The following is a 72,089-nucleotide window of genomic DNA, read 5'->3' as shown; positions in this document are numbered from 1 at the left end:
CAGGTTCCAACCGCCTCCTCTTCACCATGGACATCCAATCCCTCTACACCTCCATCCCCCACCGGGATGGTCTGAAGGCCCTCCGCTTCTGAACAGTCCCCATCCATCACTACTCTCCTCCATCTGGCTGAACTTGTTCTCTCACTGAACAATTTCTCCTTAAACTCCTCTCACTTCCTCCAAATAAAAGGTGTGGCTATGGGTACCCACATGGGCCCCAGTTATGCCTGTCTCTTTATGGGGTATGTGGAACGTTCCTTGTTCCAGTCCTACACCAGTCCCCTTCCACAACTCTTTCTCTGATACATTGATGACTGCTTCAGTGCTGCTTTGTGCTCTCGTCTGGACCTGGAAAAATTTTATTAATTTTGCTTCCAATTTCCACCCCTCTGTCATTTTCTCGTGCTCCACCACTGACACTTCCCTTCCCTTCCCTGACCTCTCTGTCTCAATTTCTGGTGATAGACTGTCCACCAATATTCATTACAAGCCTACCGACTCCCACAGCTACCTCAACTACAGCTCCTCACACCCCGCTTCCTGTAAGGACTCCATCCCATCCTCTCAGTTCCTTCGCCTCCGTCACATCTGTTCTGATGATGCCACTTTCAAAAACGGTTCCTCTGACATGTCTTCCTTCTTCCTTAACCGAGGTTTTCCACTCACAGTTGTTGACAGGGCCCTCAACCGTGTCTAGCCCATCTCCCGCGCATCCGCCCTCACACCTTCCTCTCCCTCCCAGAACCATGAAAGGGTCCCCCATATCCTCACTTATCACCCCACCAGCCTCCGCATTCAAAGGATCATCCTCCACCATTTCCGCCAACTCCAGTATGATGCCACCACCAAATGCATCTTCCCTTCAACCCCACCAGCAGCATTCCCTTCAGGACATGCTGGTCCACTCCTCCATCACCCCCTACACCTCAACCCCCTCTCACGGCACCTTCCAATGCAACTGCAGAAGGTGCAACACCTGAGCCTTCACTTCCCCCCTCCTCACCGTCCAAAGGCCCAAACACTCCTTTCAAGTGAAGCAGCATTTCACTTGCACTTCCTTCAATTTAGTCTACTGCATTCGCTGCTCCCAATGCGGTTTCCTCTACATTGGAGAGAACAAACGCAGACTGGATGACCACTTTGCGGAACACTTTCGGTCTGTCCACAAGCATGACCCAGACCTCCCTGTCGGTTGCCATTTCAACACCCCACCCTGCTCTCATGCCCACAAGTCCATCCTTGGCCTGCTGCAATGTTCTAGTGAAGCTCAACGCAAACTGGAGGAACAGCACTTCATCTTCCAACTAGGTACTTTACAGCCTTCCGGACTGAATATTGAGTTCAACAATTTTAGATCATGAACACTCTCCTCCATCCTCACCCACTTTCCAATCCCCCTTTTTTCCAATAATTTATATAGATTTTTCTTTTCCCAACTATTTCCATTATTTTTAAATGTATTTCCATCCATTGTTTTATCTCTACCTTTTAGCCTATTTCGATTTCCCCCCACCCCACCCCCACTAGGGCTATCTGTATCTTGCTTGTCCTGCTTTCTACTCTTCATTAGCACATTCCTTAGATAATATCACCAACTTCAACAGCTCTTTGTCCTTTTGTCTGTGACATCTATTGGTTATCTCCACCTATCACTGACCCTCTATCTAGCTTTACTTGTATCACTCCCCCCTTAAACCAGCTTAGATTTCACCTCTTTTCTATTTTTACTTAGTTCTGTTGAAGAGTCATACGGACTCGAAACATTATCTGTGTTCCTCTCCGCAGATGCTGCCAGACCTGCTGAGTTTTTCCAGGTATTTTTATTTTTGCCTGGGAACCTTGGCTCGAGGAGGTGGAGGGGGAACAATGGGTATTGGCGGGGTTCCCGTGTCCGCGCGCCTGGCCAGCAGACTGGAGCCTGAGGATGTCACCATGGAGCAGTGTGATTCCTATTGGCTGATTCAGGCAGGGTTCCATTGTGGACGTCACAATGCAGAAGTTGGACAATGAGCTTCAGGCTAAAACCTCCTCCTCTGGGCAACATCTGTGAGGAAATCAATGTTTCCCTCTTTCCATTTCTTTTCTCATTCTGGGGGCTAAATGCTTGGGATGGAGAGGAAGGAATGTTCCCAAGAAACCAGAATTGTATGTTCTGGAGTTCTCTTCTTACTGACAGTGATGACTTTATAAATTCCTTTTACAGGATATTAGAAGGGGAATTTTTGCAGTCAGAAATCTCAAACGAAACTTCAACATCTAACCAAGTCACACGATTCACTGGGACCCGAATATCATTGGCCTTTGAATCTAGGAGTAGAAATGTTTCAGTAATTTGTCTACGTTCTAAACATCAGGGTGACTGGAGAAGGCCCGAAACACACACACAAGTGAGAGTGTTCCGGTGCACTGACTGTGGAAAGAGCTTTCACCAGTTACACAGCCTGAAAAACATCACACCATTCACAGCGGGGAGAGACCGTTCACGTGTTCTCTGTATGTTCGCGGCCTCAACAGAATCTCAAAACTGGAGAGACACAAAGACACACATAGACATAGACTCTATGTCTATCTATGAGATCTGCACCTTGGAGAAACCGTGGAAATGTGGGGACTGTGGAAAGGGATTCCGTTGCCCATCTGAGCTGGAAACTCATCAATACTGTCACACCGGGGAGAGGCCATTCACCTGCTCTGAGTGTGGGAAGGGATTCAGTTGGTCAACACATCTGCAAACACACCAGTGAGTTCACACCGGGGAGAGGCCGTTCACCTGCTCTGAGTGTGGGAAGCAATTCACTAAGTCATCAAACTTGCTGACACACCAGCGGGTTCACACTGGGGAGAGACCATTCACCTGCTCTGTGTGTGGGAAGGGATTTAGCGATTCATCCACCCTGCTGACGCACTGGCGGGTTCACACAGGAGAAAGGCCATTCACCTGCTCTGAGTGTGGGAAGGTATTCACTCAGTCAACCTATTTGCTGACCCACCAGCGAGTTCACGCTCAGGAGAGGCCATTCATCTGGTCTGTGTGTGGGAAAGGCTTCACTCTGTTATCCACCCTGCTCGGACACTAGAGCTCATAAGTGATTCCAGGGGTTAGATTCTGCTGTTATTGCTGCTGTTAATCACATCCAGGACTGAACCATGTTCATTCTCACAGTTGGTGAAGTGGGAGGGTTGGAGGGTTTCTTTCTGCTGGACTGGCTGGTCTCATGACTTTGCTACCAGTGTGGTGATGCTTTTTGAGCCTGGGAGTGCACTTCTCCACTGAACTGGTCCACAAAAGCTGATGAAGGACATTTATTTTATCCTGGATAGTAAACGTTGTTCTTCTGAACACTACAGGTAGATCTAAAATAAATGCTGTCGAAGGGTCATGAGGACTCGAAACGTCAACTCTTTTCTTCTACGCCGATGCTGCCAGACCTGCTGAGTTTTTCCAGGTAATTCTGTTTTTGTTTTGGTTTTTATCTCTAAAATAAATACGTTTGTCTTTCCCATTGAGTCTACAGCACAGAGCCAGGTCAGTCAGCTCAATTGGTCTATGTCAGTATTTATGCTTCACTTGAGGCTTCACCCACCTCTCTTCATCTCCCCCATCAGCATATCCTTCTATTCCTCTCTCCCTCATGTATGTATCTAGCTTCCCCTTGAATGTATTCATGCTATTCTGTTCAACCACTCGCTGTGATAGCGAGTTCCACATTCTCATCACTCGCTGGGTGAAGAGATTTCTCATGAAATCCCTATTGGATTTTGACTACCTTCATCATCTTAAAGACTTCCATCAGGTCACCCTCAGTCTTCTCTTTTCAAGAGGAAAACAGCCCCAGCCTTTCCTGAGGATTAAATGCTCTCAGTTCTGGTATTATTCTTGTGAATCTTTGTTGCCCCTTCTCCAGTGCCTCTATTTCTTTTTTCTAAATGGAGATCACATATGTTGACAGTACTCCCAATGTAGTCTAACCATGGTTCGAACAAGTTGAATATAACCTCCCTGCTTTTCAATTCTATCCCTCCAGAAAGGAACCCTCTATCTGGGCCACACACTTTAGGCAAGATGTGAAATTCTTAGAGAGGGTGCAGAGGAGATTTACGAGAATGGCACCAGGGATGAGGGACTTCAGTTAGTTGGAGAGACTGGAGCAGCTGAAATTGTTCTTTTTAGATCAGAGAGTCATTGGGACAGAGAAGGAGGCCATTCAGCCCATTGAGTCCATGCCAACTCTCTGTGGAGCAAACCATGCCCACTGTCCCATGCTATCCCCATATTCCTGAAAGTTTATTTCCCAATTTCCACCCAATTTCCTTTTGAAATCATTGCACCACCCTCACAGGCAACAAGTTCCAGCTTATTACCACTTGCAGCATAAAACAGTTCTTCCACATTCCCTCTGCATCTCTTACATAAAATCTTAAATCTGTGTCTCCCTTGTCCTTGTGCCATCAGCTGATGGGAACAGCTTTTCCTTGTCCATCTGATCTAAACCTGTCATAATCTTGTACCCCTCTATCAAATCTACCCTCAACCTCCTTTGCTCCAAGGAGAAAAACCCTGGCCTGATGTCTAAAGTAAAGAACATACAAAAGATGTTAATGCTTGAAATCAAATTGGAATATTTGATTTCTGTTTTGAAGGTATTCAGAAAATATTGTACTGGATATTAAAGGAGTTGTAATAACTCATCTTGGGTGCAGTTCAGTGGAATGTATCAATCTGGGTTCCACCTACATTCTAGTGAAAGGCAAGAAAGTGGAGATGAAATGAATAAGTTGAGCACTGTATCTTGGAGAAATTTGTATCCTTTAACTCTGAACTTCTTTTAAAGAAAACCACACTCGGGTCTTCATTCTCTCATTGTTTTATTGATCCAAAAGGTGTAAAAGGGGCCAAACTTCAGCAGAAATCTGGCAGAGCTGAGAACAGATGACTTGCAATGTGGGAACAGGGAGATGAACACCTCCCAGAGGACAGAGAAAACAAGAGTGCCTTGAATCCTAGATGACACCTGGGTATCAAGGCCACCATGTTTTCACTGCTTGGCATGGGAATGCTGACTCCCTGTACCGGGGACGGAGCGAGGGAAGCCAATTGTTTGAGAGTTTGACGTGGCTTGGGCGGGTACAGATGGTTCAATGACAGGTTTTGTCATTGTTCCATTCAAATGTTAGCTCGGCAATGATTGGGTTAAAACAGTGTCAGAAGGGATTCCCCGAGCACAGAGATTTGTAGAGGTTTTACATATTGCACTGACTGGTGCCAAAGCATCTGGGGCAGACCAGGGAGCTTTTACATGGAGATGGTGCTTCTACCCAGAGTGTAATGGTAATGCTGCTGCACTTTGATACTACTGCTCAGACATGAGCATGTGTCAGGTCTTATTTATACTGAATAAAATCTAACCACTGTCACCAATAAGGGTTATCACTGTGAATCAATTCCGAGTTTGGGAAAGGGGGATAAAGGGTTAATACATACAAATTAGGAGCAGGAGTAGGCAATTCTGCCCCTTGAGCCTGCTCCACCATTCAATAGGATCATGGCTGATCTGATTGTGGCCTCAATCCACTTTCCTTCCAACCTCCGAAACCCTTTCACTCCCTTGTCAATCAAGAATCTATCAAACTCAGCCTTCAAACTATTCAGTGACCCAGCCTCCACCACTCTCTGGGAAAGAGAGTTTCACAAACTCACAAGCCCCTTAGAGAAAAAAATTCTCCTCATCTCTATCCGAAACAGGAGGCCCCCTTATTTTTAAACCATGTCCCCTCTGTCTATTCTGTCTGACAAGGGGAAACATCCTTTCAGCATCCACCCTGTCAAGTCCCCTCAGGATCTTATAAGTTGCAATAAGACCACCTCTCATTCTCCTGAACTCCAATGGATACAGGCCTAACCTGTCCAACCTTTCCTCAGAGGATAACCCCCTCATTCCAGGAATCAGGCAAGTGAACCTTCTCTGAACTGCTTCGAATGCAATTATGCCACTTGTAAAATAAGGAGACCAAAACTGTACACAGTATTCCAGATGTAGTCTCACCAAGGCCCTGTACAGCTGCAGGAAAACATTCCTAATTTTTTATTCCATTCCCCTTGCCATTATCAAAGCATGTCATTTGCCTTCCTAATCACTTGCTGCACCTGCAGACTAACTTTTTGTGATTCATGTACCAGGACACCCAGATCCTTCTGTATCTCAGAGTTCTGCAATCTCTCTCCATTTTAATAAGATGCTTTTTTTTATCCTTCCTATCAAAGTGGATAAGTTCACATTTTCCCACATTACACTCCATCTGCCAAGTTTTTGCCCACTCACTTAATCATCTATATCCCTTTGCAGGCTCCTTAAATCCTCTTCACAAATTATTTTCCTATGTATCTATGTCATCAGCAAATTTAGCCACATTTGATCCTGTCATCCAAGTCATCGATATAGATTGTAAATAGTTGAGGGCCCAGCACTGATCTCCTGTGGCACTCCAATTCTCACATCTTACCAACCAGAAAATGACCAATTTATGCCTTCTCTCTGTTTCCCGTTAGCTAACCAATCCTCTATCTGTGCTAATATGTTACACCCTCCACCACCAGTTCTTATTTTGTGTATCAACCTTTGTTGTGGCACCTTGCGAAATGACTTCTGGAAATTTAAATAAACCTCATCTACAGGTTCCCCTTTATCTACATTTCTTGTTATTTCCTTGAAGACCTTGGATGAATTAGTAAATCACGATGGACTCCCCGAAACCCATTTTCTCACATTGTGTGTCAAAAGAAAAATAAGACCTCACCTCCCCCTCTGGCTCCTTTGTCAATTACCTTAGAGGGTCTCATTTTATGTTAAAAAGCCTGCCAATCCCTCTCACCCACCTTCAGTAAAATGCATAAATCTAATCAGGAAAAGTCCAGAAAAATCAAATATTTTTACTGACAAAAGTTTAGTAATGAAATAGGATGTGATTAAAAAATCAAACAGAAAATTACTTGAGGATCAAAGAGGACTGGAGTAAAAGGATGTGCATAATTTACTAGTCCCAAATTGTTTCTCTTCAGCTCCTCTGTCCCCTGTTCCCGTGACTCCTGCTTTGGACACAGGGGCACTGAACCATGTTGGTTGTGTCACCATTAGCCCCGGTCACTCTCTCCTGTGCCCTGATTGGTTGGAGGCCCATTTCCCAGTCAGTCCTCCAGTATCTTCCTGTCTCTCTATTAGTGTGATGCCCATGGCAGTTTACCAACTGGGCTGCAGGCCCCGTTATTCTCAGCTAAATACAGTCCTCAGCTCTGTCGCCTGGCTGTCATTGACATGAGCAAAAGAGAGACAGAAAATGCTGGAGGCTCAAATGGGAAGTCAAAACTTGTGGCTCTAAACCAAATGTTAGGAACTCTCTAAAGACTGAAAACTTTTGAAAAGAAATTCAAATTCCCAGTGAACAAATTAATGGATCACACAAGACTTCACTTTTTGTGAATTTTACTGCAACAAACAATCTAGAAGCAATGTTGACTAACACCATTTTTGTTGGCAACATACACCTTGAACTATCAAATAGAAATTTGTCATTTTACTTTGAACATAATCAAAAATCCCACTCCATGGTTATATTTTACTCCACCCTTGAAGTAGACACTCAGTTCTCCTGGAATCTGTCCAAAGTGATTCTTTGCTCCTGTGGGTTTACTTCTATTCTTTTCCTTTCCCAGTCTGACAACCTGTAACCCCAGAACGATCTTTCACAGTGAAGGTTCTCCTGGGTCATCCCTCTAACTCAAGCAAGGCAAATCTTCCAGTCTTGTTTTAAATCCTCATGAATTTGGTCTTTTCAACAAGAGCACAATGTCCCATCCATATTCCCATGTGGTGAAACAGAGACTTGCTGCCTCTATCAGCTCTCTCTCTCAGATCTTGGCAGATTGATCAGTCTGTGAAATTCAAGGATGCCTTTTCGGGGAATTTTCCAATCTGATCCTACAATGGCTTCCCATGGATCCTTCCCCTATTGAAGCCCATCTCCATGGCAATGTGAATCACATGAGCTTTGTATCCAGGTAGACATGCCGATTAGTTACCTTTTAGGCTCTCAACTTCATTCTATCTTGAAATTAAATAGAAAGTTCCAGAATAGTTGAAGGGACCAAAGGGATGGTCGCTAAATTTGCTGATGACACAAAGACTGGTAGGAAAGTAAGTTGTGAAGAGGACATAAGGAGACTACAGAAGTATATAGACAGGTTAAGTGAGTGGCCAAAGATCTGCCATTTGGAGCGTAATGTGAGAAAATGTGAAATTGTCCATTCTGGCAGGAAGAATAAAAAAGAAACATATAATCAAGATGCTACGAGATTGCAGAGCTCTGAGATGCCGAAGGATCTAGGTGTCCTTGTGCCTGATTCGCAAAAGCTAAATATTCAGGTACACCAAGTAATTAGGAAAGCTAACAGGATATTATTGTTAGAAGTAGGGAGGTTATGCTTCAGTTATACAGGGCATTGGTGAGACCACATCTGGAGCATTGGTCTCCTTATTTAAGGAAGGCTGTAAATGTATTGGAAGCAGTTCAGGGAAGGTTTACTAGACTAATACCTGGAATGGAAGGATTATCTTATGAGGAAAGGGTGGACAGGCTGGAGTTTAGAAGAGGCGACTTGATTGAAACATATAAGATCGTGATGGGCCTCGACAGGGTGGATATGGAAAGGATGTTTCCTCTTGTGGGAGAATCTGGAAATTGGGGTCACAGTTTAAATGTAATGGGTCACCCCTTTAAGACAGAGGAGAGCTTTTTTCTCTCAGTGAGTCTTTGGATCTCTCTTCCTCAAAGGGCGGTGGAAGCAGAGTCTTTGAATATTTTTGAGGCAGAGCGAGATAGGTTCTTGATAAGCAAGAAGTAAAAGGTTATCGGGGGGTAGGTGGGAATGTGGAGCTGAGGTCACAATCAGATCAGCCAGGAACTTATTGAATGGCGGAGCAGGCTCGAGGGGCTGAGTGGCCTACTCCTGCTCCTAATTCATATGTTCCTATGTTATCACATCCTTTATAATAGATTCTAGCATTTTCCCTACTACTGATGTCTCTCTCCCTCCTTAAATAATGGGTGACATTTGCCACCTTCCAATCTGCAGGAACCATTCCAGAATCTATAGCATTTTGGTGGATGATCACCAATGCATCCACTATCTCTACAGCCACCTCCTTCAACACTCTGGGATGTAGATCATCAGGTCCAGGAGATTTAACAACTTTCAACCCCATTCATTTCTCCAGCACTACTTTTTTACCAATACTAATCTCTATCAGTTCCTCATGCTCACTGGCCCCGTGGTTCTCTAGTATTTTTGGGATGATTTCTGTCTCTTCCTCTGTGAAGACAGACACACATTGTTTAGTTTCTCTGCCAATTCCTTATTCTCCATTATAAATTCTCCTGTCTCTGCCTGGAATGGACCCACATTTCTCTTTGCTAATCTTTTCCTTTTCACATACCGATAGAGTCTTTTACATTCGCTTTTTATGTTTCTCGCCAGTTTGCTCTCGTGTTCGATTTTCTCTTTCTTTATCAGTTTCTTGGTCCTCCTTTCCTGAATTCTAAAAACGCTCCAATCCTCAGGCTTACTACTTTTTTTGGTCACTTTAGGAGCCTCTTCCTTTGATCTATTTCAATCTTTATCTTTTCTTTGTTAGGCTGTTAGGCACAGTTGCATCATTTTTCATCTTTGTTCCCTAAAGGAATCTATATTTGTTGTAAATGTGTAATAATTCCTTCAATGTTAGCTATGCCCTGTCTACTGTCATAACTTTTCATGTAGTTTCCCAATCTACCACAGCCAACTTGACCCTCAAACTGTGATAGTTTTCTACTGTGAGAAGCGCCTAGATAAATTATAGAAAAGAATCATCCAACCAGCACAACCCATCTCCATGGCAACTTGGCATGCTTTGGTGGTTCCAAAAAGAAATGCAAACCAAATATATTTTACATTCTAAACACCCTTTCATTCTGTGATCCCTGTGAAATATGAAACTAGATATTCGCAACAAGTCTCAAAGAGCATCAGCCACTGGGGCAAAGTCGTGGGACTAGTCAGTCCAACAGAAAGAAACCCTCCAACCCTCCCACATCACCAAATGTCAGAATGAATATAGTTCAGTCCTGGATGTGATTAACAGCAACAACAACAGCAGAATCCAAACCCTGCAATAATCTGTGAACTCGCTGGTGTTGGTGGGATGACTGAGTGAAACCCTTCCCACACTCAGAGCAGGTGAACAGCCTCTCACCATTGTGAACTCGCTGTTGCAGCAACAGGTTGAATGACTGAATGAGTGCCTTTCCACAGTCAGAGCAAGTGAATGGCCTCTCCCCAGTGTGAGTTCGCTGGTGTGTCCGCAGCTGGGATAACCAAGTGAATCCCTTCCCACAATCAGAGCAGGTGAACGGCCTTCCCCGGTGTGAACTCGCTGGTGTGCCTGCAGTCTGCAGAACTCAGTGAATCCTTTCCCACACTCAGAGCAGGTGACTGGCCTCTCAGTGTGAACCCGCTGGTGTGTCAGCAGGCTGGATGACCAAATGAATCCCTTCCCACACTCGGAGCAGGTGAATGGTCTTTCCCTGGTGTGAACTCGCTGGTGAGTGAGTAGGTTGGGTAACCGACTAAATCCCTTCCCACAGTGAGAGCAGGTGAACAGCTTCTCCCCAGTGTGAATTCGCTGGTGTGTCTGCAAGTTGTTTAACCGAGTGAATCCCTTCCCACACACGGTGCAGGTGAACGGCTTCTCCCCGCTGTGAATTCGCTGGTGTGTTTGCAGGTTGTATAAGTGAATGAATCCCTTCCCACAGTGAGAGCAGGTGAAGGGCCTCTCTCCAGTGTGAATTCGCTGGTGTGTTTGCAAGTTGTTCAACCGAGTGAATCCCTTCCCACACATGGTGCAAGTGAATGGCCTCTCCCCAGTGTGAACTCGTTGGTGTGTCTGCAGGCTGGTTAACTGAGTGAATCCCTTCCCACATATGGTGCAAGTGAACGGCCTCTCCCCATTGTGAACCCGCTGGTGTGACTGCAGGTGTTGTAACCGAGCAAATCCCATCCCACACTCAAAGCAGATGAATCGTCTCTCTCCGATGTGACTGCGCCAATGAGTTTCCAGCTCAGAGGGGGCTTTGAATCACTTCCCACAGTCCCCACATTTCCATGGTTTCTCCAGGTTTCGGTGTCCTTGTGTCTCTCCAGGTTTGATCATCAGTTGAAGCCTTGTCCTCACAGAGAACACGTGTACAGTCTCTCTCCGCTGTGAATGGTGATGTTTTTTCAGGCTGTGTAACTGGTTAAAGCTCTTTCCACAGTTAGTGCACTTGGACACTCTCAATTGGATGTGTGTGTCTCAGTGCTTTTCCAGTCACACTGATGTTTAAAATCTTTTCAAGCAGACAGAACAGACAAACATTTCTCCTTCTAAATTCAAAAGCTGATCATATTCAGGTTCCGATAAATCTAGTGACTCTGAGAGATCTTAACCTTTGATTTCTGATTTCTGCCTGTAAATCCTCTTCCCTTCTCGTATCCTGTAAAAGGAATTCACAACAGGCATCATTGTCAGTACAGAATAGAAGTTCAGAATAGACAATTCTCATTTGTATGGAGCATTTTTTCCTCTCTCATTTCTCCAAACACGGTCTCTCTCTCTTTCCATTCTCACCCTGCTGTACCTAACATACACCCTCCCAATTCTCCTGAAGGTTCAGGCTGATCAACAGATCTACTCTCACTGCTTCCTGTCCAGGACACAGAGATCATAAGAAATAGGAGCAGGAGTAGACCAGTCGGCCCATTGAGCTTGCTCGGCCATTCAATGAGATCAAGGCTAATCTACCTTGGCACAATTTTCTCGCACTATCCCAAATATCCCATGATATCTTCAATATCTAGAAATATATCATTCTCTGTCTTGAATATATTTAATGACTGAAGCTCCACAATCCTGTAGGGATCAGTCCTGGGGCCCCATCTATTTACAATTCATATTAATGACTTGGATGAAGGAATTGTCTGTATTGTAGCCAAATTTACCAATGATACAACAATAGATAGGAAAGCAAGTTGTGAGAAGGATACAAAGAGTCCACAAAGGGATAGCAATAGGTTTAGTGAGGGAGAAAATTATTGGCAGATGGAATCTAATGTGTGAAAATGTGAGATTGTCCACTTTGGCAGGAAGAATAGAAAAGTAGAGCATTATTTAAATGGAGGGAGACTGCAGAATGCTGCAGTACAGAGGGATCTGGGTGTCCTTGTACATTAATCACAAAAAGTCAGTAAGCAGGTGCAGCAAGTAATGAGAAAGGCAACTGGAATGTCAGCCTTTATTGCAAAGGAGATGGAGTATAAAAGTAGGGAAGTCTTACTGCAGCTGCACAGGAAATCGGTGAGACCACACCTAGAGTACTTTGTGCAGTTCTGGCCTCGTTCTTTAAGGGGGTACATACTTCCATTGGAAGCAGTTCAGAGAAGGTTTACTAGACTGACTCTAGTAGTCTACAGAGAGTCGGCATGGACTTAAGTTTCCGAATGGGCTCAATCAGTGCTGTAATGACTCTATAACTGGAAATATATAACGCAGTTACATTGCTATATTATAAGACTAGAAATAATAATACATGTATTTAATTCTAGAACCATCAATAATATATCTAACATGTACCATAAAACAACACTAGACATATATCTGTCCAATACTAATTTATTGTTCCTTTCAATGTCAGCCATGTCCTGGGGAAACCACCCCTTTAATTGTGAACATTAGGAAAGAGACCATCCTTTTAGCCAGACAAATAAATGTGTCAAAGGATGGAGCAAAAGATGTCAATGTCTTTAAGAGAGAGAGAGACCTGGGCCAACCTTCCAGAGTCTGCACCCTCCCTAGATTCACTTCCTTACCCTTCAGTTCCTGCAAGTCAACAATTTCCCCCCAGAATGAGAAGAGAAATGGAAAAGGGGAGAAAAGAAAGTGTTTTACTCACAGATGTTGGACACAGGAGGAAGTTTTAATCTGTGTGAAGCTCAATCTTCATTCATAGAAAGACCGCACTCTGATTGGCTGGAGGACCAACGTCCTTCCGGTCCTCCAAGTCTCCCCATTGGTCAATCTCCCGCATAAAGACAATGGGGCAGCGGGAGACCCTCTGACCCCCGTGGTGAGTTGAGCGGTAGGCCAAACGCCATTCTCGGCACATACGCAGTTTTAGCCTCTCCCTTGGACATGCGCAGTTCCGGGCCTCCTGCACCTGCGGCGGATAGAGCGGTTTCTCCAACGCTGTGGATTGTGGGAGCTGCGGCCGCCATTGCTCATCCGGAGCCCAGACTCCATATTCCTGGAATTAGGATGGAAAGTGAGGGTGGGGGGCGCAGTGACCCCGCCCTGACACAAAGTACATGGGAGTAGTCACTGGATTTGATTGTGACGCCCCCTTAGCAAAACAGTTTGTTAACTTCAGGTGTAAAGATTTAGATATCTGGGTGACATATTGGGAGCGCAACAGGTGAGTGTGAAACTGAACCCAAGAGTCAGCGCCTTCAGAGGAGGAGAACTGGGGGAAAGCAGAAGGAGGATAGTCAGACGAATTAGTATTTCAATCAATAGAGAGGAGTGGGTGTGTCGGGCAGAGATTCATAGCTTGAATGGGAGAAGGATGTTTGTCGAAAACCAGGATTGTCAGTTCTGAATTTCGATCCTGTCGTTAGAGTGATTTTTTTTGTAAACTCCCCTTACAGTGTATTGGAGAGGGAGGATTTAGAGACAGGAAACTCAAAACAGATAATATATCAAAATCTGACAGTCACTCGATTCATCGGTTTCTGAATATCATTGGTTTTTGAACATAGAAAGAGAAATAGTTCAATCTTCTGTCTGTTGGAAAAGATTTCAATGATCCATGGTTGGTGTCTAAACTGATCATCCAACTGGACAGACTCAATGACACATCCGTTACAGAGAAACTGTGGAAATATTGGGACAGTGCAAAGGGATTCCGATCCCCATCTGAGTTGGATACATGTTCACACTGAGGAACAGCCATTCACCTGCTCCAGGTGGGAAGCGGTTTACAGGTTCTATCAGCTAACTCACCCATCAGCGACTTCACACTGAGGAGAGGCCATTCGTTTGCTCACTGTGTGGAAAGGGGTTTATTCAGTTAGCCCACCTGCTGACAGAACTGCACAGTCACACAGGAGAGTGTCCGTTCACCTAATCTGAATGTGGGAAGAGATTCACTTAGTCATCCAATCATGAACCATACTCATTCTGACAGTAGCTCACTTGGTCTATGTCGGTGTTTATGCTCCACTTGAACTTATTCCAGTTCTCCTTCATTCACCCCTGTCAGCAGAACCTTCTATCCCTTTTTCCCTCAAGCGTTCACCTCATCCCTCTTCAATCGACCTATCTTATTTACCACAATCACTCCCAGTGATAGCGAGTTTCACATTCTCACCACTCTCAGAGCAAAGAAAGTTTCCTTCTGAATTCTCTATTGAATTTATCAGTGGGAAAATCAGAATCAGAGAATTGTTTCGGTGCAGGAAGAGGCCATTTGGCCCATCGTGTCTGTACCAGCTCTCAAAAAGAATGTTATGATAATGGTGCAGTGGTAATGTCGCTGGACTAGTAATCTAGAGACTCACACTAATTTTCTGGGGACAGCGGTTCAAATCCCATCACAGCAACTGCTGGGATTTGAATTCAGTTAATAAATCTGGAATATAAAACTAGATTCAGTAATAGTGTTCATGAAACTATCATCGATTGTTGCAAAAACCCATCTGGTTCACTGATGTTCTTCAGTGAAGGAAATCTGCCATCCTTACCTGGTCTGGTCTGTGACCCTAGGCCCACAGCAATGTGGTTGATTCTTAACTGCTCTCTGAAATGACCTAGCAAAGCAATTAGGGGAGGTGGGCAATAAATGCTGCCAGTGTGACCCAAATACTGTGATTTTTTTTAAAGCTTAATGCCTTTCCCCTGTACTCCTGTTTCTGTTCAAATAATCATATAATGTCCTCTTGAATGTCTCGATTGAACCTGCCTCCACCACACTTCCAGACAGTGCATTCCAGACCTGTACCACTCGTTGTGTGAAAAAGGTTTTTTCTCACATCACATTTGCTTCTTTTGCAAATCACTTTCAATCTGTGCTCTCTCATTTTCGATCCTTTTATGAGCAGGGACAGTTTCTCCCTATCTACTCTGTCCAGACCCCTCATGACACCCCTCATTATCACCTCAATCAAATCTCTTCTTAACCTTCTCCACTGCAAGGAGAACAGTCCCAACTTCACTAATCTATCTTCATAGCTGAAGTTTCTCATCCCTGGAACCATCCTTGTAAACCTCTTCTGTACCCTCTCCAATGTGTTCACAGCTTTCCAAAAGTGTGGTGCAAGGAACTGTACACAATATAGTGATGGCCTGATCTTTATGGCCCCCAGTTCCTCTCTCCCCAAACAACTGAAAACATTTTCCTGACATCAACCCCATCACACCCCTTCACAATCTTAAAGACCTCTATCAGGACACCCCCTCCTCCTTGATTGGAGGCCCATTGCCCAGTCAGTCTTCCAGCACCTTCCTGTCTCTCTGTTAGTGCGACGCCAATGGCAGTTTTCCAACTGGGGTGCCGGCCTCACTATTCTCAGTTAAATTCAGCCCTCAGCTCCGTCACCTGGCTGTCATTGACACCAGCAATAGAGAGACAGGAAGATGTCCAAAGTTCAATTGGGAAATTGAAACTTGTGACTTTAAACCAACACTTCAACATTTGTACATCAAAGAGTTGCTTTTTGTCTGGGATTTTTATTATTAGCTTTAGGCACTAAAGGCAATGGGTGGGGGATTTTAACGAATAAATTTCCCTTTCTAACTTTGGATTGTCTATAATGTCGGCCATGGCTCAGTGCATCACACTCTTGCATCTGGAATCAGAAGGTTATTGGTTCAAGTCCGAGTCCAAGGACCTGAGGACAAAAGTCACATCCAACATTCTGAGTGCCAGCACTGAGGGAGCGCTGCACTGTCAGAGCTGCTGTCTTTTGGATGAAATGCTAACCCAAGGGCCCTGTCTGCTGCTTTGGTTGGACTTAGAACTTCCCGCGGCCACTTTTTCGAAGTTGAGCAGGGGAATTATCCCCAGTGTCCTGGCTGATTTTCATCATTTAACATCACTAAGAACAGATTATCTGGTCAGTGTCACATTGCTGTTTGTGAGATCTTGCTGTGTGTAAATCTGCCATGTTTCCCACATTACAACAGTGACTGCACTTTGAAAATACTTTATTGGCTGTAAAACACGTTGGGACATTGTGTGGTTGTGAAAGACGCTATATAAATGCAATTATTAAAATTTAAGATTGATATTATCTGATCTTGTTCTCTGTTACATAATTGATTTCAGTCACCCCAACTTGCCATTTAATGAATTAACTTCGATTTAGACAAGACTTTAACCAATTAAGGCAAAGGCAGAATTGTCTGGATAGTAAATTTAAAAAAGAAGTTTATTAAAAGAAAAAGGTTTACTTAACTTTAAGACATTGATTTTTACAACTTCATGCAGGCGATCAGTCTGTAGAAGCGTAACCCGCTCTGGCTCCTTTTTTGACAGTAATTCTTGTGGAACTCGCCCTCGGGAGTCTGTCTCCTTCTTTGACAGTAATTTCCTTGGAACTTGGCTTCGGGAGTTTCAGTACTTGGCTAGCAAGGAAGACCTTCAGAACCTCTACTTTTATCCCCAAAGTGACCATTACCTCACGTCAGAATTGGGCCTGTTGTAACATAATAATTGGTCAGTTTGGTTACTAGATTAATTTAATTGGTTCCCCAATTACTTACACCACCTTCTCTCATTATCTTCGACAAGAATACAACAAAACTGTTTCATACTATGCCTTTTTTATCCTTATTTATAGAGATTCAAACTTTGAGGCTAATCAGAGCTTGAAGGTCTCTCTTGCCAGTACATTTATCTTTCATTGCACGTTCTTTACATTCACAGCAGTTAAGCTTTTACATTCTTACAGCAAATAAAACTCTGTCTTTACTATAACTACTGATTCATTATTGATTCATTAATTGTAACTCAACACGACTTATTCAATCATCTGTTCCTGGCTGGTAGTTATTTAAGATAGTATTTGCAGAAGAGACATGTCGAAGCTTTTCATCTTGCACTCATCAGAGCATTTGCAAGAATGCCAAGTGCAAAGGGAACAACAATTAATACTTCATGAGAAGAGAGGGCTGATTGGTTGGCGAAATGGACTTTGATTGGTAGAGGCGTTGACAGGGAGAATGCACCATTGAACTGATGACTGATAGTCAACTGCCAAGGGTTGTTTAAATTCAAACCAGGCAGGTTGACTCTGATTAGTCAATGCATTGCCATGGCGAATGAACCAGAGTATGGCTGTTGCCTATTTTATTCAGTTGAAACAGGTGAATGTGTGTACATGTTCTTCCTGTCTGCAAATAAGAGGGCTCTGAGTATTAATATATGTAGTTTTTAGAACACATTAGTGCACTACACTGCAAGTTCGACTGATAATCCTAAATTAGTTGTCAGCATATTTTAGCAAATGTTGTCCAATCGCAGAATCACATCTAATGTTGCATACTGTGCTTTGAGTTTTACAGAACTCAGTATCAAATAATCAAGGGGTTGATTATTTAGATATTTCATAACTGGCTTTTAATCCAAGATCGATATATAGTTAAGGAAGAAAAGTTACAGACTGTGAAACCATACAAGAAGCCAGATGTTAAATTAAGATGGCTTCCTTGACCTTGTTACTCATAACTGTGAATATAATATGAAAGTGATTTGAGTTTTAAAACAAAATTTGACTTCGCAGGCCTACCTACAGTTTCTTACATTACAGCAGTGACTCCACTTCAAAGGCACTGCACCTGATTTAAAATGCTACGGGGGTCTTGTGCTAGCAAGAGGTGCTAAAGGAGTGCAATTTTTTCCAGTTGTCCACAAAAATGATACATGTCACTCGGTCCCCTCATCAAAATCATAAAATTAAGGCCCTGTAATTATTAATGGAAATAACATGTCTTTGACACGTTTTTGTATACTCTGTGAAAATCCACACACACTATATCCTGAATGATTGGTTTGAAAACACAGCGAGTTGTCGTGATTTGGAATGCACTGCATGAAAACAGTGCGAGAAGCAGTTTTGACTGTATCTTTCAAAAGGGAACTGGACAGAATCTTGAAAGGAAAAGAAAATTGCAGGGCAATGGGATTAATTGAGTATTTATTTCAAACGGGCAGGGCTGGCCTCCTTCTGTGTCTATGAGATGCGTGTACATTTCATGCGGGTGGTAATGAACTGGAACCCACTTCCTATGAGGGTGGTAGAAGCAGAGATGAGGGAATAGTTTCTAGAGGAAGCTGGATGACCACTTGAGGGAGATAGACCTACAGAGTTATGGGGATAGAGCAGGGCAATGAGACTGACTGGTTTGCTCTAAAGGGAGCCTTCTACAGTCAGGAACATGATGGTTCCGTGTCCAACCTAATGACTCTATGATCTAAAGAGAGGAATTTCAGCTGCTCCAGTCTCTCCAATTAACTGAAGTCCATCATCCCTGGTTCCGTTCTCATAAATTCTTTCTCCAGTCCCGAAACTCAATGGAACAGAGACAAAGGTATTTATTTTCGATCTACCTGTAGTGATAGGAAAAACACTATTTACTCTCCAGGATAAAATAAATGTCCTTCATCAGTTTTTGTGGACCAGTTCAGTGGAAAAGCGCACTCCCAGGCTCAAAGACCATCAGCCCACTGGAAGCAAAGTCGTGAGACCGGCCAGTCCAGCAGAAAGAAACCCTCCAACCCTCCCACTTCACCAAGTGTCAGAATGAACATGGTTCAGTCCTGGATGTGATTAACAGCAGCGATAACAGCAAAATCCAATCCCTGGAATCACGTGTGAACTCGCCGGTGTCTCAGCAGGTTGGATGACTGAGTGAATCCCTTCCCTCACTCAGAGCAGGTGAACAGCCTCTCCCCACTGTGAGCTCGCTGGTGTCTCAGCAGGCTGGATAAATAAGCAAATCCCTTCCCACACACGGAGCAGGTGAACAGCCTCTCCCCAGTGTGAACTCACTGGTGTCTCAGCAGGGTGGATGAATCCTTGAATCCCTTCCCACAATCAGAGCAGGTGAACGGCCTCTCCCCAATGTGAACTCGCTCATGCATCTGCAATTTGGACAACTGAATGAATCCTTTCCCAAACGCAGAGCAGGTGAATGGCCTCTCACTGGTGTGGACTCACTGGTGTTCCCACAGGTTGGATGACCTTCGAAATCTCTTTGTGCAGTGAGGGCAGCTGAATGGTCTCTCCTCAGTGTGAATGCGCTGGTGAAACATCAGTTCCTGAGAACTTTTGAAGCCACTCCCACTGTCAGGGCATTTAAAGGGTCTCTCATTGGTGTGAGTGATATGGTGCCTCAGCAGACTGGATGAATCAGTGAACCATTTCCCACACATGGAGCTGGTGAACAGACTCTCCCCGGTGTTAACTCGCTGGTGTCTCAGCAGGTGGGATGACCGAGTGAATCCCTTCCCGCACTCGGAGCAAGTGAACGGTCTCTCCCTGGTGTGAACTCGCTGGTGTGTCTGCAAGTGGGATGACTGAGTAAATCCCTTCCCATACACAGGGCAGGTGAATGGCCACTCCCCAGTGTGACTGTGTTAATGAATTTCCAGCTTTGATGGGGATATCAATCCCTTCCTACAGTCTCCAAATGTTCACTGTTTATCCATGCAGCAGGTGTCCTTGGGTCTCTTCAGATTCATGATCAACTGAGCGTCCACACACAGAGCATGTGTACAGCCGCTCCTGCTGCAGTAAATGGGGATGCTTTTTAAGGCTGCGTAACTGGTTAAAGCTCCTTCCAAAGTCAGTACACTGGAACACTCTCATTCGGGTGTGTGTGTCTCAGTGCTTTTCCAATAACACTGATTTTAAATTTTCTGAAGCAGACAGAACAGGCAAACATTTCTCCTTCTAGTTTTAAAGGCCATTGATATTCAGCTCCCGAAGAATTGACCGACTCGGTCAGATCTTGATGTGATGCTTGGTTTGAGATTTCTGTCCGCAAATCTTCCCCTTCCAATATCCTATAAAAGAAGTTTACAAAAGTCATCATTGTCAGTACAAGATAGAAATTCAGAACAGACAATTCTAGTTTCTATGAAACATTCTTTCCTCTCTCATTGACCAAAAACTGTAAATCTCTGCCCCACACACTCTCCCTCCATTCTCACTCTGCTGTACCTAATACACACCCTCCCAATTCTCCTGAAGGTGCCGATTCATGTTGATCAACAGATCCACACATAGTGGTTCTTGTGCAGGACACAGAAGCCTAAAAATCTTCATGCAGGCCGCTAGACCTAGAACTCATTGACTGGTGGAAGCGGAGACAATCAGCGGTTTCAAAATGAAATTGAAGGAATTAAACCTGCAGGGGAACAGGGATAGAGATAGGGAACAGGACTGACTGGATTGCTCTACAGAGAGTAGACAAGGACTTGAATTGCCGAATGGATTCCTTCAGTGCTGTAATGACTCTATGACTGGAAATATGTAACATAGCGGCAGTGCTATATTACAGGGCTAAAAATAATAATAAATATTATTTATTAGAGAAGCAGAAATAGAACATTTAATATGTACCATAAAACAACACTAGACATATCTCTGGCCTATGTTATTTTACTGTCCCCTTAAATGTCAGCCATCTCCTGGGGAAACCACCCCTTTAATTGTGAACATGAGGAAAGAGACCATCTTTTTAGCCAGACAAATAAATGTGTCAAGGGAGGGAGCAAAGGATTCAATGTCTTTAAGAGAGAGAGAGAGAGACCTGGGCCAACCTTTCCAGAGTCTGCACCCTCCCTGGATTCACTTCCTTTCCCTTCGGTTCCTGTAAGTCAACAATTTACCCCCAGAATGAGAAAAGAAACGGAGAGGGGGAAACATTGATTTCCTTACAGATGTTGCCCAGAGGAGGAAGTTTTAGTCTGGAGCTCATTGTCCAACTTCCGCATTGTGACATCCACAATGGACCCTGCCTCAATCAGCCAATAGGAATCACTCTGCTCCACGGCGACGACCTCGGGTTCCAGTCTGCAGACCAGGCGCGCGGACAAGGGGAGCCCCGCCCCCACCCATTGTTCCCCCTCCCCTTCCAACTCCTCAAGCCAAGGTTTCCAGGCAACCGGCTGACGGCCAGAGCGAGAAGCCGCACGGCGAACTCCGGAGGGGAAGCTGCGCATGTGCTGGGGGTTAGCCCGCCCCCTTCCCATCATGCTGAGGGGTTGACCAATGGGAAGAGTGCAATCAGAGTGCGGGCTTTGTGTGAATGAAGATTGAGCTTCACACAGACTGAAACTTCTTCCTGTGTCCAACAGCTGTGAGTAAAACACTTTCTTTTCTCCCCCTTTCCATTTCTTTTCTCATCCTGGGGGGAAATTGTTGACTTGCAGGAACTGAAGGGAAAGGAAGTGAATCCAGGGAGGGAGCAGACTCTGGAAAGATTGGCCCAGGTCTCTCTCTCTCTCTCTCTCTCTTAAAGACATTGACAACCTTTGCTCCCTCAGCTTGACACATTTATTTGGCTGGATGAAAGGATGGTCTCTTTTCTCAAGTTCACAACTAAAGGGGTGGTTTCCCCAGGAGATGGCTGACATTTAAGGGGACAGTAAATTAATATTGGACAAAGACATGTCTAGTGTTGTTATATGGTACAAATTAGCTATGTTATTGATGGTTCTGTAATAATGTGTGTATTATTATTTCTAGTCTTGTAATATGGTACTGTAACTACGTTATATGTTGCCGGTCATAGAGTCATTATGACACAGAAGGAGTCCATTTAGCAGGTCGAGTAGATGCCGACTCTCTGTGGAGCAATTCAGTCAGTCCCATTCCCCCTCTATATCCCCGTTCCCCGGCAAGTTTATTCCCTTCAATTTCATTCTGAAATCAAGACCCTCTCCACTTCCACCAGCCTCATAGGCAATGAGTTCCAGGGCATCACCACTGGCTGTCGAAATAGATTTTTCCCTCACTCCATTTATCTCTAATTATGAGATAAAGTACTATGTATTACACACATTTTAGTGCAGTACTATTGGGTGTATATTAGATACTGCAGAATGAGAATTGAGAGGGAGTGTGTGGGATCAAGATGTACAGTTTTTACGGAGTGAATGCACCATAGAAACTAGAATTGTCTGTTCTGAATTTCTATCCTGTACTGGCAGTGATGACTTTTGTCATCTCCTTTTACAGGATATTAGAAGGGAAGGATTTGCAGACAGAAATCTCAAACCAATCATCACATCAAGATCTGATGCAGCCACTTGATTCATGGGACCTGAGTATAACCGGCCTTTGAATCTGGAAGGAGAAATGCTTGTCTGTTCTGTTTGCTTCAAGAGATTTTAAATATCAGTGTGACTGGAAAAGTACCGAGACACAAACACCTGAGTGAGAGTGTACCAATGCACTGACTGTGGAAAGAGCTTTAGCCAGTTACGCAGCCTGAAAAAATACACCATTCACAGTGAGGAGAGACCGTGCATGTGTTCTGTGCGAGGATGAGGCTTCAACTGATCACTGAACCTGGAGAGACTCAAGGACACCTGCACCATGCAGAAACCATGGAAATGTGGGGACTCTGGGAAAGGATTCAAATACCCATCTCCCCTGGAAATTCATTAGCGCAGTCACAGTTGGGAGAGGCCGTTCACCTGCGTTGTTTGTGGGAAGCAATTCAGTTGGTTATCGTCCTTGGAGTCACTCCAACAAGTTCACACCGGGGAGAGGCCGTTCACCTGCTCTGAGTGCAGGAAGGGATTCACTGATTCATCCAACCTACTGACACACAAGCGAGTTCACACCGGGGAGAGGCCATTCACCTGCTCTGAGTGCGGGAAGCGATTCACTCAGGTATCCCACCTGCAGGGACACCAGCGAGTTCACACTGGGGAGAGACCTTTCACCTGCTCCGAGTGTGGGAAAGGATTCACTCATTCATCCCACCTGCAGACACACAAACGAGTTCACACTGGGGAGAGGCTGTTCTTCTGTTCTGAGTGTGGGACGCGATTCAGTAATTCTTCTGATCTCCGAACATACAAGTGTTTTCACACTGGGGAGAGGCCGTTCACCTGCTCTGAGTGTGGGAAGGGATTCACTCTGTCATCCCACCTGCAGCGACACCAAGTTCACAAGTGATTACAGGAGTTGGTTTCTGTTGTTATTGCTGCTGTTCATCACATCCAGGACTGAACCATGTTCATTCTGACACTTGGTGAAGTGGGAGGGTTGGAGGGTTTCTTTCTGCTGGACTGGCTGGTCTCATGACTTTGATTGCAGTGGCTGATGCTCTTTGAGCCTGGGAGTGCACATGTCCACTGAAATGATCTACAAAAGCTGATGAAAATAGATTTGTTTTATCCTGGATAGTAAATAGTGATTAATCCTACCACTAAGGTAGATCTGAAATAAATATAGAGAATGCAAGTAAAACTCAGCAGGTCTGGCAGCATCTTTGGAGAGAGCAACAGAATTAACTTTTCCAGTCCAATATGACTCTTCCTCAGAACTTGAGAGAGGGAGAAATGTGATGGGTTTAATGCTGTTGAGAAATGGGGGAGGGTCAGGTAGAGCAAAAGGGAAAGTCAGGGATTGGATAGAGGGCAGGCGAGATTAAATAACAAAAATGTCATGGAACTAAAGGAAAAGGGAGAGGTAATGGTTGCAAAAAGAAAGGAAGCATTGGTCCAGAGTAAATGTTAACGGCAGAATAAAGGACAGCTCTGTCTGAAAGCAGAAACATGAAAAGAAGCTGCAGACTAGCACTTGGCAAAAAAAAAATCAAAACAGAGAACAGAGTTGACGGTCTAAAGTTGTTGAACACAATATTGAGTCCAGGAGGCTGTAAATTGCCTCATTGGAGGATGAGGTGCTGTTCATCCAGCTTGTGTTGGGCTTTTCGGGAACATTGCAGCAGGCCGAGGACAGAAATGTAAGCATGAGAGCAAGGTGGTGAATTATAATGGCAGCAACTGGAAAGTCACGGTCATGCTTGTGGACTGAGCAGAGGTGTTCCACAAAGAGGGCAGTGAACAGGGGACAGATGAATTAAAGAGAAACCATTTGGATCCAGAACATTGTGCACATCCTTCTACACTGGTTGTCTTCAATCCTCAAGTAATTTTCTTTTTTATTAACCATGTCCTGTTTCATGAATAAACTTTTACCAATAAAAGTATTTCATTTTTCTGGACTTTTCATGATTAGCTTCATGTACTTCAGGGAAAGTGGGTGAGAGGGGTTGGCAGGCTATTTAACATAAAGTGAGCCCCTCTAAGGTAATTGGCAAAGGAGCCAGAGGGGAAGATGAGATTTTATTTTTTGACACAGCGAGTTGTTCTAATCTGTCTGAAAGCAGATTCAATAGTATCTTTCCAAAGGGTAAATACTCGAAAAAGAAGAATTTGCAGGGTTCTGGGGAAAGAGCAGAGCAGTTGGATGAATCAGAGAGTTCTTTCAAAGAGATGGCAGGGGCATGATGGGCCAAATGGACTCATTCTGCAGCCTGGGAATCTGAGCCTCCTGCTTTTGTGCAGGTTAAAAGGGACAAATTTCATTTCAGCCTCTTCCCTGTATCTGTATTTAAAGAGATGGGTTTCTGTTCAGCTCTGAGTGACCAATATAACAATATCTCCACTCCTCCATATTTCAACATCAAACAAAGCCATGCATGGCCGATTGTAGTCAACAGCCTTCCTGTAGCTCTCTCTGCACACAGCAAGAAAGTGTTTGACTGCTTAACAATAGCAACATCCCCTGAAAATAATTCAGACACAACAGAAACAACCTGCATTCATATAGCACCTTTAAACATCCCAGAAAGCTTCACAGGTGCGATTACCAAACAGAAGATGACACGGAGCCACTTAAAGAGATAGTAGCTCAGGTGACCAGTAGCTTAGTCAGAAAGGTAGCTTTCAAGGAATGTCCTAAAGGTGCAAAAAAGATCAAGGGGCAGAGAGATTTAGGGAGGGAATTCCAGAGCATGGGGCCCAAGTAGTTGAAGACACGGCCTCCAGTGGCTGTTCAATAGAAACTGGGGATAATGAAGAGGCCAGAATTAGTGGAACGCAGATATCTCGGAGGGTTGTAGGGATGGAGAATATTGCAGAGATGGGGAGAGTGTGTGTGACCACGTGGTGATTTGAAAAAAAGGAGGCTCTGGAGGGATTTGAAAAGAGTGGGCCAGAATTTAGCTTAATTCAAAATCCCATTTACTTTTACAGAGGTAAAATCGGGCCCAAGGAGGAGAAGTTTAAAATGGAGGCATTGCTTGAGTGGGAGCCAATGTCGGTCAGTGAGCACAGGGGGTGATAGGTGAACGGGACTGAGTGTGAGTTGGGAGACGGGCAGCAGAGTTTCTCTATTGAAGAAAACTGGTCCAGTTCTGTACATTTCCCATCACACCGCTTATGTCTAAGATCAAGCTGACATCATCACATTCCATTGGGATTGTGTAATCTGCTGATGTCATCACATTCTATTGTGATGATATCATAAGATGACATCAGCTTGTTTGTGATTCCACAATCAGCTGACACCAGACTATAGACTTCATTGGGAGTGTGGGATTAGCTGATGGCTGCACATTGCTTTATCATTGTGCAGTGAGCAGAAACGATCATTTCTAAACAGAATTTTTAACAACATGTATAGAATTGATCTTCAGATCTGAAAAATGATCTGGATCGCGAACATTTACCACTAAAATTAACTGACTTGGTAATGCAAATGTATGTGACTTTTTTGATGACAGTTTGTTACCATTGTTTACAATAAATTGTTAGAGATGAAACAAATCATTCCTTCACCTAATCTCCCAATGTTAACAAACACTTTTAAAAATTTGAGTATTTCTGAAAAATGAGACATGCTATTGAAGCTTTTTGTCTCGCACTCATCAGGACACATGCAAGAATACTGGGTCTATACTCGATGGAGTTTAGAAGGATGAGGGGGGATCTGATTGAAACTTACAGAATACTGAAAGGCCTGGATAGAGTGGACGTGAGAAGATGTTTCCATTAGTAGGAGAGACTAGGACCCAAGGCCACACCCTCAGAGTAAGACCTTTTAGAACAGAGATGAGTAGAAACTTCTTTAGCCAGAGAATGGTGAATCTATGAAGTTCATTGCCACAGAAGGTTGTGGAAGCCAGGTCATTGAGTATATTTAAGACTGAGATAGATAGGTTCTTGATTGGTAAGGGGATCAAAGGTTATGGGGAGAAGGTGGGAGAATGAGGTTGAGAAACTTAGCAGCCATGATTGAATGGCAGAGTGGACTCGATGGGCTGAATGGCCTAATTTCTGCTCCTATGTCTTATGGTCTAATACCAAATGTCAAAGGGAGCAACAATTTATACTGACTGAGAAACAAGGTGTTGATTGGTTGACACATAGACTTTGATTGGTTGAGGGGTTGCCATGGGGAATGCACCAGGGAATAATTGTCCACCAAGCTTTTGTTTAATTGACAAGGTGAACTGCCTGGACAAATTCCTTTCGCCTGCAGAGGACTGGGCTCTGTGAACGAATACAAAAAATTCCAGGATCTGGATGTGGTCCACATCGTCACCAAATGTAGTAATTTTCTTCCTTGGGCCAGATCATATTTGTGTACCACACTTGTTCAAGTACATACATTAGTTTGTGAGATGTATTACAGACAGACAAACAGGGATGAAAACATGCTCTGTATCTGAAATGAAGAAAAAAAACCATATTTATTAAGAGTTTGCATCTGCACATCTAATAACCAGCTCTGAAAACTCTGCTCACATCTTGACAGCTGTGACAAATTCCACCCCAGCAGCGGAGACAATCCACAACATTCAAAAACAATCAACATTCAAAATAAAACAAACTACAACAATTGAAAATAAAAAATCAATTCTCCCCATCTCCCAATGTGAATGGATCCCTTCAAAAATTCCAGGATCCAGATAATCACCAAAAACAAATCAATTCTTCCATGGGCCATATCCTGTCGGTGTACTGAGTTTTGTTAAAATCCATCCATTAGTTTGTGAGATAAGTTGTTTACAGACAAACAGAATAACAGGGATGAAAACATTACCTCCGCCCATCTTCAGTAGAAGAGATACTTTCAGTTCATTGAGCCCCCGATATCTATTCTCGGCCAGCACTACACAGGGGGAAAAGGGCTGGATTCTCAGACCAGCAAGTCAAGGCACCCTCTTTAAATGGCCACTTTCCACAATGGATTCAGTGGCCTCTGAAGGGAAGCAGCCTCAGTCCACAGTGGGAGTTCCTGCCCCCCAGTCAGCTGGCTCGTGCTGACTCATGCTGCTGCTGGACGATCTGCCTGTGAGGATAGGAGCGTGTCGGAATAAAAAGAAATCTGCATTTCTATAGTGCTTTTCACCACCTCAGGGCATCTCAATGTGTTTCACTGCCACTGAAGCTCCTTCTGAAGTGTCATTGCAGAAAACCTGGCAGCCAATTTGTGCACAGCAAGATTCCACAGACAGCAATGTGATGATCACCAGATCATCTATTTTTACTGTTGGTTGATGGATAAATATCGAACCCCAGGACGCTGGGTGAACTCCTCCTCCTCCTGCTCTCCTTCCAATTCAGTGTAGTACATCCACCTGAGAGGGCGGATGGGCCCTCAGATTAATGTCTCACTTGAAAGACGGTCCCTCCAACAGGATGGCTGTCCATCAGTACTGGCACCGGGAGTGTGGACCCTAGATTATGGTGGCTCAAGACTCTGGAGTGGGGATTCGAACACCCCACCTCCTGACTCAGAGGCGAAAGTGCTACCCTCCGTCATGCCGTGTTGAATAGAATCAGCGAGCTGGTGTTCTGGAACCATGGAGTGGTTACAACACTGAAGGAGGCCATTCAGCCCATTGTGTCTGTGCCAGCTCTCTGCAAGAGCAACTCACCCAAAGCCACTCCCCCCACCTTTTCCCCATAACCCTGCCAATTTCTCCTCTTCAAATAATGATCCAGTTCTCTGTGGAAAACCATGAGTGAATCTGTCTCCAGGTCCTTTCATCCCTGGTGCCATTCTTGTAAATCTCCTCTGCTCCCTCTCTAAGAACTTCACATCTTTCCTAAAGTGTGGGGCCCAGATGTAGGGCTCCATTCTAGAGGGATAGAATTGAAAAGCAGGGAGGTTATGTTCAACTTGTTTCGAACCATGGTTAGACTACACTGGGAGTACTGTCAACATTTGTGATCTCCATTTAGAAAAAGGAAATAGAGGCACTGGTGAAGGGGCAACAAAGATTCACAAGAATAATACCAGAACTGAGAGCATTTAACTCTCAGGAAAGGCTGGGGCTGCTTTTCTCTAGAAAAGAGAAGACTGAAGGGTGACCTGATGGAAAAATTTAAGATGATGAAGGTGTTCAATAATCCAATAAGGATTTCATGAGAAACCTTTTTACCCAGTGAGTGGTGAGGTAGTGGAACTCACTACAACAGTGAGTGGTTGAGGTGAATAGCATGAATACATTTAAGGGGAAGCTAGAATTGAATAGAAGGATATGCTGGCAGGGGGAGATGAAGAGGGGTGGGTGGAGGCTCATGTGGAGCATAAATACTGACAGAGACCAATTGAGCCGACTGGCCTGGCCCTGTGCTGTAGACTCAATGGAACAGAGACAAATGTATTTATTTTAGATCTACCTGCATTGTTAGGGAAGACACTATTTACTGTCCAGGATGAAATAAATGTCCTTCATCAGCTTTAGTGGACCATTTCAGTGTAAATGTGTACACCCAGGCTTGAAGAGCATCAGCCCATTGGAATCAAAGTCATGAGACCGGTCAGTCCAGCAGAAAGAAACTCTCTGACTCTCCCACTTCAGCAACTGTCAGAATGAACATGGTTCAGTCCTGGATGCGATTAACAGCAGCAATAACAGCAGAATCCAATTCCTGTAATCAATTGTGAACTCGCTGGTGTCTCAGCAGATGGGATGACCGAGTGAATCCCTTCCCACACATGGAGCAGGTGAATGGCCTCTCCCCGGTGTGAACTCGTTGGTGACTCCGCAGTTTGGACGATGTTCTAAATCTCTTTGCACAGTGAGAGCAGCTGAACGGTCTCTCCTCAGTGTGAATGCGCTGGTGGGCCATCAGTACCTGAGAGCTTTTGAAACAACTCCCACAGTCAGAGCATTTAAAAGGTCTCTCATTCGTGTGAGTGACATGGTGTGTCAGCAGGCTGGATGACTGAGTAAATCCCTTCCCACACACAGTGCAGGTGAAAGGTCTCTCCCCAGTGTGAACTCGCTGGTGCCTCTGCAAGTGGGATAACTGAGTGAATCCCTTCCCACACTCAGAGCAGGTGAATGGCTTCTCCCTGGTGTGAATTCGCTGGTGTGTCCGCAGAGAGGTTGACTGAATGAATCCCTTCCCACACTCGGAGCAGGTGAACGGCTTCTCTCCCGTGTGAACTCGCTGGTGGATCTGCAGCGTGGATAAGTCGGTGAATCCCTTCCCACACTCAGAGCAGGTGAACGGCCTCTCCCCACTGTGAGTTCGCTGGTGCCTCAGCAGGGCAGATGAATTACTAAGACTCTTCCCACACTCGGAGCAGGTGAACGGCTTCTCCCTGGTGTGAACTCGCCGGTGCCTCAGCAGGGCAGAAGTATGACTGAATCCCTTACCACACTCCGAGCAGCTAAATGGTCTCTCTCTGGTGTGAACTCGCTGGTGTGTCTTCAGGTGGGATGAAGCAGTGAATCCCTTCTCACACTCAGAACAGGTGAATGGTCTTTCCCCACTGTGAAATCGCTGGTGTACCAGCAGGTAGGATGACTGAGAGAATCCCTTCCCACACTCAGAGCAGGTGAACGGCCTCTCCCCAGTGTGAATGCGTCGATGAGTTTCCAGTGCAGATGGGGTCAGGAATCCCTTCCCACAGTCCCCACATTTCCACAGTTTCTCCATGTTGCGCGTATCCTTCTGGCTCTTGAGATTCAATGCTTTTTCAGGCTGTGTAGCTAGTTAAAGCTCTTTCCACAATCAGTGTACTGGCAATACTCTCACTCTCGTGTGTGTGTCTCAGGTCCTTTCTGGTCCCCCTGATGTTTGAAACATTTTGAAGCAGACAAAACAGGCAAACATTTCTCCTTCTAGATGCAAAGGCTGAGGATATTCATATTATGATGAATTGAGTCATTCTGGCAGTGCTTGGCATGATGTTTGGATTTCAGATTTCTGTCTGCAAATGCTCCCCTTCTAATATTCTGTGAAAGGAGTTCACAAAAGTCATCACTGTCAGTACAGCATAGTAATTCAGAACAGACAAGTCTAGTTTCTATGGAACATCCTTTCCCCTCTCGTTCCCTAAAAGCTGTAAATCTCCGTCTCCCACAAACTCTCACTCCATTCTCACTCTGCTGTACCAAATGGACATCCTCCCAATTCTCCTGAAGCTACTCATTCATGCTGAGCAACAGATCCATGCTCACGTCTTCTTGTCCAAAGATTTGAGAATCTTTTTATAACTGTATTTACTGACAGTGGTGGAAGTGGAGACAATCAATTATTTCAAAATGAAATTGGATGGACACTTGAATGAAATAAACTTGTAGAGGAACGGGGATATAGAGGGGGAATGGGACTCTCTGGATTGCTCTACAGAGTTAGCATGGACTCGAGTTACTGAATGGACTCCTTCTGTGCTCTAATGACTATGACTGGAAATATATAATGTAGATACAATACTATATTACAGCACTAGAAATAATAAGTCAACTTAATAACAGAACCATAAATAATATATCGAATATGTATCAGAAAACAACATTAGAGATATCTCTGTTCTATATTAATTTACTGTCCCCTTAAATGTCAGACATCTCCTGGGGAAACCACCCCTTTCATTGTGAACATTGGGAAAGAGACCATCCTTTTAGCCAGACAAATAAATGTGTCAAGCTGAGGGAGCAAAGGATGTCAATGTCTTTAAGAGAGAGAGACCTGGGCCAACCTTTCCAGAGTCTGCACTCTCCCTTGATTCACTTCCTTTCCCTTCAGATCCTACAATTCAACAATTTGCCCCCAGAATGAGAAAATAAATGGAAAGGAGAAAATAAAGTGTTTTACTCACAGATGTTGGACACAGAAGTAAGTTTTAGTCTGTGTGAAGCTCAATCTTCATTCACACAAAGCCCGCGCTCTGATTGGCTGGAAGACCAGAGTCCTTCCGGTTCCCACAACTCTTCCCATTGGCCAAACCCTCAGCATGAAGGGGCGGGCTCTCCCCTGCACATGCGCATCTTCCCCTCTCCCTCGTTCTCCGAGCGGCTTCTCGCTCTGGCCGGAGCCGTCAGCCGGTTACCTGGAAACCTTGGCTCGAGGAGGAGGAGGGGGAGGAGGATCAATGGGGGTGGGGGGTTGTTTGGTGGGGGGGGGGGGGGTGGGGGCGGTCCCGTGTCTGCGCGCCTGGCCTGCAGACTGGAACTCGACGACGTCACCGCGGAGCGGATTGATTCCTATTGGCTGATTCAGGCAGGGTTCCATTGTGGACATCACAAAGCGGAAGTTGGACAATGAGCTTCAGACTAAAACTTCCTCCTCTGGGCAACATCTGTGAGGAAATCAATGTTTCCCCCTTTCCATTTCTTTTCTCATTCTGGGGAAAATTGTTGACTTGCAGGAACTGAAGGGACAGGAAGTAAATCCATTACTGTATGTTGTAAACATATTGAATCTTGTCATATAGATATACATAGATATATGGCTTGCACACTGCATTTTCTGGTGTATTGTGTCCAGGACAGGAAGCAGAGAGCCTGGATCCGTCGATGAGTGTGAATGAGTGAACGTTTCCGTTTCTTTCAGCCTGCCTGATGACTTCAGGTCCCTGTGTTCTGGATAGGAAGCGGTATAGCATGGATTTGTCCATCAGCATGAATCAACATCTTCAGGAGAATTGGGAGGGTGCAGTTTAATCCAGAGATTGCAAATGGAGGGAGAGGTGTGGGACCAAGATTTACGGATTTTGGGGAATGAGAGAGGAAAGATTTGTTCCAGGAAACGAGAATTGTCTGTTCTGAATTTCTACCATGCATTGACAGTGATGACTTTTGTAAATAATTGTTGCCGGATATCGGAAGCACATGATTTACAGACAGATACCAGACAATGTGACAGAGTCAGTCGATTCAGCGGGACCTGAATATCAACAGCTTGAATCTAGGAGAAAACATTGTCAGTTCTGTTTGCTTCAGAAGATTTTAAACATCCTTGTGACAGAAATAACATCAGGACACACATACCCAAGTGAGAGTGTTCCTGTTCACTTACTGTGGAAACAGTTTTGACCAGTTACACAGACTGAAAGATATCGCACCATTCACAGCGCGGAGAGACCATACATGTGTTCTGTTTGTGGGTGCAGCTTCAACTGATCATTGAATTAGAGAGCCACAAGGACATCTGCACCATGGAGCAACCATGGACATGTGGGGACTGTGGGAAGGGGTTCCTTTTCCCATCTGCTCTTGAAACTCATCGACGCAATCACACCGGGGAGAGACCGTTCACCTGCTCCGGGTGTGGGAAGGGATTCACTCACTCAACTGCCCTGCTGACACACCAGCGAATTCACACTGGGGAGAGGCCATTCACCTGCTCTGAATGTGGGAAGGGATTCACTAAGTCATCCAGCCTTCTTACACACCAGCGTGTTCACACCGGGGAGAGGCCATTCACCTGCTCTGAGTGTGGGAAGGGATTCACTCGGTTATCCATCCTGCTGACACATCAACGAGTCCACACTGGGGAGAAGCCCTTCATGTGCTCTGAATGTGGGAAGGGATTCACTCAGTTATCTGGCCTGCTGACACATGGGCGAGTTCACACCAAGGAGAAGCCATTCACCTGCTCTGAGTGTGGAAAGGGATTCAGTGATTCATCCACCATGCTGAGACACCGGCAAGTTCACACCAGGAAGAGGCCATTCACCTGCTCTGAGTGTGGGAAGGGATTTGCTCAGTTATCCACCATGCTGACACACTGGCAAGTTCACACCGGAGAGAAACCGTTCTCCTGCTCTGATTGCAGGAAGGGATTTAGACAGTTATCCAACTTGCTGAGACACCGGCAAGTTCACACTGGGGAGAAACCGTTCGCCTGCTCTGAGTGTGGGAAGGGATTTAGTGATGCGTACCACCTGTTGACACACCAGCGAGTACACACTGGGGAGAGGCCGTTCACCTGCCCTGAGTGTGGGAAGACATTCACTCAGTCATGCCACCTGCTGAGACACCAGCGAGTTCACAAGTGATTACAGGGGCTGGATTCTGCTGTTATTGCTGCTGTTATCACATCCAGGACTGAACCATGTTCATTCTGACAGTTGGTGAACTGGGAAGGGTGGAGGGTTTTAAGTTCATTGAATTTCAATTGAACCCCTTCAGGATCTTAAAAGTCACCCTTCAGTCTTGTCTTTTCTAGAGAAAAGCAGCCTCAGCCTTTCCTGAGGGTCAAATGCTCTCAGTTCTGGTTTTATTCTTGCGAATCCTTGTTGCCCCTTCTCCAGTGCCTCTATTTCCTTTTTCTAAATGGATATCACAAATATTGACATTACTTCCAGTGTAGTCTAACCATTGTTTGAGACAAGTTGAACATAACCTCCCTGCTTTTCAATTCTATCCCTCTAGAATGGCACCCTATATCTGGGCCCTATAGTTTAGGAAAGATGTGAAGTTCTTTGAGAGGGTGCAGAAGAAATTTACAAGAATGGCAATGGGAATGAGGGACTTCAGTTCATTGGAGAGACTGGACCAGAGTCAATCTGAATTTAAACAAAGCTTGGCAATTAACCATCAGTCATCAGTTAATTGGTGCATTATCTATGGCAACACCTCTAGCAACTAGTGTCCACTTTCCCTCCAAGCAGCACTCTCTTCTCATGAAGCATAAATTGTCGTTCCCTTTACATTTGGTATTCTTGCGAATGTCCTGATGAGTGGAAGATGAAAAGCTTCGATGTCTCTTTTTTCAGCCATTAATGCTTTAATTAACTACCTGCCAGTAACAGATGATTGAATAATTAGTCAGCCTGAACTGAGTTACAATTAATGAATCAATAATGAATCAGTAGTTGAGTAAAAGACTTTGAGTTTAATTATCTGTAAACTTGTAAAATCTTAATTGCTTGTATGTAAAGAATGTGCAATGATGATAAATGTACTGGCAAGAGAGACCTTCAAGCTCCGATTAGCCTCAACATTTAATCTCTATGAATAAGGGATGGTTTAGAATCAGATAAAGGGATAGTATGAAACAGTTCTATTGTATTCCTGTGTAATATAATGAGAGAAGGTGGTGTAGGTAATTGGGGATCTAATTAAATTAATCTAGTAACCAACTGACCAATTGTCATCTTACAACAGGCCCAACTCTGACGTGAGGTAATGGTCACTTTGGGAATAAAAGTAGAGGTTCTGAAGGTCTTCCTTGCTAGCCAAGTACTGAAGACTCCCGAGGCCGAGTTCCAAGGAAATTACTGTCAGAGAAGGAGCCAGACTCCCAAGGGCGAATTCAACAAGAATTACTGTCAAAGGAGCCAGAGAGGGTTACGCTTGTACAGACTGATCACCCGCATGAAGTTGTAAAAGTCCATGTCTTAAAATTGTTAAGTAAACATTTTTCTTTTAATAAACTTCTTTTTAAATTTACTATCTAGAGAATTCTGCCTTTGCCTTAATTGGTTAAAGTCTTGTCCGAACCAAAGTGAATTTATTAAATGGCAAGTTGGAGGTGGCTGAAATCAATTAAATTACAGATAACAAGATCAGGTGACATAAATTTTAAATTTAAAAACTTGCCTTTATATAGCACCTTTCACATCCACAATACACCCCAAAGTGCTTTACAACCAATGAAATACTTTTGAAGCGCAGTCATTGTTGTAATTTAGGAAGTGTGGCAACCAATTTCACACAGCAAGATCCCACAAACAGCAATGTGATAATGACCAGATGATATGTTTTTGGTGATGTTGATTGAGGGATGAATATTGACCAGGACACCAGATAACTCCCCTGCTCTTCTTCAAACCAGAGCTTCTAAGTCCGAAAGAAACAGGAGACGTGGCCATTGGGTTCATGTCTCAACCAAAAGGCAGCAGCTCCCGCAGTGCAGCACTCTCTCAGTGCTGGCACTTGGAATGTTGGATGTGATTTTTGCTCTCAGGACTCTGGACTGGTACTTGAACTTTCTGACTCAGCGGTGAGAGTGTGATCCACTGAGCCACAGCTGACACATATTAGAAACATATTTTCCAGGACAATATGGAAGGACACAGCATTATCGGTGCATTTGGAAGCTGACCTGGGTTTCTTTTAAAAGGGTCAACAGTTTAGCTCTGGGCCTGGAGCAAGCATGACTTTTCTAAGAAATCACCTGACCAGCAGGGTACTTGAGGGGGAAAGAAGTGTTTGCTTGTTTGAACTGCAATTATTTACATGGAGGGGGGAAAGAAACTGGTTTAAAGGCAGGTGAGTAATTTACTGGAAACCACATGACAGAGATGAGCTTTAAATTTTTAACTTGCTTCTTTTAAATTCAGTTGGGACTGAACGGAGAAAGTGAAAAGCTGCCCTGCTCACATTCTCGTCTAGCCACAAGTAGATTGGTTAACAGTATCCAGCTAAGAATCCTCATCTCAGTGGAAATTGTCTGTCTTTGGAAAACCGAGAGGCTGAGAGGAGAAGGATTGATCCAGCTCTATTTTCCTCCACATTGAAGCTCCATTGTTGAGAACCTCCAGGGATCTTCTGGAACTAGGATTCTGTCTTCACATGAGCGAACTCAAGATCAACTGTGTCAAAACCTTCCAGTCTTTATCCTTTTTCTTCATAAATCTATTCTCCAAAGCCCATCTCTGCAGAGACCCTGTCTGTTTGTCCTTAGTTTGTGTGTGTGTGTGCATGTGTGTCCTGGAGTATTTTAAATGGGATAGATAGTTACAATTCCAGATTATAATTGCCTGTTAACCTGTTCTTGCAAATTGTTTTTGAAAATTTTTTTTATATAATAAATCAATCATTCTGAGTTGAATGAATGAAACTGCCATGGGGGTCACACTAATAGAGAGACAGGGAGGTGCTGGCGGATTGACTGGGAAATGGGCCTCCAACCAATTGGGGCAGCGGAGGGGGTGACCAGTGTTGATGATGATGTGACCCCTCCCCCTGTCCCCCACCGTTCCCTGGTGGCTCAGTGTCCCTGTCCAGAGCGGGGATTGATGGGAACAAGGTACAGAGGAGCTGAAGAGAAACTATTTGGGTCCAGAGCATTATGCACATGCTTTAACTCTGCTTGCCTTTGATCTTCAAGTAATTTTCTGTTTTTTATTAACCACATCCTGTTTCATTAATAAACTTTGATCAGTAAGAATATTTGTTTTATTTGAACCTTTCCTGATTAGATTTATGCACTTTAGGGAAAGTTGTTGCGAGGGGTTGGCAGTCTCTTTCATAGAAAGTGAGTCCCTCTAAGCTAATTGGAGCCAGATGGGGAGGTGAGATGTTATTTTTTGACGCAGAGAGTTGTTCTGATCTGCCTGAAAGCAGATTCAATAGTATCTTTCCAAAGGGTAAATACTTGAAAGGGAAGAATTTACAGGGCTGTGGGGAATGAGCAGAGCAGTTGGGTGAGTCAGCGAGTCCTTTCAAAGAGATTGCAGGGGTACAATGGGAATTACAGACATTATTGACATCACTGTACATGTTGCAGGTACACATTTATTTATCTGTGATCACAGAATCTCCAGCACAGAAGACCATTTGGCCCGTGCTGGCTCTTTGAAAGAGCTATTCAGATAATCCCACTACCCTGCCCTTTTCCCATGAGCCCTGAAAACAGCTTCCACCAGCCTTTCGGGTAGTGCATTCCAGATCACAACACCTCACTGTGTAAATATTTATCTTCCTCATTTCGCCTCTGGCTTTTATATCAATCACCTTCAATCTGTGTCCTCTGGTTAACAACCCTTCTGTCAGTGGAAACAGTTTCTCTTTATTTCCTTGATGTAAACCATCCATGATCTTGAACATCTCTATCAAAATTCCTGTTAGCCTTCACTGCTACAAGGAGAACAACCCCGGCCTCTGCAATATGTTCACATGACTGAAGTTCCTCATCCTTGTCTCCGTACGAAATTCTTGCACCCTTTCCAAGGCCTTGACATCCTTCCTGAATTGTGGGGCCTATATATGGGGTTCATCTCTAGAGAAATAGCATTGAAAAGCAGAGACGTCAGGTTAAACTTGTCTCAAGCCTTGGTTAGAACACACTTGGAAGATTGTGAACTGTTCTGGGTGTCCGTTTTTTTTAAAGGATAGAGAGGGCCATGAGAAAGTGCAAGAAAGATTCACAAGGACGATCCCAGAACTGAGAGTGTTTCAGTTACAGGCTGTATTGAACAGGCTGAGAACCTTTACCCCAGAAAAGAGAAGGCTGAGGGCTAACTTCATAGAGAACTTTCAGGGGAATGACCGGGTGCCATACGGTTGATGTCATCAAATCATCACTGTCGCTACAAGAGAGAAATTCAGAATTAATAATTCTAGTTCACATTGATCATGTTTCACCCTCTTGCACTGTAAATCTCTGTCCCCCACATACTCCCTCCGCTTTATTGATTGAAACACTAATTCATCCTAGTATCCTCCTCCAGCTTTTCCCCAATTCTCCTCCCCTGAAGGTGCTGACTCTCGGGTTCAGTTTCACATTTACCTATTGCCCTCCCCAATATGTCACCCAGGCATCAAAATCTTTACACCTGAAGTTAACAAACTGTTTTGCTAAGGGAGCGTCACAATCAAATCCAGTGACTACCCACATGTACCTTGTGTCATGGTGGGGTCGTTGCGCCCCCCACCCCACTTTCCATCCCAGTCCCAGGATGTGGAGACTGGGCTCCGGATGAGCAATGGAGGCCGCAGCTCCCACAATCGCCCGCGCTAGGAAAACCGCTCTATCCGCCGCGCAGGCTGGCGGTCCGGGATTACGCATGTCCAAGGGAGGGGAAGATGCATATGTGCGGGGGAGACCCCACCCACTTTCCTTTTCTGCTGAAGAGTTGACCAATGGGAAGAGTTGGAGGACCGGAAGGACTCTGGTCCTCAGCCAATCAGAGCGCGGGCTTTGTGTGAACGAAGATTGAATTTCACACACCATCTGTAAGTAGAACAATTTCTTTTCCCCTTTCCATTTCTTTTCTCATCCAGGGGGCAAATTGTTGACTAGAAGGAACTGAAGGGAAAGGAAGTGAATCCAGAGAGGATGCAGACTCTGGAAAGGTTGGCCCAGGTCTCTCTCTCTTAAAGACATTGACATGCTTTGCTCCCTCAGCTTGACACATTTATACATTTATTTGTCTGGCTAAAAGGATGGTCTCTTTCCTAATGTTTACAATTAAAGGGACGGATTCCCCAGGAGATGGCTGACATTAAGGGGACAGTAAATTAATATAGGACGGAGATATGTCCAGTATTGTTATATAGTACACATTAGATAGTTGATTAGAGATATGTCCTCTTTAGCTCTGAAGAAGTGTCATACATATTCAAAACGTTAACTCTGTTTGGACCCCCCACAGGTGCTCTCAGATTTGAGTTCTTCCAGTATATTCTGTTTTTATTTCAGACTTCCAGTATCTGCCGTATTTTGCTTTTATCGTAGCAACAGAGATATGTCTAGTGTAGTTATATGGTACGTATTAGATATATTATTGATGGATCTGTCATACAGTATATATATTATTATTTCAAGATTTTTTGTATAGTGCAGTAAATATTTACAGTTATAAAATCATTAGGGCACAGGAGTCCATTCGGCAACTTGAGCCCATGCCAACTCTCTGTAGAATAATCCAGTCTGTCCCATTCCCCCTCTATATACCCGTTCACCTGCAGCTTTATTTCCTTCAAAAGCCCATCTAATTTCATTTTGAAATTATTGATCATCTCCGCTTCCACCACTCTCATGGACAGCGAGTTCGAGGTCATCACCACATGAAGTTCTCCCTCACGTATCTGTAATCATGTAACAGAGTACTGTGTATTACACACATTTTGAGTGCAGTAATGTTGGGTGTTTATTAGGTACAGCAGAGTGAGAATAGAGGGAGAATGGGTGGGATAGAGATTTACAGCTATTGGGGAACAACAGAGGGAAGAATGTTCCATAGAAACTAGAATTGTCTGTTCTGAATTTCTAGCCTGTACTGACAGTGATGACTTGTGTAAATTCCTTTTACAGGATATTAGAAGAGGAGGATCTGCAGACAGAAATCTCAAACCAACATCACATTGAGATCTGACAGAGTCATTTGATTCATGGGACCTGAATAACATGAGCATTTGAATCTAGAAGGAATAATGTTGCTCTGTTTTTTTCTGCTCCTAAAGATTTTAAACATCCGTGTGATCAGGAAAGTAGCGAGACACCCGCACCAATGTTCCAGTGCACTGACTAAGCACTTCAATCAGTTACACTGTCTGAAAAAAACCATCGAACTTTTCACAGCAGAGAGAGACCGTATCTCTGTACTGTGTGAGGACGAAGCTAAAAATAATTGTCAGACCTGAAGAGTCACAAGGAGACACGCACCATGGAGAAACCTTGGAAATGTGGGGACTGTGGGAAGGGAGTCAAATTCCCATCTGAGCTGGAAGCTCATCAACGCAGTCACACTGGGGAGAGGCCGTTCACGTGTTCTGAATGTGGGAAGGGATTCACTCATTAATCCAACCTGCAGACACACCAGCGAGTTCATACTGGGAAGAGGCCATTCACCTGTTCCGATTGTGGGAAGGGATTCAGTAATTCATCCCATCTGCTAACACAACAGCGAGTTCACATGAGGGAGAGGCCATTCACCTGCTCTCAGCGTGGGAAGGGATTCAGTGATTCGTCCAACTTGCGGACACACTAGCGAGTTCACACTGGGGAGAGGCCATTCATCTGCTCTGAGTGTAGAAAGGGATTCACTCATCTATCCACCCAGATGACTCACCAGCGAGTTCACACCAGGGAGAAGCCATTCAACTGCTCTGAATGTGGGAAGGGATTCAGTCAGTTATCCAATCTGCGGACATACCAGCGATTTCACACTGGGTAGGGAGTGTTCACCTGCTCCATGTGTGGGAAGGGATTGAGTAATTTGTCCAACCAGCAGACACACAGCGAGTTGACACTGAGGATAGACGGTTCAGCTGTTCTCACTGTGCAATGAAGTTTAGAAGGCCTTCCAACCAGGATTCTTACAGTCCACATCTTGAGGGGGAGGAGAACTCTTTCTCTGACCCCTCACTCAATTTCACTCCATTTTTTTCCAGTTCTGTTCTGGCCCCACCTAGGGTAACATCTGCTCAATCTTTTCTTCTCCTGAAGGAGAGCCGTGAGTTCTTAGTTACTAGTACATAAGGACATATGCTACAAGCAACAGATCAAGCATGGATGTAAAAGGTTCTCCAGCTCTCTCCTTATCCCTGTCCAAATTGTGGACAGTTCTCACTCAGTATTATTTCTCCTAAGCCCTTAATTGTCCCAATCCAAATGTTTATCTCTGTTACTTCAATTTTACTCACTTTGTGACCATGACTAATGTGTTTAATTCTATCCTGACTGTTTTAAAGTCAGTTTCTCTCTGGAGTGTGTGTCAGTGCCTTGATGATGTCAAAATGTTCTCTCATTCCTCTGGCCACATTAACCATTTGATGTCAGGCTGTTTGTCAAGTTGTTGTGTATGTTTGGGACCCATTCCTCAGTGCATTTCACCAGGAATTTACACATGTTAATTGCTTTACATGTAACAAATCACATCTGTACACACACACCGGTATTCAAATACCATGACACATATTCTGAACTTTCAGCTGCTCTTATGAAAATTTCAAAGTGGGTGTTGATCTCGAGATCTTTGCTTATTTCTCCCTATATGGTCCTGATATTTCAGCTGGTCGCCAGGCTATTAAATGTGATTTTCTATTTTAAAAATATCATTGTCAAAGGAAACAAATATTTCCAAGATAAGATGTCAAATTGTTCATCTGATCCCTGCTAGAATGTAGGTGGATACCAGATTGATACATTCCACTGAACGACACCCAAGGTGAGTTATTCCAATTCTTTTACTGCCCATTACAATAAGTTCATAATGTCTTCAAAACAGAAATTCAATATTAGCATCTGATTTCAGGCATGAACATATTTTATTTTAGATGTCAAACTGGGGTTGTTCTCCTTGGAGCAAAGGAGGTTGAGGGGATATTTGATAGCGGTGTACAAGATTATGACAGGTTTAGATATGGCGGACAAAGAAAAGCTGTTTCCATCAGCTGATGGTACAAGGATCAGGGGAGAGAGCTTGAAGGAATTGGGCAGGAGATGCAGGGGGATGTGAGGAGGAACATTTTTACACAGCGATTGGTAATGACCTGGATCTCGCAGCCTATGAGTGTGGTGGAAGCAGAGAAGATGAATGAAATTAAAAGGAAATTGGATAGGCCAACAAGGAAATAAAGCTGCCAGGCGACAAGGATAGCACGGAGCAATGGCACTGACTTTTGCGCAACAGAAAGCTAGAATGGCCTTGATGGGCTGAATAGCTTCCTTCTCTGACCCAAAGACTCTTTCATCTAAAGGGAACAATTTCAGCTGCTCCAATCTCTCCGATTAACTGAAGTCCCTCATCCCTGGTGCCACTATCATAAATCTCCTCTGCACCATCTCCAAGAACTTCACATCTTTCCAAAGTGTGGGGCCCAGATGTAGGGTTCCATTCTAGAGGGATACAATTGAAAAGCAGGGAGGTTATGTACAACCTGTTTCAAACCACGGTTGGACTACACTGGGAGTACTGTCAACATATGTGATCTCCATTTGGAAAAAGGAAACAGAGGCACCAGAGAAGGGGCAACAAAGATTCACAGGAATAAAACCAGAACTGAGAGCATTTAACCCTCAGGAAAGTCTGGGGCTGCTTTTCTTTAGAAAAGAGATGACTGAATGGTGACCTGATAGAAGTCTTTCAGACAATGAAGGGGCTCAATAATCCAATAAGGATTTCATGAGAAACCTCTTTACCCAGTGAGTGGTGAGAATGTGGAACTCACAACCACAGCCAGTGGTTGAGGTGACTAGCATGAATACATTTAAGGGGAAGCTAGATATATACATGAGGGAGAAAGGAATAGAAGGATATGCTGATGGGGGGAGATGAAGAGGGGTGGGTGGAGGCTCATGTGGAGCATAAATACTGACAGAGGCCAATTGAGCCCACTGGCCTGGCCCTGTGCTGTAGACTCAATGGAATAGAGACAAATGTATTTCTTTTAGATTGACCTGTAGTGGTAGAAAAAACACTATTTACTCTCCAAGATGCGATCACCATTTAGCAGAACATTTCAGTGGAAATGTGCACTCCCAGGCTCAAAGAGCATCAGCCCACTGGAAAGAAAGTCGTGAGAAACCCTCCGACCCTCCCACTTCAGCAAGTGTCAGAATGAACATGGTTCAGTCCTGGATGTGATGAACAGCAGCAATAACAGCAGAATCCAACTCCTGTAATCACTTGTGAACTCGCTGGTGTGTCAGCAGACTGGATAACTGAGCAAATCCTTTCCCACTCATGGAACAGGTGAATGGCCTCTCCCCAGTGTGAATTCACTGGTGTCTCATCAGGTGTTGTGACTGAGTGAATCCTTTCCTACGCACAGAACAGGTGAATGGCCTCTCCCCAGCGTGAACACGCTGGTGTGTCTGCAGGTTAGATAGCTGATTGAATCACTTCCCACACTCAGAACAGCTTCTCTCCTGTGCGAACTGGCTGGTGTCTCAGCAGTGTGGATAAATGACTGAATCCCATCCCACAGACGGAGCAGGTAAATGGTCTCTCCCTGGTGGGAACTCGCTGGTGTTTCAGCAGGCTGGATGAATCAGTGAATCGCTTCCCACACTCAAAGCAGCTGAACAGTCTCTCCTTAGTGTGAATGCGCTGGTGGACTATCAGTCCCTGAGAGCTTTTGAAGCCACTTCCACAGTCAGGGCATTTAAACGGTCTCTCATTTGTGTGAGTGACATCGTGTTGCAGCAGGTGGAATGACTGAGTGAATCTCTTCCCACACTCAGAGCGGGTGAATGGCCTCTTCCCAGTGTGAACTCACTGGTGTGTTAGCATGTTCGATAACTGAGTGAATCCCTTCCCACACGCAGAGCAGATGAACAGCCGCTCCCCAGAGTGAACTCATCGGTGCCTCTGCAGGGCAGATGAATCACCGAGTCCCTTCCCACACTCAGAGCAGATGAATGGCCTCCCCCCGGTGTGAGTGTGTCGATGAGTTTCCAGCTTGGATGGGTACTTGAATTACTTCCCACAGTCCCCACATGTCCACGGTTTCTCCATGGTGCAGGTCTCCTTGTGCCTTTCCAGGTTTGACAATCTGTTGTAGCATTGTTCACACACAGAACACGTGAATGGTCTCTCCCCGCTGTGAATGGTGTCATGTTTTTTCAGACTGTGTAAATGGTTAAAGCTCTTTCCACAGTCAGCGCACTGGAACACTCCAACTTGGGTGAGTGTGTCTCGATGCCTATCCAGTCACACTGATGTTTAAAACCTTCTGAAGGAAACAGAACAGACAGACATTTCTCCTTCTAGATTCAAAGGCCGATGATGTTCAGTTTCCATGAATTGGGTGACTCTGTCAGATCTTAACGTGATGTTTTGTGTGAGACTTCTCTCTGAAAATAGTCCTGTTATTATACACTGTAAAAGGTTACAAAAGTCATCACTCTCAGTGCAAGATAGAAGATCAGAAAAACAATTCTAGTTTCTATGCAACATTCTTTCCCCTATCGTTCCCCAAAAGCTGTAAATCTCTGTCCCACACACTCTCCCTCCATTCTCACTCTGCTGTACTTCACAGACACCCTCCCAAATCTCCTGAAGGTGAAAATTCATGCTGATCAATACCGATTGCCTGTGACCCTGGACACAAAGATCTGAAAATCTTCCTGCATCATCACTGGGCTGCCAGCCTCATATACATATGCCTCTGATACTGGACCAAAAATGTGCATAACATATGGGACAGTATCACTTGGTTAAGACACAGCGTCGATGTGAGGAAGGGCTTTTCTCAGGCAGTGAGTGGTCATGACCTCGGACTCCTGGCGTATGAGGATCTGGAAACAGAGACAACCAAACTCAAACTTGAAGGAAATAAACGTGCAGGGAATCAGAGATATGGAGGGGGAATGGGACTAAATGGATTGCTCTACAGAGATTCAAGTTGCCGAATGGGCTCCTTCTTTGCCGTAATGACTATGACTGAAAATATACAACACAGCTATAGTACAATATAACAAAAGTAGAAATAATAATAAATGTACTTTATTATAGAACCATAAATAATATACCTCATGTGTACCATATAACAACACTGGACATATCTCTCCTATATTAACTTAATGTCCCTTTAAATGTCAGCCATCTCCTGGGGAAACCACCCCTTTAATTGTGAACATTAGGAAAGAGACCATCCTTTTAGCCAGACAAATAAATATGTCAATCTGAGGGAGCAAAGGATGTCAATGTCTTTAAGAGAGAGATAGAGAGAGAGAAACCTGGGCCAACCTTTCCAGAGTCTGCTCCCTCCCTGGATTCACTTCCTTTCCCTTCAGTTCTTGCAAGTCAACAATTTGCCCCCAGAATGAGAAAAGAAATGGAAAGGGGAGAAAAGAAAGTGTTTTACTCACAGATGTTGGACACAGGAGGAAGTTTTAGTCTGTGTGAAGCTCAATCTTCATTCACACAAAGCCCGCGCTCTGATTGGCTGGAGGACCAGAGTCCTTCCGGTCCTCCAAGTCTTCCCGTTAGCTAATCACTCAGCATGAAGACAATGAGGCGAGGGAGACCCTCTGACTCTCATGACGATATGAGTGTTTGGTCAATGGGAAACGCTATTCACCGCACATGCGCAGCTTCCCCTTTCCCTCGGACATGCGCAGGCCAGGGTCGCCCGCCTGCGCGGCGGATAGAGTGGTTTCCCCAGCGCGCCCAATGGGAGTTGCGGCCGCCATTATTCATTCGGAAAGCCCAATCTCCAAACGTCTGGGACTGAGATGGAAAATGGGGGTGGGGGGTCGCAGTGACCCCGCCCTGACACAAAGTACATGTGGGTAGTCACTGGATTTGATTGTGACGCCCCCTTAGCAAAACAGTTTGTTAATTTCAGGTGTAAAGATTCAGACACCTGGGTGACATATTGGGGAAGGCAATAGGTGAGTGTGAAACTGAACCCGAGAGTCAGCACCTTTAGGAGAGGGGAATTGGTGAAGGAGGAGGAGGAGAGTAGTCGGATGAACTAGTGTTACAATCAGTAGTTGGGAGGGAATGTCTGGGGGGCACAGAGGTATATAGTTCAAGAGGCATAGTGGCATTGCCATTGGACTAATTTTGCAGAGACCCTGCGTAATACTCTGGGGATCCGGGTTAGAATCACACCACGGCAGATGTTGAAATTTGAATTCAACAAAAACCAGGATTTAAAGTTATGATGACGACTATAAAACCATTGTTGATTGTTGCAAAAACCCATTTGATTTGTTTCACTAAAGCCCTCGAGATAAGGAAATCCTCCCGACACGTGACTCCAGACCCACAGCAGTCTGATTGACTCTTAAATGCTCTCTGAAGAAGGACAATTTGGGATGAGCCACCACACCCCATTAAAGATTGCAGGATGTTCTATGACATAATCATAATCTTGAACAAATCTTCTGTCAATTTCTGTTTCAAAATGTTCCTGTGAAAAACTTGGGACATGTGGTTACATTAAAAGTGCGCTATAAATACAGGTTGTTCTGTTACTGAAGACTGCTACTTGAACTCCCCACTGCCCCCAATTCCAGGACCCCTACGATGAACAATCTGATCAACCATCTCATTCCCACAGCACAGCCCAGCCCAGCCATTCTCAGTGAATTTTCTGTCCTGTCTCCCTTATGACTCTGTCCCTGCTCTCACACTGTGCTGAGCTCAGGTGTGAACAAAGCATTTTTGTCTTCAGATTATTACTGAGGGTTTTAACCCATCTGGAGACGATGAATAGGCTGGGCCACTTCTCTCTTGGAAAGACAAGGCTGAGGGCTAATGGAGCTTTTTAAAATTCTGAAAGATTTTAATAACCACAGAAAATGTTTCCATTTGTAGGAGGAAGGGGAAAACTAAAGGCCATGGTAAATTTAATCAGGAATTCAGGAGAAACTTCTTTACCAGAGAGTGGTGGGAATGTGGAATTCGCTACCACAGGTAGTGGTGGAGGTGAATAACACAGATACATTTAAGGGGAAGCTGGATAAACACATGGGGGAGAAACGAACAGAAGGATTCACTGATAGAGTGAGATGAGAAAGCATGGGAGGAGGCTCACATGAAGTATAAACCCTGGCATGGATTGGGTGGGCTGAATTGCCTGTTTCTGTGCTGTACATTCAATGTAATTGAACCTGGTAGTGCCTTTAACTCTGACATAGTCCATTCCGGGTTAAAGAGAAACGGTTTCACTCACAGAAGAACATTTCAGCTCATTGTTTCCAGCCATTGTCCAATCACTGCCTCTTGTCAGTCAGGTATCCGGGTGAGGAGCCAAGGCATTCAATTCAACTGCAAACATCTCATGTAATTCGTTCCAATATATCTTTCAAGTGCAAATATTTTGCAAATTGACTGCATTTTTAAAAATTCACTGATACCAGTGCTTTCCCAAAGTGATTATTATTTTTCAGCTGGTCTTTATCAAATTGGAGCGTCTGTTTCATCCAGGGCAAACTGCCCACTTGATCAGCACCCCATCCATCACCTTGAACATTCACTCCCTCCACAGCTGACACACTGTGGTTGCAGTGTGTACCATCTACAAGATACGCTGCAGCAACTTGCCAGGCATCTTTCGACAGAACCTTCCAAATACAACCTGTACCAGCTCGAATGACAAGGGCAGCAGACACATGGGAACGGCATCTGTTGAAATTTCCCACTGTGTGACACTCCTTACTTGGACCTGTATTGCTCAGAATCTGTGTGTATGAATACTCCTGCAGCTCAGTAACTGTGTACTCAAACCCCAGTATTTCAGGGCCTGTGTGCACGTAAACCCCTTTAGTTCAGGGTCTGTGTGTACTCAATCCTCTTTAGTCCATTGCCTGTGTACACAAATCCCTTTAGTTCAGGCTATGTGTGTATGTAAACCCCTTTAGTTCAGGGCCTGTGTGTACACAAACCCTTTTAGTTCAGGGCCTGTGTGTATGTAAACCCCTTTAGTTCACGTTCTGTGTGTACAAACCCCTTTATTTCAAGGCCTGTGTGTATGCAAACCCCTTTGGTACTTTGAAAGAATTTATTATTAGGAAGGTAAAGTCCAAAGACATATTGGAACAATGTGATTTTCATTTGAAAGGAAGAAACGTGTATAAAGGAAATGAGGAGAAGGAATTCTATGATCTAAAAGTGTGAAAAGCCTCCAGACTCTATGTACCAAGTTGCTGCCTATAAGAACCAAAGCGAAGATAAATCAGTGAATATCCTTGACCAGGGCATCGTGTGCCTTGCCTGGGTCTGTTAAAATCCATTTTGTTTTTACTGTTGCCTTTACAGGGGTGTAACTGGGAGTCTAATTAATTCGGGGAGTTTGGAGTTATCATTAGCAGTAATTTATAGACCTATGTTTGTCCTTAAAGTTATTTATTTTATTAATAAATGTTGGTATGACACAACAGTTGGTAAAGGCTGAGTTATTTAAAATCCCAGAGGGAAACTTTAAACAACTGTCATAACCTATATTTTCAATTGATTTGTTTTAAGTTGCAGCTCTAAATTGAGGAATAAGACCACCAAGTCCAGAGAGGTTTTTATATCAAACTAAATTAAATATTTATTAATTTACAACAAATTAAACACATATACATGGCTACAAATTACCATGATCAGAACTTTTTAACAAATTCCCAAATTAATCTCCACTAAGGTAACCAATAGACTTAAACCGACATCAGGCAAAGCAGTTTTCCCTTTACGAAATCAAAATGAGGTTCCTTTAAATTTGTTCCTTTGCAGACACAGTGGCAGGCTTACAGGCTAAGACCTTCCATGCTTGCACATAGGAAATCTTCTATATATACCTAGCCTCAGCTTTGAATGAAAATTCTCATTGTATCACCAGGACCTTTGAACGGCGCCTCCTCTAACAATTAATACTCTTTCATAGTCCCAATTTTATTAGCAATATAAACATATTGTTTGGCGTCTCTTAGCTAGATGCAAGATTTCACTCCCAATCTTTGAATGCTTTATTCAACAAAATGCAAACATATTCTTTACCTTAACTTCATCACTGTTTAACGTCTCAAAACTACTATGCATCACAGCACCCAGACTAGCTGGCTTCAATCCAATTAAGACACGCACACACAGACACACCCACAGACACAGACCCTATTACAAGTCCAATTTAACATAATTTCTAATAACATTATATACATTAATATCTCTTCATGACAATGGTTAACTTAGTTTTGTGTCACTGAATTCAAGGCACGCATCTCAAAATCAAAACACAAATTGCAAACCAGATGTGGCAATTGTTTCAAGTTTCTGTCTGGGATTTGAGCAGCTGAGTATTTATGAGCTGCTGTGCCAAACATAAGCCTCATCTTTCTTCCCCATGGACATATTCAAATTCTCACAAATGGATCTATGCTTTTCATCTCAACCATCTGTGTGGGAGCAAGTTCCACATTCTCACCACTCCCTGGGTGAAGAAATTTATTTTCTTAACTTTCTTATTTCCCCTTTTAATTGTTGTCCAGTTTTTCAACTGATCTGCTGACCCTGGAATGGGACAAAGCACAGAGGAAGAATGAGGCAACTGAGACTTCACATCACTTCCCTGAACACCAGGACTCAGTCAGCCTCATACTCTCGTATCTGAGTCTGAAGGTCGTGGGTTCAAGTCCCCTCTCCAGACACTCGAGTCCTCCATAAGCCATGGCTGACACTCTTTCAGTCTTCAGCTGTCAGGTTTCTAAACTCTGGAATTCCCACCCTTAACCCCTCTACTTCTGTCTCCTCTGTTAAATCTCTGCTTAAAACCTACCTTTTTTCATCAAGGACTTGACAAACCATGTGCCCAAAACAAAGCAGATTTATTTGACATTTACCCAGGATATTAAACTCCAGCCCAGTTACAGGGATTATTAACATCAGCAGAAACAAATCCCAACCGTCAGAATGTACATGGTTCAGTCCCGGATGTGATTAGTAGCAGCAATAACAGCAGAATCCAAACCTGTAACCATTTGTGAACACAGTTGTGTCTCAGCAAGTGGGATGACCGTGTGAATCCCTTCCCACACTTGGAGCATGTAAACAGCCGCTTGCCAGCCTGAACTCGCTGCTGGGCCAGCAGGTTGGCTGACTGAGTGACTCCAATCCCACATACGGAGCAGGTGAATGATCTCACTCTGCTGGGAGCTCACAGGTTGTAATAAAGCTCGATGAGGGACTGAAAACCTTCTCTTCGCCTTGAACCTGACCCTCAGCGTCACGACCTGCACCTCGGGTAGGGTAAAGAGGCAGATTCCGAACCCACCTCAGCCAGAACGAGGATCGATCCCCATGCTGTTGGCACCAATCTGATCCACACCCAACCAGCCCGCCCGAGAAGAAATGCCTACCTTGAATAAGTTTTGTTCTACCCTCCATCAGAATTTTCGAATCTCTCTTTCGCCTTGTTCATCTTCATTGCTTTCTATTTCCCTCCTGGTGTTTGACAAGGTGTTTACTAAAACCTGCTTTCACAGCCATATCTCCTTTCTCAGTGACTGTCTCCATCTCCAACTTACCCCATGTGGATTTCAACTAAAATTCCATCCCTCATGTTTTGACCCCACCCAGGATTACAGTATCTCCGGGACATACAACGTTCCTTGGATTACTGTTCCTGTTGCATTCTGAGATCCACACTCAGTGCCATGCGCCGCCATATGAACACATTTGATCTCTCCCTCCAGCAGCACTGCCACACCCTTTTCCAAAGCTGCGCATGCCCCCAGTTTCATTTTATTTTTCATCTCATCTGACACCTCAACAAGAAACTTTTTCTCTTTCTCAAGTGCTAAGGAATGCAAGCTCCACCAACTCTTCGACACCAACACCCATCCAGGACCCACCACCCCTGCCTGTCCCTCTGTCCCCACCCCATCTTCCAATCCCAGCCCCGGCCGTGTATTCACTATACCCCCTGACCTTCCCCTCTCCGACGCTGAACATTCAGTGCTCAACAAAGGACTTAGTTTCATACCCTTACACCCTCATCTCAATGAATTTCGGGCTCGGCACGATGCTAAACTCTTCTTCCGCCGCCTTCATCTCCTTGCTCACTTCTTTGGGCAGGAGTCCTCTCCCCGTTCAACAGATCCTTTTACCCACCTCTAATATTTTCCCTCCACCTGGACTCCTTCCTCTGGATTCTTACCTTCTCTTGATCTTTTCATTGAGAACTGTTGGCATGACATTAGTCGTCTCAATTTCTCTGCTCCTCTCACCCATTCTAACCTGTCTCTCTCTGAACTTACTGCATTCCGTTCTCTCAGGTCCAACCCTGACATTGTCATCAAACCCGCTAACAAGGGTGGTGCTGTTGTTGTCTGGTGCACTGACCTCTACCTTGCGGAGGCTGAGCATTAACTCGCAGACACTTCCTCCTACTTATCCCTGGACCAAGACCCCACCACTGAACATCAAGCCATTGTTTCCGGGACTGTCACTGACCTCATCTCCTCTGGAGATCTTCCTTCCCCAGCTTCCAACTTGATAGTCGTCCAACCTCGGACGGCCCACTTCTACCTCCTACCCAAAATCCACAAACAGGACTGTCCCAGCAGATCGATCGTGTCAGCCTGTTCCTGCCTCACGGAACTCATTTATCGCTATCTTGACTCCCTTCTCTCTCCCCTTGTCCAGTCCCTTCCCACCTACATCCGTGATTCCTCTGACACCTTACGTCACATCAACAATTTCCAGTTCCCTGGCCCCAACCGCTTCCTCTTCACCATGGACGTCCAATCCCTCTACACCTCCATCCCCCACTGGGATGGTCTGAGGGCCCTTAGCTTCTTCCTCGAACAGAGGCCCAAACAATCCCCATCCACCACTACTCTCCTCCGTCTGGCTGAACTTGTTCTCACACTGAACAATTTCTCCTTTAACTCCTCTCACTTGCTCCAAACAAAAGGTGTGGCTATGGGTACCTGCATGGGCCCCAGCTATGCCTATCTTTTTATGGGGTATGTGGAACATTCCTTGTTTCAGTCCTACTCCAGCCCCCTCCCATAACTCTTTCTCCAGTACATCGATGATTACTTCGGTGCTGCTTCATGCTCTCGTCGGGACTTGGAAAAATTTATTAATTTTGCTTTCAATCTCCACCCCTCCATCATTTTCACATGGTCCGTCTCTGACACTTCCCTTCCCTTCCTTGACCTCTCTGTCTCAATTTCTGGTGATAAACTGTCCATCAATATCCATTACATGCCTACCAACTCCCACAGCTACCTCACCTACAGCTCCTCACACCCCACTTCCTGTAAGGACTCCATCCCATTCTCTCAGTTCCTTTGCCTCCATCGCATCTGTTCTGATGATGCTACCTTCAAAAACAGTTCCTCTGACATATCCTCCTTCTTCCTTAACCGAGGTTTTCCACCCACAGTAGTTGACAGGGCCCTCAACCATGTCCAGCCCATCTCCCGCGCATCTGCCCTCACGCGTTCCCCTCCCTCCCAGAAACATGATAGGGTCCTCCATGTCCTCAATTATCACCCCACGAGCCTCCACATTCAAAGGATCATCCTCCGCCATTTCCGCCAACTCCAGCATGATGCCACCACCAAACACATCTTCCCTTCACCGTCCCCGGCAGCATTCCGTAGGGATAGTTCCCTCCGTGACACCCTGGTCCACTCCTCCATCACCTCTACTCCTCAACCCCCTCCGACGGCACCTCCCCATTCGAACACAAGATATGCAAGATCTGCCTCTTCACTTCCTCTCTCCTCACTGTCCAAGGGCCCAAACACTCTTTTCAAGTGAAGCAGCATTTCACTTGCATTTCCTTCAACTTAGTCTACTGCCTTTGTTGCTCCCAATGCGGTTTCGTCTACACTGGAGAGCCAAAACGCAAACTGGGTGACCGCTTTGCAGAACACCTTCAGTCTGTCCGCAAGCATCACCCTGACCTCCCTGTTGCTTGCCATTTTATCACTCCACCCTGCTCCCTTGCCCATGTCTGTCCTTGGCTTGCTGCATTGTTCCATTGAAGCTCAACGCAAACTGGAGGAACAGCACCTCATCTTCCGACTAGGCACTTTACAGCCTTCCGGACTGAATACTGAGTTCAACAATTTTAGATATTAAACTCCCTCCTCCATCCCCACCCCCTTTCCGTTTCTTCCCCCTCCTCCTTGTTTTTTCCAATAATTTATATAGATTTTTCTTTCCCCACCTATTTCCATTATTTTTAATGTATTCCACCGATCATTTATCTTTACTTTTATGCCCTTTTAGTCTCATTCCACCCCACCCCCACTAGAGCTGTACCTTGTGTGTCCTGCCATCCATTCGTAATTAGCACATACTTTTAGATAATATCACCACCTTCAACACCTCTTTAATCTTTTGTCTGTGACAACTTTTGGTTATCTCCTCCTATCACTGCTGGCTTGTCCCACCAACCACCCACCCCTTCTTTCTCCCTCCCCCACACCCCAAACCAGCTTATATTTCACCCCTCAACTAATTTTACTCAGTTCTGTTGAAGGGTCATGAGGACTCGAAATATCAACTGTACTCTTCACCGCCGATGCTGCCAGACCTGCTGAGTTTTTCCAGGTATTTTTTATTTTTCATTTTTTGTTTTGGATTTCCAGCATCCACAGTTTTTTGTTTTTATATATGGGGGACAAAGGGTCACCTGCACCAAAGAAGGCTTCCGCTGTACCATTGTCTTCAGGTGGGAGATTGACCAATGGGGAGAGTTGGAGGACCGGAAGGACTCTGGTCCTCCAGCCAATTAGAGCGCAGGCTTTGTGTGCATGAAGATTGAGCTTCACACAGACTAAAAGTTCCTCCTGTGTCCAACATGTGTGAGTAAAACACTTTCTTTTCTCATTCTGGGGGAAAATTGTTGACTTGCAGGAACTGAAGGGAAAGGAAGTGAATCCAGGGAGGGTGCAGACTCTGGAAAGGTTGGCCCAGGTCTCTCTCTCTCTCTTAAAGACATTGACATCCTTTGCTCCCTCAGCTTGACACATTCATTTGTCTGACTAAAAGGATGGTCTCTTTCCTAATGTTCACAGTTAAAGGGGTGGTTTCCCCAGCAGATGGCTGACATTTCAGGGGATAGTGAATTAATGTTGGACAAAGATATATCTAGTTATGTTATATGGTACATATTAGCTATATTATCGATGGTTCTGTAATAATGTGTGTTTATTACTATTTCTAGTCTTATATAGTTATATAGTACTGTAACTACGTTATATATTGCCAGTCAAAGAGTTATTATGACACAGGAGTCCACTTAGCAGCTCGAGTAGGTGCCGACTCTCTGGCGAGCAATCCAGACAGTCCCATTCACCCGCAAGTTTATTCCCTTCAATTTCATTCTGAAATCAATGACTATCTCCGCTTCCACCACCCTTATAGGCAGAGAGTTCCAGGGCATCATCACTGGCTGTCAAAATAGCTTTTTCCCTCACAGCTCCATGTATCTCTAATCATGTAATGGAGTACTGTGTATTGCACACATTTTAATGCAGTACTATTGGGTGTATATTAGATACTGCAGAGTGAGAATTGAGAGGGAGTGTGTGGGATGGAGATGTACAGTTTTTGTGGAATGAGTGCACCAGAGAAACTAGAATTGTCTGTTCTGAATTTCTATCCTGTACTGGCAGTGATGAATTTTGTAATCTTCTTTTACAGGATATTAGAAGGGAAGGATTTGTAGACAGAAATCTCAAACCAAACATCGCATCAAGATCTGACGCAGTCACTTGATTCATGGGACCTATCACTGGCCATTGAACCTGGAAGGAGAAATGTTTGTCTTTTCTGTTTGCTTCAAGAGATCTTAAATATCAGTGTGACTGGAAAAGTACCGACACACATGCCCGAGTGAGAACGTTTCTAGTGCAGTGACTGTGAAAAGAGCTTTAACCAGTTACACAGCCTGAAAAAATACCACACCATTCACAGTGCGGAGAGACCATGCATGTGTTCTGTGAGGACGAGGCTTCAGCTGATCACTGAACCTGGAGAGACTCACGGACACCCGCACCATGGAGAAACCATGGAAATGTGGGTGCACTGTGGGAAGGGATTCAAATACCCATCTCACCTGGAAATTCATTGGCGCTGTCACACTGGGGAGAGGCTGTTCATCTGCTTTGTTTGTGGGAAGGGATTCAGCCGGTTATCGTCCTTGGAATCACACCAGCAACTTCACACCAGGGAGAGACCATTCTTCTGTTCTGAGCATGGCAGGTGGTTCAGTAATTCTTCTGATCTCCAAAAACACAAGTGTATTCAAACCGGGGAGAGGCCGTTCACCTGCTCTGAGTGTGGGAAGGGATTCACTCAGTCATCCCACCTGCAGCGACACTAAGTTCACAAGTGATTACAGGAGTTGGATTCTGCTGTTATTGCTGCTGTTAATCACATTCAGGACTGAACCATGTTCATTCTGACTATTGGTGAAGTGGGAGGGTCGGAGGGTTTCTTTCTGCTGGACTGGCTTTGCTTCCAGTGGCTGAGGCTGTTTGAGCCTGGGAGTGCACATTTCCACTGAAATGATCCACAAAAGCTGATGAAAATATATTTGTTTTATTCTGGATAATAAGTAGTTTTTCCTTACCACTACAAGTAGATCTAAAATAAATATAGAGTGTGCAGGAAAAACTCAGCAGGTCTGGCAGCATCTCTGGAGAGAGAAACAGAGTTAACGTTTCAAGTCCAATATGACTCTTCCTCAGAACTTCAGAGAGGGAGAAATGTGATGGGCTTGATGGTGTGGTGAAAAAGGAAGGGTCTGGAAGAGCAAAAGGGAAAGTCAGGGATTGGTTAGAGGGCAGACGAGATTAAATAACAAAAATATCATGGAACAAATGGCAAAGGGAGAGGTAATAGTTGTAGTAAAGAAACAAAGCATTGGCCCAGAGTAAGTGTTAATGGCAGAATAAAGAACAGCTCTGTTTGAAAGAAAAAACATGAAAACAAGATGCAGACTGGCACTTGATAAAAAAAAATCAAAACAGAGGACAGAGTTGATGATCTGAAGTTGTTGAACTCAATGTTGAGTCTAGAAGGCTGTAAAGTGCCTCATCGGAGGATGAGGTGCTGTTCGTCCAGCTTGTGTTGGGCTTCTCGGGAACATTGCAGTAGGCCGAGGACAGAAAAATGAGCATGAGAGCAAGGTGGTGAATTATAATGGCAGCAACTGGAAGGTCAGGGTCATGCTTGTGGACTGAGCGGAGGTGTTCCACAAAGAGGGCAGCGAACAGGGGACAGATGAATTAAAGAGAAACCATTTGGGTACAGAACATTGTGCACATCCTTTTACTCTGGTTGTCTTTGTTCCTCAAGTAGTTTTCTGTTTTTTTTAACCACGTTCTGCTTGATTTATAAACTTTTATCAGTAAAAATATTTGATATTTCTGAATTTTTCATGATGAAATTTCTGCACTTCAGGGAAAGTGGGTGAGAGGGGTTGGCAGGCTCTTTAATAGAAGGTGAGTCCCTCTAAGGTAATTGGCAAAGGAGCCAGAGGGGGAGATGAGATTTTATTTTTTGACACAGCGAGTTGTTCTGATCTGCCTGAAAGCAGATTCAACAGTATCTTTCCAAAGGGTAAACACTTTTGAAAGAGAAGAATTTGCAGGGCTGTGGGGAAAGAGCAGAGCAATTGGATGAATCAGAGTCCTTTCAAAGAGATGGCAGGGGCGTGATGGGCTGAATGGACTCCTTCTGCAGCCTGGGAATTTGAGCCTCCTGCTTTTGTGCAGGTTAAAATGAACAGATTTAATTTCAGCCTCTTCCTTGTATCTGTATTTAAAGAGATGGGTTTCTGTTCAGCTCTGAGTGACCGATATAACAATGACTCCAATCCTCTGTATATTTAAACATGGAACACAGCCTTGCAGGGCCGATTGTAGTCAACAGCCTTCCTGTAGCTCTCTCTGGACGCAGCAAGAAAGTGTTCGACTGCTTAACAATAGCGGTGTCCCCTGAAAATAATTCAAACACCACAACAAAAACAACCTGCATTTATATAGCAAATTTAATGCAGTAAAACTTCCCAGGGAGCTTCACAGGAGCGATTATCAAACCAAATCTGACACTGAGCCATATAAAGAGATATTAGGGCAGGTGATCCAAAGCTGGGACAAAGAGGCAGGTTTTAAGGAAAGTCTTAAAGGAGGAAAAATAAAAATACCTGGAAAAACTCAGCAGGTCTGACTGCATCTGCGAAGAGGAACACAGTTAACATTTCGAGTCCGTATGACTCTTCAACAGAACTAAGGAAAAATAGAAGAGAGGTGAAATATGAGCTGGTTTAAGGGGTTTTACTTTTATCTTAAAGGAGGAAAGTGAGGGAGGGAATCAGAGAGGTTAGGGAGGGAATTCCTGAGCTTGGGACACAAGCAGCTAAAGACACGGCCGCCAATGATGGAGCGATTAAAATCAGGGATACTCCAGAAGGTGGTAGGGATGGAGGAGATTTCAGAGATGGGGAGGAGTGAGATCATGGAGGGATAGAAAAGAATGGGCCCGATTTTAACTCACTCAAATTCCCATTCACTTTTACAAAGGTAAGATCAGGCCCATCGAGTCTGCACCAACATGTGAGAAACACCTGACCTACCTACCTAATCCCATTTACCAGCACTTGGCCCATAACCTTGAATGTTATGATGTGCCAAGTGCTCATCCAGGTACTTTTTACAGGATGTGAGGCAACCCGCCTCCACCACCCTCCCAGGCAGCGCATTCCAGACCGTCAACACCCTCTGGGTAAAAATGTTTTTCCTCACATCCCCCCTAAACCTCCTGCCCCTCACCTTGAACTTATGCCCCCTTGTGACTGACCCTTCAACTAAGGGGAACAGCTGCTCCCTATCCACCCTGTCCATGCCCCTCATAATCTTGTACACCTTGTTCAGGTTGCCCCTCAGTCTTCTCTGCTCCAACGAAAACAACACAAGTCAATCCAACCTCTCTTCATAACTTAAATGTTTTATCCCAGGCAACATCCTGGTGAATCTCCTCCGCACCCCCTCCAGTGCAAACACATCCTTCCTATAATGTGTTGACCAGAACTGCACACAGTACTCCAGCTGTGGCCTCTCCAAGGTTCTACACAACTCCAACATGACCTCCCTACTTTTGTAATCTATGCCTCGATTAATAAAGGCAAGTGTCCCATATGCCTTTTTCACCACCCAACTAATGTGCCCCTCTGCCTCCAGAGATCTATGGACACACACGCCAAAGTCCTTTTGTTCCTCAGAAATCCAGGCATTGGTTGGACGGGAGCCAATGTCAGTCACTGAGCACAGGGGGTGACAGGTGAATGGACTGAGTGTGAGTGGGGACACTTTGTTTGCAGCTTAACAGAGTAAGCACTGTACTTGATTCAATGTTATTAACGGATGGAATTGAATCAATTAAGGGTCAGATTAACGATATCACAATAACCCAGCATCAGATCGGTCTGCTTAATACAGAACAGGGTTACACTCAATGTCCAACATTAGAGGCGGCTGTGGCTGTTGGACGCCTAGTTTCATTGTCCAGCTGACAAGCCCACAGCTTTGGAGAACGAGTCTACCCAGGGTATGTTTCTAAAGCCTCCTCACAACACATTGCCTGAGAGAATTCTTGCTGCGTTTCAGGATGCTCTCTTCCTTCTGGCTTGGTCAGTTGTGTGGGATCTGCCTCCTGGAGGGCTCACATGTGTGTTCATTGGGCTCTGGTTCCCCGGCCCCACCCCCACTCTAATCTCACCAGCTTCCATCCCTCATCGACCCAACCCTGTGCAGAGTGCAGCAAAGACAGGAGCACGGAGTGGAGGTGTAGATCAGCCATGGGCTGACTGAGTGGCAGAGGAGATCCCCTTCCTAATCTTCCCAGGCTGCATTTTTTAATGGGGACTGGGACTTGTTCGAATGTTTGTCTCTCTCTCTCCTCTCAAAGATTTGACTGGGTTTACATAAAGTTTTCCCATCTCAGATACACTTCAAACCCATTTCATCCCCATTTTATTGACCTGCTCCAGGCTCGACTTGCTCATGAACTAAACCCCTTCTTACCTTCCAGGCCTGAATAATAAACAGCGGACATGCCAGATTAAACTGGCTTTCCTTTGGGTCCCTCTCAGCTATTGGTTTTCTTACCCAGAAATCAAAATGAAATTGGATGGTCACTTGAGGGAAATAAAATATATTGTTAAAAAGAGGGCCAGCATGGACTTGATGGATGGAATGGCCTCCTTCTCTACCCTAATGACTCTATGACTCTCGTTCCGATTCCTGTGGAGACCGATAACTTCTTAAATGAAAGGAATCCCCACAACACCAATGGAAAGAAAACCAATGGACAAGATTTCACCTTTTAAAACTTTTACTGTAATAAACCAACTAAAATCAACACAAACATTCTTAACAGGTGATGGATATTTCAAAGAAAAGGGTAAATTTCACTTTAAATAGTTGATAGAACAAAAATACACGTCAGGTTGTTATAAACATGTTATAAACACACAATTTTAATTTTAATGAACTCCATGATTCGAAATGTTCATAACTGTAGTTTATTACAGTGAGTAGTCATTATTTGGAACTCGCAACTTGTAAGGCAGGAGGAAGACCAATGATTTCAAACTGAAGTTCGATCGGCACTCGAAGGAAATAGACTTGCAGCAGTATAGGGATACGGAGGGGGAATGGGACTGACTGGATTGCTCCACAGAGAGTTGATACGGACTCAAGGTGCCCATTAGTCTTCTTCTGTGTCCTAACAAATCTAGAACTGGGCTCTGGTTCCCCGGCCCCACCCCCACTCTAATCTCACCGGCTTCCATCCCTCATCGACCCAACCCTGTGCAGAGTGCAGCAAAGACAGGAGCACGAAGTGGAGGTGTAGATTGGCCATGGGCTGACTGAGTGGCAGAGGAGGTCCCCTTCCTAATCAGAACTCTAGAAATAATAATAATTATACCTAATAGAAACTAGGAGCAGGAATAGGCCATTCAGCCTTTTGAGCCTGCTCTGCCATTCATTATGATCTTGGCTTATCATCCAACTCAACAGCTTGCTCCCACTTTCTCCCCATATCCTTTGATGTCTTTTGCCCCAAGAGCTATATCTAACTCCTTCTTGAAAACACACAATGTTTTGGCCTCAATTAATTTCTGTGGTAACGAATTCCACAGGCTCACTGCTCTTTGGATGAGGACATTTCTCCTCATCTCAGTGTACATATAAGATATAACAACACTAGACATACCTCTGTCCTATATTAATTTACTGTCCCCTTAAATGTCAGCCATCTCCTAGGGAAACCACCTCTTAAATTGTGAACATTAGGAAAGAGACCATCCTTTTAGCCAGACAAATAAATGTGTCAAGCTGAGGGAGCAAAGGATGTCAATGTCTTTAAGAGAGAGAGAGAGAGAAACTTGGGCCAACCTTTCCAGAGTCTGCACCCTCCCTGGATTCACTTTCTTTCCCTTCAGTTCCTGCAAGTAAACAATTTCCCCCCAGAATGAGAAAAGAAATGGAAAAGGGGAGAAAAGAAAATGTTTTATTCACAGATGTTGGACACAGGAGGAAGTTTTAGTCTGTGTGAAGCTCAATCTTCATTCACACAAAGTCCGCGCTCTGATTGGCTGGAGGACCAGCATCCTTCCGGTCCTCCATATCTTCCTATTGGTCTGTCCCTCAGCATGAAGGCAAGGGCTGGGCTCTCCCCGCAAATGCGCAGCTTCCCCTCTCCCGAGCTCTCCGAACAGATTCTCACTCTCGCCGGAGCCGTCAGCCGGTTGCCTAGAAACCTTGGCTCGAGGAGGTGCAAGGGGATGGGGTACAACGGGTGGGGACTGGGCTTGTAACCCCACGATCAAGAGTTCAGATCTCACAATGGCAAACTATGAAACAATGTAACTTCATCTGAATAGGAACAGATGGAAACATGTTTGTACTCGAAAGAGTTACAATGCATGTTAGGGTTTTACTCGAAAGAGTTACAACGGGTGGGGGTGGGGCTCCCATGTCCGCGCGACTGGCCTGCGGACTGGCACCCGAGAACGTCATCGTGGAGCAGAGTGATTTGTATTGGCTGATTCTGGCAGGGTTCCATTGTGGATGTCACAATGCGGAAGTTGGATAATGAGCTTCATACTAAAACTTCCTCCCGTGTCCAACATCTGTGAGGAAAACACTTTCTTTTCTCACCCTTTCCATTTCTTTTCTCATTCTTGGGGCAAATTGTTGACTTGCAGGAACTTAAGGGAAAGGAAGTGAATTCAGGGAGGGTGCAGACTCTGGAAAGGTTGGTCCAGGTCTCTCTCCCTTAAAGACATTGACATCCTTTGCTCCCTCAGCTTAACACATTTATTTGTCTGGCTAAAAGGATGGTCTCTTTCCTAATGTTCACAATTAAAAGGGTGGTTTCCCCAGGAGATGGCTGACATTTAAGGGGACAATATCAGGGTGTTTGACTGTCTTGTATTTTAAGGGATTGCTCCTTATTTTACCTTTTGTCCCGTATTTCTAGGACAGCCTATGGGAAACTGATCCCGGGAGTCTTAAGCTTGAGTTTGAGTGATTCGAATGGGATGACAAGTGAATGATCATGCAGCAGAGGGATGATGATGCTATGACTGAACAAGATAAGTTGTACATTTTATTTGATTTTAAACCCCACCCCTCCCACTATTATTGTATCAGGACCCCTCCTACCCATCCCCTCTCTCATATTGAAACCCAACCCCCCCCCCCCACCTCAACTTGCTCTCACGGTCACAAGCATCCCACCCCCACGCATACCTCCAGCCCCACGTCTGAAGGGTCCCTTATTTTATTTCATAAGAATTCTGTCCCCCGGAGAACACAGTGCTTGAGGGCAAAGATATGTCAAATGTTGTTATAGGGGTGTTATGACTGTTGGATGATGTGTGCCAGGTGGCCCAAATCCACAAGAGAAACTTGGCCATGCTATCACAACAGTTTTGCAATTTCTATTTATTATGAGAAGATCTGGGCACTGAATTCAGAAACAAGGAGTCTAATAAGACCTTTAGAGATTTAAAAATGAAATTAAAATATTTATTAACAGAATAAAAAGATTTCAAACACATACATAAGACTACAATTACTTAATACTATAACAAATCCTAAAATTCCTAATTAACCTGACTCTAAATTACACACCCTCTTTAATGCAACAATCTAAAATAGATTTTACATTTAAAAAACATTCAGCATGTTACCACAGTACACACTTGACAGTGGACTTCCAAAAGCTTGTCACCAACTTTAGTCACTGGACAAGGTAGACTTATGCACAAATGGGTGGAGGCTTCCTGAAGGCTGTTTCACACACCCCTGCTAGATTTCACATGGCCCCCCAACATAACTTTCATTCTCCTTTATATATGTTTCTCTCTCTTTACTATGTAAATTCCATTGTTCCATAGGTCTTTGGAACTTTACCTTTCCGATACTATAAACATTTTTCATGTTGCCAATATTGTCAGTAACCTTTGGGAAAAATAAACACACTGGTTAGCCTTGCTTATCTGGCTCGTTGTAAAAAGCCTAATGTCCCTTTGAAATCCAAATAACCCTTCACTTATCTAAAATTGCAAATTCCCTTCACACCTTCCATGCTAAGACCACATCGATGTTTATAAATTACCTTTTCGATTACATTTCTACACCTAATTTCTTTTGATAATTTCAATCTTGCAGTCTCTCTGACTCCAAATGTAATTAAATCACACAGAGAGAACCATCCACACTCACACCCATAAACCTACTTGACAATAAACCAGAATAATAGTGTGAAAATTATTATACTTTTGTAATGGGGGACACTTTAGATATATTATTTATAGTTTTGTACTAAAGTTCATTTGTAATCCTTCTAGTCTTATAGGACAGTACTGTAGCTACCTAATATATTTCCAGTGATAGAGTCGTTATGACACAGAAGTCCATTTGACAACTCAAATCCATACTGACTCTCTATAGAGTGATCCAGTCAGTCCCAGTCCCATTTCCTTCAAATGTCATTTCAATTTCATTCTGAAATTGTTGATTGTCTCTGGAACCACCACCCTCATCAGCAGTGGGTTCCAGGTCATCACCACGGGCTGTTGAAATAAAGTTCTTCCCCACTGCACCATGTATCTCTTATCATGTAATGGAGAACTGTGTATTATACACATTTTTAGTGCGGTACTATTGGGAGTATATTAGATACAGCAGAGTGAGAATGGAGTGAGAGTGTGTGGCATTGAGATTTACTGCTTTTGGGGAATGAGAGAGGAAAGAATGTTCCACAGAAGTTAGAATTGTCTGTTCTGAATTTCTATCCTGTATGGACAATAATGACTTTTGTAAATTCCTTTAGCAGGATATTAGAAGGGGATAATTTGCAGACAGAAATCTTAAACCAAACATCATGTCAAGATCTGACAGACTCAGTTGACTCATCGGGACCTGAATATGATCAGCCTTTGAATCTAGAAGGAGAAATGTTTGTCTGTTCTGTCTGCTTCAAAAGGTTTTAAGCATCAGTGTGACTGGAAAAGCACCGAGACATACATACCCGAGTGAGTGTTCCACTGCACTGACTGTGGAAAGAGCTTTAACCAGTTACTCAGCTTGAGAAAAACATCACACCATTCACAGTGGCAAGAGACCATACACGTATTCTGTGTGAAGATGAGGCTTCAACTGATCAGAGAACTGGAGACACACAAGGACACCCGCACCATGGAGAAACCGTGGAAATGTGGGGACTGTGGGAAGGGATTCAAAACCCCGTCTGTGTTGGAAACTCATCGACGCAGTCACACCGGGGAGAGGCCTTTCATCTGCTCTGATTGTGGGAAGGGGTTCACTCAGTCGTCTCACCTGCAGACACACCAGCGAGTTCACACTGGGGAGAGACTGTTCACCTGCCCTGAGTGTGGGAATGGATTCAGTCATTTATCCAGCCTGCAGTCACACCGGCGAATTCACACTGGGGAGAGACCATTTGCATGTTCTGAATATGGGAAGGAATTCAGGAATACATCCCAGCTGCGGAGACACCAGCGAGCTCACACGGGTGAGAGGCCATTCACCTGCGCTGAGTGTGGGAAGGGATTCGCTCGGTCATTCTACCTGCTGACACACCAGCGAGTTCACACCAGGGACTGGCTCGTCTGTTCTGAATGTGGAAAGAGATTCACTTGGTCTTACGACCTGCCGACACATCAGCGAGTTCACACTGGGGAGAGGCCATTCACCTGCTCCAAATGTGGGAAGGGTTTCACTCAGTCATCCGACCTGCAGAAACACCAGCGAGTTCACACTGGGGAGAGGCCATTCACCTGCTCTCTGTGTGGGAAGTGATTCAGTGATACATCCACCCTGCTGAGACACCAGTGAGTTCACACAAGGGAGAGGCCATTCACAGGCTCTGAGTGTGGGAAGAGTTCACTTGTTCATCCAAGCTGCTGACACACCATGACTGTCCCACTGATTAGAGACCTTTTAGATGCTGTGACTGTGGCTTTTGATTGTGTGAATTGAGATTAAATATATACAGGTGGACATCATGGATTGGATAGTTACTTGAGCACATATAAAGAGACCCTGACTGACATAAAGTGTAGTGGAGTCAGGAGGTATATACCCGTAATGTGTCACTCAGTGAATAAATCTATATCAAGTAAAGATTGGCTCTGGTTTCTTCCTTCATCATCAGGCTGTTAGGATTATCACATGGTAACAGAGAATGCTTGTCTAATGGTGAAGATTGGATACTAAAGGAAAATTAAATTTCAGACAGAAACTTACAACCTGAGTAGCTATTGTGAGAAATGGCTGAAAGCAAGTGGAAATTGTCAGGGTCTGATTACCCGCCAATGTTCTCGGAGTCTGAGCCACACGACCAGTGGAAGAATGAAGTGGAGACGTGGACATGGGTTACATCCCTACCAAGGAGGAAACAAGGTCTGGTCTTGGCATCGTCACTTCCCAACAAAAGTCAAATCAGAAGCAAAGTATTTAGTGAGCTGGATGCCCATCAGTTGGAGACTGATGAAGGTTTGGATCTTCTATTCAGGTTCATTGATGAGATTTACAAGAAAGATGATCTATTGGATGTCTATGAAGCATAGATGGACTTTGACAGGTTTCGAATGAGGGTGAAAACATCTTTAGCAGATCTGGATATCTCAACAAAAGACAGGATTGGAACAGCACTAATAGGTGAATAAACCCCAGGAATGACCAGGGAACAGTTAACAGGTGTTTCAGGTCTGACACAAAATATCGTTATGTGATGAACTGCCCAAAGTGGAAAATGAGGGTCTTTGAAGTGACGCATGACACAGAGAATTCTGAAGCTGAAGGTGATGATGATGATCATTCTGAAGGAATTGTACTAGTCACAAGGAGCTTTGGTCCAGTGATGAGTGTGTGAGTCACAGACTCATTCAACTGTGCTGTGTTAGACAGTGGCTGCACCTCGACAGTATGTGGATCAGATTGGTGAACATGTTACCCAGATTCACCTCATAGTGAGGATCGACACAAGGTTAAGGAGTATGAAAGTTCTGGTTTGGTGATGTCAACACATTGAAGTCACTAAAAAGAGTGGGGATTCCCTGCAAAATAACTGGAGTCAGCCTCTTTATCAGTGTTAACTGTTAGACTTCACCTCGATGACACATTTGTGTAATTAATAAGGCTTATATTACCAAATTGTACTGTATGTAAGCTTAACGATGAGCAAACTTCAATTGCCTGTCTTTTTAAGTTCCAAATACTGTAATGTAATTTTAAGGGGGAAAAAAAACTGCTGTTAAGGTCAGGAAGGGGTCAAAGCACCAGATGTTCCAGGACACCCTGTTTAGATACAAGTTATAGTTCACGGTTAGAAGGGACTCCAAGCTGATTGGCTCAATTTGTTGTGGGGAAATGGGGAACACTTTTCCCATTGGTCAAGAGTCACAAATATTTGTTTAAGAAGTTGTTAGTTTTGTTGAACAGCTGCACCAACATGGGTTAAATGTTACAAAGTTACCTTCAAAAAGGTCCATTTGGTACCTCGAGTCCATGCTGACTCTCTGTAGAGCGATCCAGTCAGTCCCATTCCCCCTCTATATCTCCGTATCCCTGCAAGTTTACTGCCTTCAAGTGCCCATCCAATTTTCTTTTGAAATCGTTCATCATCTCTGATTGCAACATCTCATAGGCAGCGAGTTCCAGGTCATTCTCACTCGCTGTGTAAAAAAAGCTTCTTCCTCACATCTCTCACTTAAAACCTTCAACCTGTGTCCCCTCGTCCTTGGAGGGAACAGCTTTTGGGCCTGTTGTAAGATGACAATTGGTCAATTTGGTTCCTAGATTAATTTAATTGGATCCCCAATTACTTACACCACCTTCTCTCATTACCTTAGACAGGTATACCACAGAACTGTTTGACACTATCCCTTTATCTGATTCTATACCATCCCTTATTCATACAGTTTCAAATGTTGAAGCTAATCAAAGCTTGAAGTTCTCTCTTGCCAGTACATTTATTATCATTGCACATTCTTTACATACACAGAAATTAAGGTTTTACATGTTCACAGCAAATAAAATTCAATCTTTTACTATAACTACTAATTCATTATTATTCAATCTTTGTTACTGTCTGTTAATTAAAACAGTAATTGCGGGAAAAAAATCGTCGAAGTTTTTCATCTTGCACTCACCAGAACATTCGCAAGAATATCAAATGTGAAGGGAACAACAATTTATACTTCATGAGAGGAGTGTGCTGATCGGTTGGCAAATGGACTCTGATTGGTGGATGCATTGCCATGGAGAATGCACCATTTAACTGATGACTCGTGTCATTCTCATAAATCCTCACTCCTGCCTCAAGGCTCAATTGAACAGAGACAAATGCATTTATTTCAGATCTACTTGTAGTGGTAGGAAAAACACAATTTACTACGAGGATAAAATAAGTGTGCTTCAACAGCTTTTGTGGATCATTTCAGTGGAAATATGCTGGGCTCAAAGAGCATCAGCCCACTGGAAGCAAAGCCACGCGACCGGCCAGTCCGGCAGAAAGAAACTCTCTGGCCTTCCCATTTCACATGTCAGAATGAACATGTTTCAGTTCTGGATGTGATTAACAACAGCAATAACAGCAGAATCCAACCCCTGTAATCACTTGTGATCTCGCTGGAGTGTCAGCAGATGTGGTGACTGAGAGAATCTGTTCTCACACTCAGAGTAGGTGAATAGCTTCTCCCCAGTGTGAGCTCACTGGTGTTTCTGCAGGCTCGAGAACTGACTGAATCCCTTCCCACACTCAGTACAGGCGAATGGTCTCTCCCGCTGTGAACTCGCTGGTGTCTCAGCAGGTTGGATGAATCAGTGAATCCCTTCCCACACTCAAAGCAGGTGAATGGCCTCTCTCCACTGTGAGCTCGCTGGTGTCTCAGCAGGTTGGATAAATGATTGAATCACTTTTCACACAAAGAGCAGGTTTGCAGCCTCTCCCCAGTGTGAACTTGCTGGTGCATCACCAGGTTGCAAGACTGAGTGAATCCCTTCCCACAACACAGCAGGTGAATGGTCTCTTCCCCCATGTGAAGTCGCTGGTGTGTCAGCAGGTGGGATGTATGACTGAATCTCTTGCCACACTCCGAGCAGGCGAATGACCTCTCCTTGGTGTGAACCCGCTGGTGTGTCAACAGGTGGGATGAATCCCTGAATCCCTTCCCACACTCGGAGCAGGTGAATGGCCTCTCCCTGGTGTGAACATGCTGGTGTTTCCGAAGGGTGGATGAATCAGTGAATCCCTTCCCACACATGGAGCAAGTGAATGGCCTCCCCCCAGTGTGAATGCGTCGATGAGTTTCCAGCGCAGACGGGAACAGGAAACCCTTCCCACAGTACCCACATATCCACAGCTTCTCCATGATACTGGTGTCCTTGTGAGTTTCCAGGTTTGATGATCAGTTGAAGCCTCGTCCTCACACGTGCACAGCCTCACCCTGCTGTGAATAGTGTGATGTTCTTTCAGGCTGTGTAACTGGTTAAAGTTCTTTCCACACTCATTTCACTGGAACACTCTCACTTGGGTGTGTGTGTCTCGGTGTTTATCCAGTCACACTGATGATGAAACCTTTTGAAGCAGCCAGAACAGACAAACATTTCTCCTTCCAGATTCAACAGCTGATGATATTCAGGTCCCAACGAATTGGATGACTCTATTAGATCTTGACACAATGTTTGGTTTGAGATTTCAGGCTGAAAATCCTCCCCTTCTAATATCCTGTAAAAAGTGTTTACAAAAATCATCTGTCAGGACAGGATAGAAATTCAGAACTGACAATTCTAGTTTCTATGGAACATTCATCCTTCACTTGTTCCCAACATCTGTAAATCTCCATCCCACAAACTCTCCCTCCATTCTCACTCTGCTGTATTTAATATACATTCTCCCAATTGTCCAGAAGGGGCCGATTCATGCTGATTGACAGATGCAAACTCATTGCTTCCTGTCCATAATGTGAAAATCGCCATATGTTTATTTCCTGATCAGAGATATCGGGAAAATCTGAAGAAGGTTTTTTTTAGGCAGTGATTTTTCATGATCAGGAACTTGCTTTGCCTAGAGGGTGGTGGAAGTGGAGGTGATTCATGATTTTAAAATGAAATTGGATGGGCACTTGAAGGAAATAAACTTGCAGGGGAACGGGGGTATAGAGGGGGAAATGGGACTGACTAGGTTGCTCTACAGCATCGGCATGGACTCCAATTGCCAAGTGGGCTCTTCTGTGCTGTAATGACTCCATCTCTGTTACTAAAGAACCATAAATAACATACACTAGACATGTCTCTATCCTATATTAATTTACTGTCTCCTCAAATGTCAGCCATCTCCTGGGGAAACCACCCCTTTAATTGTGAACATTAGGAAAGGGACCATCCTTTTAGCCAGACAAATAAATGTGTCAAGCTGAGGGAGCAAATGATGTCAATGTCTTTAAGAGAGAGATAGAGAGAGAGAGACCTGCGCCAACCTTTCCAGAGTCTGCACCCTCCCTGGATTCACTTATTTTCCCTACAGTTCCTGCAAGTCAACAATTTCCCCCCAGGATGAGAAAAGAAATGGAAAGGGAGAGAAAAGAGAGTGTTTTACTCACAGACGTTGGACACAGGAAGTGGTTTTAATCTGTGTGAAGCTCACTCTTCATTCACACAAAGCCAGCGCTCTGATTGGCTGGAAGACCAGAGTCCTTCTGGTGCTCCAGACTTCCCATTGGTTAATCTCTCACCTGAAGACAATAAGAGGCATAACCCCGCGTGGGAGGGACTTTGCTCCCCCCCCCCCCCATCCCACCCCCACCCGATCCCCTCTGAGCTGTTGTCCAATGGGAAAGGAAGGCAAATGCAATGTTGCCATTTATTTCGAGAGGACTAGAATATAAAAGCAGAGAAGTGCTGCTGAGTCTTTATAAGGCTCTGGTCAGACCACATTTAGAATATTGTGAGCAATTTTGGGCCCCGTATCTCAGGAAGGATGTGCTGGCCCTGGAGAGGGTGCAGAGGAGGTTCACAAGAATGATCCCAGGAGTGAAAGGCTTAACATATGAGGAACAAATGAGGACTCTGGGTCAATACTCGATGGAGTTTAGAAGGATGAGGGGGATCTGATTGAAACTTACAGAATACTGAAAGGCATGGATAGAGTGGACATGGGGAAGATGTTTCCATTAGTAGGAGAGACTAGGAATCGAGGGCACAGCCTCAGAATAAAGGGAAGACCTTTTAGAACAGAGATGAGGAGAAACTTCTTTAGCCAGTGAATGGTGAATTTATGAAATTCATTGCCACAGAAGGCTGTGGAGGCCAGGTCATTGGGTGTATTTAAGACCGAAATAGATAGGTTCTTGATTGGTAAGGGGATCAAAGGTTATGAGGAGAAGGTGGGAGAACAGAGTTGAGAAACTTACCAGCCATGGTCGAATGGCGGAGCAGACTTGATGGGCCGAATGGCCTAATTTCTGCTCCTACGTCTTATGGTCTTATGAAAAGGCTGGAAGACCGAACAGACAATGGCCCTCGGTCAATCAGAGCACGGGCTTTACGCAGGTCCCCATCTCACCCCTGCACATGCACATTCATGCCCAAAACCTGCAGGCTCACATGTGCAGTCCATCATCTCCCCAGCACATGCGCAGCTTCCCCTCTCCCCGGACATGCGCAGTCCCAGGCCGCCCGCCCGTGTGGCGGATAGAGTGATTTCCCCAGCACGTTGGATTGTGGGAGCTGCAGCCGCCATTATGCATCCGGAGCCCAGTCTCCAAACTCCTAGGACTGGGATGGAAAGTGGGGGTGGGGGGCACAATGATCCCGCCCTGACACAAAGTACATGTGGGTAATCACTGAATTTGATTGTGACGCCCCCCCTTAGCAAAACAGTTTGTTAACTTCAGGTGTAAAGATTCAGACACCTGGGTGACATATTGGGGAGGGCAATAGGTGAGTGTGAAACTGAACCCAAGAGTCAGTACCTTCAGGGGAGGAGAATTGGTGAAATAGCTGGAGGAAGATAGTAGCATGAATTAGTGTTTCAATAATAGGGTGTAGGTTGCCTGTGATCACTGTCTCCTAATTTTTTTTATTCGTTCCAGATGGATTAAAAGTATTCGTTTAATACCTCAACCTTGGCCTCTTAATCCATGTGTTAATTTCCTTTTAGGTCCCTAACTAGACCTATTCCACTTTAAGACCTTTTTACTATTTATATGTCTATAGAAGACTTTGGGATTCCCCTTTATGTTGGCTGTCAGTCTTTTCTCATAATCGCTCTTCGCTTCTGTAATATGTGTTTTCACCTCCCCTCTGAACCACCTGTATCCCTCTTGGTTCACAATTGTATTTTCTACCTGACACCTGTCATTAGTGCACTTTGTCTTCTTGATCTTTATTTCAATCTCCTTTTTCATCCAGGGAGCTCTGGATTTGTTTGCCCTACCTTCTCTTTCAATGAAATATACCTTGACTGTGCCCAAACCAATTTTGTGAAGGTTGCCCATTGTTCAACTGCAGTTTTTCCTGCCAATCTTTCGCTCCACTCTATCTGGCCCAACTTGGCTCTTGTCCAGTTAATAATTCTTACCGTGGATTGCCTATCATCCTTTTCTATCATCATCCTAAAACATACAATACAATGATCACAGTCTCCTAAATTTAAAAAAAAATCATTTATGGGATGTGGGTGTAGTTGGCTAGGCCAGCATTTATTGCCATTTCCTAATTACACTTATTCAGAGGGCATTTAAAAGTCAACCACATTGCTGTGGGTTTGGAGTCACATATCAGCTAGACCATGTAAAGACAACAGATTTCCTTCCGTAAAGGGCATTAGTGAAGCAAATGGGTTTTTACAATTGACAATGGTTTCATAATCATTATGAGACTTTTTAATTCCAGATTTTTATTGAATTCAAATTCCACCATTTGCTGTACTGGGATTTTAACCTGGATCCTTAGAACATTACCTTGGGTGCCTGTATCACTAGTCCAGCAACAATACCACAATGCCATCGCCTCCCCAAAAAATGCTTCCCAACTGACATTTAAGCCATTCCCTGGTTCATTCCCCAGGGTACTGCCTTGAGCAACCAGAGTCTGGTTTGCATTTAAACAAAAGTTTGGCAGTAAACCGTTTCCAAGATCATTGTGCATAGCAACGCCTCTGCCAATCAGAGTCTACTTGCCAACCAAATAGCACTCTCTTCCCATGCAATGTAAATTGTTGTTCCATTTACAATTGGTATTCTTGCAAATTGTCCTGATGAGTGCAAGACAAAAAACATTGACGTCATGTATCTTTCTTCAGCAGTACTCAGGTTCTGTGCTACCAAATGACTATTCGTACTGGATTACTTGATTAGAGCTACACAGGGATGTGAGGAGAAACTTTATTTGGGCAGTGAGTTGTGATGATCTGAAGCTCGCTGCCGATGAGGAAGGTGTTAGTGGAGACAATCGATGATTTCAAATGAAATTGGATGGCCACTTGAAGGGAATAAACTTTCAGGGCAATGGGCATATAGAGGGGGAATGGTACTGACTGGATTACTCTACAGACAGTTGGCAAGGACTCAAGTTACCAAATAGACTCCTGTGCATTTATGACTCTATAATTGGAAATATATACAGCACTATTTTACAAGACCAGGAACAAAATACATGTCCTTAATTAGAGAACCATAAATAATATGTACCATTATAATAACACTAGACTATACTATATCCTCTATTGCAAAAATGTCACCTGAATGTCAGCCACCTCCTGGAGAAACCACCCTTTAATTGTGAACATGAGGAAAGAGACCATCCTTTTGGCCAGACAAATAAATGTGTCAAGCTGAGGGAGCAAAGGATGTCAATGTCTTTAAGAGAGAGAGAGAGAGACCTGGGCCAACCTTTCCAGAGTCTCCACCCTCCCTGGATTCACTTCCTTTCCCCTCAGTTGCTGCAACTCAACAATT

At 44.4% G+C, this 72,089-nt stretch overlaps 1 protein-coding gene, 1 long non-coding RNA gene and 1 pseudogene across 2 annotated transcripts; 1 reads left to right on the top strand and 2 right to left on the bottom strand.

Annotated features, from left to right (window-relative positions):
* Positions 1-16,531: 16,531 nt before the first annotated feature.
* Positions 16,532-21,225, bottom strand: LOC121273676. The gene is made up of 3 exons (XR_005942060.1): positions 21,065-21,225; positions 19,172-20,187; positions 16,532-16,816 (listed from the first exon to the last, which is right to left on the bottom strand). It is a non-coding gene; the product is annotated as an uncharacterized LOC121273676 (long non-coding RNA).
* Positions 21,226-22,444: 1,219 nt separating this feature from the next.
* Positions 22,445-40,144, top strand: LOC121273612 (annotated as a pseudogene).
* LOC121273668 (zinc finger protein 2 homolog) lies at positions 29,098-31,316 on the bottom strand. Its single transcript, XM_041180823.1, has 2 exons — positions 31,274-31,316; positions 29,098-30,407 (listed from the first exon to the last, which is right to left on the bottom strand). The coding sequence occupies exon 2, from the start codon at positions 30,106-30,108 to the stop codon at positions 29,098-29,100; it is 1,011 nt and encodes a 336-aa protein (XP_041036757.1). The 5' UTR covers positions 30,109-30,407; positions 31,274-31,316.
* Positions 40,145-72,089: the final 31,945 nt, after the last annotated feature.

The sequence above is a fragment of the Carcharodon carcharias genome (assembly GCF_017639515.1).
Source record: "Carcharodon carcharias isolate sCarCar2 chromosome 27 unlocalized genomic scaffold, sCarCar2.pri SUPER_27_unloc_1, whole genome shotgun sequence".
Classification (NCBI taxonomy): domain Eukaryota; kingdom Metazoa; phylum Chordata; class Chondrichthyes; order Lamniformes; family Lamnidae; genus Carcharodon; species Carcharodon carcharias.
The sequence above is the reverse complement of the archived record's forward strand: the minus strand, read 5'-3'. Positions and strand labels throughout refer to the sequence as shown.

Excerpts from the sequence above, each read along its gene's own strand:
- LOC121273668 (XM_041180823.1), bottom strand. The coding sequence starts at position 30,108 with ATGGAGAAACTGTGGAAATGTGGGGACTGTGGGAAGGGATTCCTGACC.